Source organism: Girardinichthys multiradiatus, chromosome 1, assembly GCF_021462225.1.
Source record: "Girardinichthys multiradiatus isolate DD_20200921_A chromosome 1, DD_fGirMul_XY1, whole genome shotgun sequence".
NCBI lineage: Eukaryota > Metazoa > Chordata > Actinopteri > Cyprinodontiformes > Goodeidae > Girardinichthys > Girardinichthys multiradiatus.
Window position 1 is genome coordinate 42,678,356 of NC_061794.1, and position 60,619 is coordinate 42,738,974.

Here is a 60,619-nt window from a genome sequence, read left to right on the forward strand (position 1 = left end):
AGCATGTTTTCCACTTTGACAATTTTCTTTGGTGATGAGGTCTTTGAGGCTGGAAGGCCTCCTTGTGATCAACCTAATCTTTAGCACCTTCCACAGATTCTCTGTCAGGCCACTCTAAAACACTAATGTGCCTTCCAGTCAGTGGAAACATGTTGGCAAAAATAAAAGATTACTAAATCTGCAAGGGGAATGAATAATGTTGGGCTTAAACATATAAGCTTCACTTTTTAAACTGTTTTCAATGAAATTCCATTTTACTGACATATACCTGGATTTGTTCTGTTTTCTATTTTGTTCAACTGTTACAGTAACCATAAGAAAAACGCCCTGACCTGTGATTTTTATGTACTGTTACACAGATGTTTTTAAGTCACTGATTCAATCTTTACAGAAATGCCAGCTGCAAAGTGTGTAAAACATAGATCTAATTGACAAAACACAAATACAAGCCATTATCAAATGTTAACTCTTTATTTGAATAAGTAAAAAAGGTGCAGGTAATCACAGGTGTCATGTTGTTCTCATTGTTGCATGAAACAAACTTTTTTGTGTTTTCCTAAAATATATGTACATGTGAAATGTTCTTGCTTCCAAACAATCTAATTGTTTTAGAGAAATGTACATAATCTGTCTAAATCGGTGATTATACATTTATTAAAGTGCTTATCTTCTTCTATCATTGCAACACAAAACATGTTTACACAGCGATATATTGTACAGTTATGCATGTGTGTTGTCATGTCTTGGGCTACCTGCTTCAAAAGCTGCACATCTGTGCAGATGTACTTTATCACAGAGGTTGTACAAGTAGTTCAATTAGCTCATTCTTTTTATTTTACTTTAAAATACAATTGAAACTTGACATATACAAATAAATAGTAGTCATAGCCAGGGCTATTGCATGCAAACATCAGCAATTATGTTTTTCTTCAAGCAGTAATATATTTCATTACTGGTGGTGCATTTGAGCTGGGTGCAAAAGTATCTCTTAGTGTTTCCTCACACAATTTCTAACCAGTGTGTCTCTGCTGAACTCCATCAGTTATTTTCTTAAAGTCATGATGATGCACACTGTACAACGCTAATTGAAAAATGCTTGAAATATCTGACCCGTGTAATAAAAAAAAAAAGGAATAAAAGAAAAAAGTTAGAATATCCATATAAAACATCACTCCTTGTCCATTTCCACATATTGTGAATGGTTATCCGGGGATTTGCTGTGAGTTTTACTCAAATGGAGCTTGACTGCATGATTACTGGCAAATGTCCGACAGCAGAGCTTACATTTAAATTTTGAGTCAATGTCTTCCTCTGACACCAGAGACTCGGTGGCTCTGACGCTGAGGGCCTTCAGCATTTCTGGCTCCTCCACCTTCGTCTGGTGCTCTACTGGCATTTTGCACATGTCTTTGATTTGGAAACCCAGGTGGGATTCCAGATGGGAAATGAATGCGGTTGGTGACCTAAACTGGGAAGCACAGTCGTTGCAGTAGAAGATCGGATGGCCCGTGTCCATGTTCTTCAAGAACTTGGTTCCTCCTGTTTTCCTCAGCTGATACTTTACATTCGCTAGCCAGTGGCTGATGGTGGTCATCGACAAGCCGGTGAACTTGGAGATGTGCATCCGTTCCTGAGGGCCAAGATCTGAGAGCAAGTACTTCCCCTCAGATGTCTGGAAGAGGCTGGAGGCAAACTGAGCTTGCAGGATGAGAAGATGGCGAGGATTCCAGTTCGACTGCCTGCCCTTGCGTTTGTGGACGGAGTACACCTCAGCAGACACGTCCTCAAAGCGTCTGACATCCGATTCCAATTTTATGGTTGGAATCCTTGATGGTAAGGATGGTTTTGGTGTTGTGGCTTTTGGAAGAACCTTAACCATGTCAGCGATGTCAGACAGAGCATATTTTTGCGGCATTGGTGTAGAGGGCCCTAGCAACAAGGTGCTCGCCTTGCTGTGCTTAGATTTAGTCAGATCTATTGGTTGGTCATCATTAACCATGAGAAAAGTCTTATCAGGTCTGTTTCTTACAGGACTTCCGAGCATTAGAGACGGCTTCTCGCCGCCACGGTTAAACTCAGCAAAAATTGACTGGGCGTGTGCAGAGAGTTTATCTGCTCTTGAGTTATTGGGCTTATTTGCTTTACCCAGATGATTGTTCAGAACTGACTGTAGCGCACTAAGAGGGTTTATGCCAAGCATATCTGGAGTGTCACAGAGAGGCTCTGATGTACTGCTGCGTCCGTTGCTGGCAGCGGGGCTCGGCGTCTTGCCTCTGTCAGAGAAATCTGGGCTCAACTTCTCTTTGATCGCTTCACCTCCATTCATACAGTCTGCATCGAGCTTTGAAGAGGAAGAGGAATCATCCTGACAATCGCTGTCATCGTTCTCCAGCAGATCAAACTTAATATTCTGACTTTCTTTACCATCGTTAATGCAAACCTTTTCTTTTTTGATGTCCACATTTTGATGCAGTCCTTGGGGAAGCTCAACTCCCAAAGCACTGTGGTACAGCTTCCCCTTTGGGGCAATCGGCCTCAGCTTGTGGTTAAATGTCTGCTTTAGCTGGGCAGGGGAAGATGCAGAGAGGGGGGTGTTTTTGATGATACCAGAGAGCTGATAGGCAGCGTGAATGCTCGGGTACGCACTCCAGCTTGGGGTCCCTGTTTGAGCTTTATTGATAGCAGAGGCCACAGTATTGGCTAAAGATTTCAGGATGTCACCTCCTCCGCCTGTCTCTTGTTCAAGATCTTCCTCACGGAGATAGGGGTACTTAAAGGCTCCATTCCTCTCTTTTTGATCCCCACTCTCCTGCTTGTCATCTTTTGTTTCAGGTTCTTCCATTTTGTCTGACGTTCCTTCTCCCTGGCTTTTCTTCTCACTGCTCCCAGGGGAGAGATTCTTTGGCAACACCTTTTCTCCTTCTGTGTCGCTGGCTGCAGGCTCGGCTACACCCTGGATCTTCTCCACAGCCAGGGGGTCAAGTGCTAGCTGTTTGCCCTTCTTAGATGCAGAGTTTGTGACTTTGATGAAGTGCCCAGTAACCATCATGTGCGTAGTGAGCTGCTGAAGTGTATCGTGAGAGCTTCCACACTCCATACATTTGAGAATTTGAGACTTACACGTCTCAAACTGCCAAGTATAGCTGGCTCCATTCTGATATCCATAGCGATTGTTGTTGGCATTTGAAAGGGTGGCGGACCGCTGTGCGTCAATGTAGCCAGGTGCACCAGTGGTCGAGTCTGGAGAGCAAGGCCTTGTTGTTTCAAACACCCGTTTCTTTGCTGGTGGCAGCAATTTTGGTGTAATCACGGGGATTGGCTCTTTTAAAGGCACTTTTTGGTAATGCTTAGTTTTGATCATGTGCACGCTTAGATCCTGCAGCGAGTCAAAGGAATGACCGCAGAACATGCATTTTAAAACTTTCTGTGCGTCCTCTTTCCCTTCCATGTCTTGCAAATTTCGTTTCCGAGATTTAGAGGATGAGCCTGAGGAGTTGCTCTGCTTGCTGTGGTTATTGTCTTGATAGTGTCCACTTTTGTTCATGTGGACAGTCAGTTCCACAAGTGTGTCATAAGCAGCACTGCAGTCCTTACAGCGGAAGCGGCTGGCTCCTGTGAACACTGAGCCACAAGGTTTGGTGGTTTGCCTATAAAGGTGGACGGAGCTGAACAGGTTGGGCTTGGATGCCGGTTTCGGCAAGAGCGTCTGCTGCAAAGTCTTTGAGAGCGCATCCTGGTGCCAGTCAAACTCAGCCTTGCTGCTGCCATTGGTGCTGTCACAGTTGGCTTTGCTGGTATTTTTGCCCATTTTCAAGTCCACACCGATTCCCGTCCAGTAGGAATCCGAGAGAAAATTTGCATAGGCTGCTCTCATTTTCTCCAGGCTGCTGCCCGTCTCCTCTTTATGTTTCAAACCATGACTTTCTTCATCCTTCTGGCTCTCTGGTGGCGAAGACGTTTTAAAGTCTGAGAGTCTGTCACTGCTGTCACTGAGGCGAGACTCCAACTCCAGCTCTTGATTGGAGAGGACGCTAATGGGGGAGTTCTGGTTGCTGTATGTGTTGGTACTCTTGTTGTCCAGCTCTCTGTCCTCACATGCCTTGGGGCTGGTCTTTTCTGAGCATTCTTCTTCAGTTTGAGTTTCGATTTCCCCATCCTCTTCTGTAATGGAATCCTGGAGAGGAGCATCTTCATCTGGTTCATACACTAAAAAAAAAGAAAGGGACAAACAAATCTGCATTAAAATACTATATATATCTAGCAACATCTAATTTATGCCTCAATTCTTAATTTGCGTAACAGCGCCCTCCATGCTGATGACACCTTTGTTTTATGTTTTGAAATCATGATTCTGCTGAAAGATCCAGCAGTGACCTGTTTTCAGTTTTCAGGCAAAGGTCACTAGCTTTTATTTAAAATGTCCTGGTAATACAAAGAGTTCATGATGCTCTGCATTGTAAAAAGATTAAGGGCTATGGGGGGTCAACAGGCCCACAGCATCACAGATCCTCTACCGTACCTAACAGTGATCATGAGCTGCTTTTCCACAGGTTTATCCTATTTTGATGAATAGCTCGATCTCTGTTGGTTGGACCTTGCCATCCTCACTATGTTGTGTTGTTGGCAGAATTAAACAAGGGTCTTTATCCAGGGTTGTTTATAACGTTTAAATTATTGCTCTGACAGTAGATGTGGCCATGTTTAGGAGAGTTTAGGAGAGTAGCTTTTCCTTAACTAATGAAGATCAGCGTACACCTCTTACTTGAAGTTTTCCTGTCTTTCCTATCCAGAAGAACTGGCTTCTATGTCATGTCATCATTACATCCCAGGGAAATAGGACATCATGGATTACAAATTAGCAGTTCCCAGACAGTATATATTAAAATGCCTCAGTTTTATTTATGTATTTATTTATTGAAATTGCTAGGAAGCTGCAAGAATTGTGACAACTGTGATTTTGTGAAACACTTATTTTTAACATGACATGGACTGATTTCCATACAAAAAAAATGCTCAAATTAAATATTTGTTCAGGATTTTTCAGTGTAAGATTATGCTACTGCAAACCAAATTTTTTCAAGGCTTTTAACCCATGTTTATTGGTGGTGGCAGTAAGTGTAGAGGACGCTGACCATATAAACATTCTATACAGTATCAAGTAAATAGCCTTTTAAGAAATGTATAATGTTAGATTCGTTGTGCTTGGGGTAGCTAGGAGAGCAAAGCTTAACATAATGCTTTTACTAACAGACTGCTGCTGCTATAACACCACCATTTGATTCACGACCCGCCATTGACTTAATGCTGTGTCCAAGGGTTTCCTGGCCTCAAGTTGAGATGTTTACAACAATCATTGGCTACTGAGTGACAAAAGGAAATTGATTCTTCTGGGGCCTGTTAAGTGTTATTGCAAATGACCTATTCCACTGTGATTATGGATGTCTCAAAACTGAAATGGAAATGTGAGCCTTCTGTTCTGGGAAACATCTCATCCTCCCTGAAGCTACGTGTGAGGAATGGATTTACATGAGCCGAGTTATTCTAATGTTCAGCATCAGTCCAGAAATAACCTAATAGGCCTGCATGAACAAAAGGAGAAAACAGTACTTCATGTTCTGCAACAAATACAAGATCCTAATATTTTGTTGACAGTGAAAATTTAAATATGTTGTTGATGTGTAAAAGCTTGTCAAGAACCTGAATCAGTTATCAGTGTATATTGTACAAAATCTCCCAAGATAACTGGCAATCTGTCACGTCATTATTTTTTTCCCTGACAGTCTCATAAAGAGCAATTACTTCTTTCATTATTCATATGTTTGTGCTCCCAACTCTTGGAGCACAAACATTATTGCTTCAATTAACAGATAATTAAACAACAGAATTTCTAATTGACACATTTCCCATCATCCAATTAATGGAGGCTCTCTGACTCAGCACTGCAGGAATTTCTTCCAGAGCGTCAGCTTCATATGGATAAAAACGACTTTTCTCTCTCACATGTTTGGATTATTTGAAAGTTAGCCACTGATGATGGCAGCGATACCCCAACTAAAGCTATAACACGGCTCTGTGTAAATGTATGTACAGATTTCTTCAGTTATTTCCTTTTTGTCACACTTACATGCTTCATATCAATAAAAGAATTTGAAATAGAACAATATGTGTATAACAGAAAAATATAACCTGACTAATTACAAAAAGCAGACCAAAAAGGGAAAATAAACAAAGATTTTATTTATTAAGGGACAAAAGCTGCTTCTCTTGGTGGCAACAGGTGTCATCAAGAATTAGCAATTACTTGCAATGAGTCTTTTACATCACTCTGGAAGAATTTTGTTCCACTTTGCAGAATTGTTTAAAGTCAGCCACAGTGGATGGTTTTCAAGCATGAAGGATGTGTCATGCCAGAGTGTCTAGACTTTAACTAGGCCACTTAGAAACCTTTGTGTTGGTTTTGTTGACCCACTCAGATGGGAACTTGCTGGGAGGGTTTGGATCATTGTCTGGCTATATAAACCCAAACGGGCCTCAGCTTAAGGTTACAAACTGATAGTGAGACATTCTCTTTAGGATTTTCTGAAAGTCGTCCATTGTTTCATGTTTTCTTCATTTATGGATAATGGCTCTCACTTTGATTCGCCAGGGTCCCAAAGCCTTGAGCATTTACTTTGTTTTTTACTCTGTCTTGGATTTATTTTGTTTGAGACATGAGTTTGGGCCATGATGTGTTGCTTTTAGTCCTTCGTGTTGTCAGACAGGTGATATTTAAGGGATGTCCTCATTTTACAGGGCTGGGTATAATCAGGTTTGGTGTGGCCAGGGAAATTGAGCCAAAAACGTTTTGTTAATCACAGTAAATACAAGATTTAACAAAGGGGCAATTACTTTTTCACATGAAGCCTGGTTGATTTGAATAACTATTCCCTTTAACAAATTTATATTCCCGTTAACATCATTTAAAAACAAATTTTGTATATAGTCAGTTCCCATTTACATACATAACCTGAGCCTTAAAGAAAAAGTACAAAAACACAAAACATACAAACACCTGTTTAGTCTGTTTATCTTTGTCTGATAGTAAAACTAGTTTGATGATCTAAAACATTCAAATGTGACAAAAAAAACAGAAACAAGAGAAATTTGTAAGGGGCAAATACTTTTTCACGGCACTGTATCTTTTAACAACATCTAATAAATGCCGTTTGTCAGGGCTGTCGCACGTCTTTTAAGATACTTTCCACCTCAAAGCCATGCAGGAAAAACGTGCATTTTAGGAGAGACATGGCAGATGTGCTGCGTGTTAAATATGAATAGGACATAACAGCCCTGTCCAGGCACTTATGCATTTTATGTGGTTAATATTTCTCTGCTGAATAGAAGACACTCCACGAAGGGGATGGCTGCAGCCAAGCACTCAGGCATCCTGCACCGGGCAGCCCATAGAATGTCTCCATCATTCTCTGAAAATAAGACTTTTTTTTTTTTACACTGCATCAATATTTCACAAGTGCCTCGAGAGAAACCCTGGAGATGAACTGGTTGCCGGCTAATGGATGAAGATGGAGATGGGATTCGGACTTTCAAAAACAAACATGGGCCAACTGAGGCCCGGTGAACGAGACAGTGTAAGCATGCACGCACGCACGCACACACACACACACACAGCACAGTCATAACCATAGATGCGCTGTGACCTTCCTCAACTGCACAGGATTGTTTGGATTGGCTGGATGAGATCAGGGATGGGGCCCAAAACACCCTTGATGCTAAGGGAGAGAGTTGTCAAGAGCACAGAGGTATGTTTTATTTATAATCTTATATATAGTATTCACAGTGAAGGAGAACAGAAATGCCTGTGACAAGCTCCAGGTTGATGTCCTCCTTCTTCAAAGTTATCCCTAAAAGTGAAGAACTGCTGGGAATGTTTACCAAAAAGGGGAAGATGTCCCATATGGTGGTGGCTCGTTTCTTATGCCCATCTTTTGGATGAAAGAGTTCATAAACATAGTGCCTTGAAAAAGTAATATAATAATATCTGTTGAGGTTTTTACATGTTATTGACTTTGTTATATGGACTGTAAATAATAAATGGGATTTGAAATAAATCACCCCCCCTGAGTCAATTATTTCTAGTGTCATTTATGAACTCTTTTGGGATATGTCTCCATCACCTTTGCACATCTAGAGGCTGAAACTGGTATCCTTGGATGATAAAAGTGAGTGATTCTTCCCAGATTCTTAATCAGATTAGGATCTGCATTTCGGCTAGGCCATTCTAACACATGAGCATGCTTTGCTCTTAACCATACCATTGTAGTTATGGCTATATATTTGTGGTTGCTCTGCTGGACTGTGAACCTCCGCCACGTGTCCAGGGCAGCCTCCTCCAGGTCTGCCCTGTATTTAGCTCCATCCATCTTCCCGTCAATGCTGGCCTGCTTCCCTGTGCCTACTGAAGAAAAGCATCCCCATAGCATGATACTGCCACCATCTTGTTAAATGGTGAGGGTGATGTGTTCAGGGTGGTGTGCAGTGTTTGATATGCAGTATTAATCAAATTATAAACTGCATATTTTCACCAATTAGGCACAAAATTATCCATACCCCTCACAGATTTGGGTTAAAAGTAATCTTTTAATTGTACTAGGGATGCACCGATGTGAAAAGTTGATAACAGATATTTATCAATATTATATATATTTTCCTACCTCTTGATACCCTAAAAAACACAACCACACCGCTGGCATTTCTTCTCTGCTTCAGTTAAACACCCCAAAATCCTGAACTTCTTCACTATCACATGACCAAACACATACCACATGGCCAACCCCCTCCCAAAACATATACACAAATGGCAACAAGATGGAAATAAACATTTATGGTTAATATTGGCCTAGTTTTACTAATGGAATCAATACCAATATGTTAAAAAAAGGAACAACATTGGCCAATACCAATGTTGATGTGTTGATGTGTTGGTGCTACATTTGACCAACATGTTTCTTCAAACTGGAAGTAACATTAATATTTTGCAGTGGCCTGGCAAGAATCCAAACTTGAAACTGATTAAGTATCTGTGGAGGGAGTTGAAGATTAGCGTAAAGGCAGCGAGGCCTTCCATCCTCAAAGACTTTAAACTTAGGCCTAAAAGCTACATTTTTGTCTCTTCTGATGAGCGCAACATCCTCCATGTTTGCCATGTTCCAGCATGGCTGGTTGTTAAATTGCAAACAGGGCTTTTACTGCTTCCTTTCAACAACAGATTTTTTCTTGCTTCTCATCCATGAAGGCCAGTTTTGTGGAGTGCATACTCTAATATTTGTCCTGTCAAGAAATTCTCCCATGTGAGCTGTGGTTCTGTGAAGCTCCTCCAGAGATATCATGGGCCTCTCTGATTACTGCTCTCTTTGCCCAGTCTGCCTGCTTAGGCGGATGGCCATATCTAGCTCGATTTGCTGCAGTGTAATACTGTTTTTATTTTTAGATGATGGACTGAGCATAACTCTGTGAGGTGTCCAAAGCATGGGATACCTTTTTTGGACCCCTACCCAGTCAGTGATACATCACTGACTTGGCAAGGGTGAGGGTTAGGGTTAGTATCCCATGCTTTTTGGACCCTGACCTGGTAAGGGTCCAAAAAGCATGGGATACTTTTTTGGACCCTTACCAGGTCAGTGATGTATCAAAACATCACTGACCTGCCTGCTGTATTCTTTGGTCTTCATTGTGCTGTTTGTTCACTAATGTTCTCCAAAAAATCTCTGAGGCATTCACAGAACAGCTGTATATAAGCTGAGATTATATTACACACAGCTGGATTCCATTTACTAATACAATGACATCTGAAGTAATTGGTTAGAGTAGATTTTCTTTAGTAGTAGTTTGTTTGCAAAACATTTTATAACCTATGTGTCATTTTCCTTCAACTTTGCAATTAAGCACCTCTTTGTATTGGTCCATCATATAAAATACCTGTGAATTACATTGAAATTACAACTTTGTGGTTTAAACAACATGTGAAGAAGTTAAAAGTGGTTAAATAGTTTTGCAAGACACCGTAAACGCCTTTCAGTTCCCCATGCGAGAAAAGCAAAACTGCAATTTACAAAGCAAGGCATTGTTTTCCTGGAAATAGTCAGTCACATGAATTTATATTGATATTAATATGTATGTTTGTCCTATTCTTGGTATGTGAGAGTAGAATTGACAGAGATTAACAGCCCCCCCCCTCCTGCTGTTCTGTGCGTTTCTATCAGATGCTCTAAGCAGCAGACATCCAGAGGCACCAATTAACCTTCTGGAAGGGATTGCTCTGAGAAAGCTGCATGTGTGACTTTGCTTCCCACACTGTTTCCAAGAGTGCTTTGCCAACGTTTGATCTACCATGGTTATGCAGCAAGTCCCAGTTGCACTGATCACAAACACGAAAGCAGACTCAAAGAGAGTGACAAAGATCACCGACTAAAGATCATCGCTGAATGTATTGAGGAAACAACCAATGAGCTTCACAAAGCAGCATTGTTCAAAGAATGCATGCACAACCTGATAAAATAAAAGTGAACAGATGGTATTTTTTATATTTTTGCCAAAAATAAAGAAAAGGAAATGCCTGCTTTGAAAACGAAGCCAAGTAAGACAAGTCCTCGCCTAACTGGCCATAGAAAACAAGAGGCTGGCATGCTTGCTTGAGATTTAGCATGTCATAAACTGCTGTAAAGCCTCCAATCTGTGTCACGACAAATTTATATCTTCAGACACAGATATGCAAAGGTCAAAAAACCTGAGGTGTCGATCGTAAATCAGGCGGCTGAAGTGTTTATAACCTTTATCCGTTAGAACAGACTCTTGGCATGGAGAGGCCTGGATTTACAGAAGCAGCAGTCTGATTCTGGGCCAAAATACTTTTTCTCTACATCCAGAGAGACCAGCTAGCTGCATAAAAATTACAGATTCATGGCTGCATTTCCAACTGGACTGGTGCTAAAAGGTTTACATGACAACATATTTATACCTCAAGTGTAAAGCATTAGTATCTTCATAGAATACAGCCTCTCCATTCCAGTAAGTGATTCTAGTTAAAGTTTTCTTTAGCGTACAGCTCCTTTTACTCCTACTGACACTCCCTGGTAGAAATTTATAAAATGCCACAACATAAATTCTGTAATTTGTAATTGCAGAAACAAAATCTCATACAAAAATAAATAAAATGCAATCCTCGATTTGAGTATATTTATTCATTGTGGATCTTTTTCACATAATAACTGTCACTTACTGGCACCTCTGCATTTAATACTTTGTGTGACCTGTCTATATAACATTTCACAAGATTGGAGCAAATAGACTGTCTAGACTGTCTAGAGACCTGGGTCCGTTCTTACCCACTTCTCGTCAGCTCATCCCAAAGGGTTTCCATATCTATCGGTCTGGCTATGAAGTAAGGCCAATTTTTCTGATGATCCGGCCGTATGGTTTGGATCACCATCCTGCTGAAAGACCCAATGAAGATTCATTTTCATTTCTTAAATTGATCTTAATGACATCCACTCCACCAAGGTTATAGAAACAGGTCAACAACATTAAAGTTCCTCCACCATGCTTATCTGTGAGCATGTGGATTGTGGTTTACACCAGGTCCTCCCAGAGTTTGTGTTCCTTTAGAGCCCAATCATAGCCCCATCTGACAACCTGGTTGTTTGGTATCAACCATTTGGCAGTTAAATATCATCTATTAGTTGTTATGAATACTTGGTGATGCCACTCTTCGCTGCAGTTCTCTAACAATGAGCTTTCGATTTATTTGCCAATTGTTCTGACTCTAAATTTTGTTGCCATTTCCTGACTTGTGAAGATTAACACTCAGCAGCCATACTTGTATGTCATGTTCTCTTGTGTTTTCAATTTTGAAGAGGGCCGAAGTGAAATAAAAAGCTCAAACACTATGATCAGATCAAAAACGTGAATTAGAAATTTAAGGCGTCCCTTAATCTCTAGGATTTGTTTGAGGTGCCACAACTGTATTTTTATTATGGTATTTTCTCCCCAGTGAATAGATTTAATGTTAATTTCCCAAAATTTTTCCAGCGTGAAATTTTGCTACTGCAATAAATAATGATTTATTTTCAGGTGTTTTTACCCAGTATAAACTACAAGAATACTTTTTAAATGTATTTAAATTAAAGATTGAATCTTTTAAACATTTTGAGTCTGTGGTTGAGATACTGCTAAGAAAAAAGGTGAATTTATTTTAAGTCATTGTAATGGTGAGAACATCAACATGCAGCCACTGGAAGGTCAACATTTCCTTCATTAATCTGACAAGCCTCAGAGAGTTAGCACTCTGATGAGCTTGGCTAACGGACAGCTTCAATCCCCATCGCAGGACTCCGTGAGCATCCAAGGTAACACTATCTTTGGAGAAGATTGGGTAATTCATAGGTGCTGGTGACAGGTCTGCACATCTGTGCCACTTTCCCCAACCACTCTCCGCTTGTCTCAAGCTACAGTTTTTGCTGCTTGCAAATCAATATCTCTTTTTACTTCTCATTGATTGCCTAGCGGTGGGACCAACCTAAGCAGGACTGTTATGACATTTCTAGATTTCCCGCTGTCCTTGGAACAATCAATTACAGGAGCATGGCAATCAAAACCTCTTTGCAAAATGAACCTGCTCCATGACATTTTCATCTCCCGGATTTATGCCATGAGAGAAAAAAAAAGAAAAGGACAGAAAGGAGAGAGAGAGATAGAAAAGGAGGCCTGCTGGATGGGCAGAATGCAGGTCAGGATCACTGTACACTCTCCAGGGTGTCTCAGAAAACCTAAGACTGTGTTTCGTCTTTCTCATGTGTAAATTATAGAGCCAGTTAATTGTGCCTGTATGTTCTAAACTCTTAGTCACAGGGCTCATCTTGCCGTTATAAATAGGTGTGAAATGTCAGTCAAAAAGTACTCGGTGTGCAAAAAATTATTCCAAACTAAGTTTTCTGTGCTTGCAACACTGAAAACAGGATGGCATGTTTTCAACAAAAAAAAAAGAACAAAAAAAAACTAGTCACCCTGATGTGATTTCTTCCGTGAGCTATCATTAGAATGAGAATCACATGCCACCAGGTTTAAATATTTGACAGTGATACCTGACTAACTCAGCGAGATGCGTGCATCACGATCAAATGAATGCATTGTCAGACATCCTGATGATTGCCTTGATGACATGTCTGAAGTTAATTCTGAACCGAGTCACATGAGAAATGGTGAAGACCTAATTTGAAGCCCTGGAGCCATCTTTAAAAATATGTAAACATCTCTCTCTTGATTGTTCCCTGTCAGGAAGCAGGCTCCCCGAGCCCAAGGACACTGTGGTGCGACGAAAGAACCATCACACTCAGACGGCTTCCTTTGACGAAATTTGTCTGGGGGTTAATTGATATCACAGAGCAAGAGAGTTTTTGACTTGCTTTTAAATAGGAGTTTGTCATAAGATCCCACATGAGCCATTATTTTCTAACACTTCTACACTAAATGATTCCAGTGATACAACTCAATACTGAGTAGACAAACTGTAACTCAGTATACTTCTTATTGTATTCTTCTTATCAACAGCACACTGGTACATATTGTTGGAAAAACAAAACAAAGGATTAGATAATGTGAAGTTGGTTTGAAAGCAGCCATGAGAACCCACAAAGTGGTTTTATTGGATCTTTTTAAAGCTCAGAGTAGAAAACCATGAGACGGAAACAACTCTCTCAGTTAATTTTTGTATGCATGAAAGAGATGTTACTTAAAGCGCATTACGTACTTCACTAAACACAAGCTATTCATGCAGATAAATGCCTCACTTTCACCCAACCTCAACTTTAATATTTAATAGACTAATATAATGAAATGAAAAGTCGCAGCTCGAATAAACAGAAAAAGAAATTGACAACTTGAGGACAGATTGTGAACACAACAAATGGCACAATGTGCTCAGATGGACCCAAAGCCAGATTAATATGATAAGATCGCAAATATGACACCATATCCTGCCATCTGGCTGTTCATTTGGGCAAAAATGATCACAATAATTATGGCAATTAATCAAAAGTGTTTTCACAATCAGCACTCTGTTAACTAAAAACACGGAGAACCCTGGAATACACAATTAACAGATTAACATTAGGCGTGCTTACTTTCAGTTACTGTGGAGCCTTTTTCTGGAGGTTTCTAAAAGCCTGCCTGTGAATGCTGAATGGAAGCTAATGGTGCTATTAACTGAGCCACACCGGGCTGCAGCACCTCCACTCCAGGAGTTCCTTCTCTCCATGGTGTCGGCGAGCGACGCTGCTCCTTTTGATGCCTGCTAGAAGCTTCTGCTCCCATCAGTCGGCCCCTCAGTCTAATTGAAAGTGAGCGGTGGGAGAGCATGGCGATCTGCACTCCAGCACCTAAGTCATCATTTTAAACGTGCCACTGCTGGCACATTGCATGCAGCTACCTGGTGTTGCATTCCACCAGGAAAAGTCTCTTCAGCGAAGGAAGACACAAATATGTCCAACAGTCCTACCCTGTCAAACAGACTTATTTCATTGTTTGATTGGGCTCATAAGTGGGATGTCTTTAGTTAGACATCCTTAGAGGATAGGTGGCCTTCAGTTCCTTCAAGGACAATTCCTTATTATTTCAGACCACATCTCTAAATCTGCAGATAGAATTTATTTAGAAGAAAGTTAATGTACTTTCCAAAATCAGTGCTGGTCATATTGCCCCATCTTCTGGACTTTTTCAGGTACAAAACTTAACCGTCCACCGTGGGATGCTCCCATGTGTCGATTCTGACACATTTTGTACCTGCTTTGATAACTGATGACTTAAAATCATATTGAAAAATCTGAACATTGTCTACTGTGAGGACAGTTACCCAAAGTTGTTTTTGGTTATGTCACAAACCGGGGTTTAGGAACCACAAAAAATTAAAATAAGATGCATTCTTAAGAACAGAAAATCCTACATTACATAACATTAAATGTGGGATTTCAGGATTTTTAGATTTATTTATTTCCCTTTAAGAAAAACTACTAACAAGAGTGATAAACTGACAGAGCTTAAGTGAAAAGGTGCAAAATGCCTTTTTTGTTCAGGTAGGAAAGGGAGGAAAGATGGGACAAAATGGTAATGTGTGGGTATGAAATGGGAATAGAAATTTGTGAAGAGGTAAATTGACCTGGTGTCTCAAAAATCATTCATCTTTGTTTTCACAAACCAATAATTCATGGATCATAAACTGCATTTGGTTAGCGCTTCATAAGAGCAACTGCTCCTCTGGACTAAATTGTGTTGCAATATAATGAGATCTCTTAGCAACTCTTCTTTCTCCTTCAGGTAAAATTACACAATTAGATAAAAATGTACATGTAAGATTTAAGAATTTTTCTGATTATTTATCTCCATATTTCATCTAAAGTACCACTCCCTAAAGAAATAAATTGCCACACTAAGATTTTGTACATAAAAGCAAAAAGATTTTCTGAAGCTACTGGTACAAAATGGAAGTGGGAAATAGTAAAGGGGCAAAATGACCTGAAGCCTTAAAAACCAAAATTTTGATTTCAGATTACTTTTGTGCAATGACCCTGTTTACGAGACAGGGCAATATATAATATTGGTTTCATAAGAAAAGGATAACCTTTATGCAAACCAAGGTAATCAATTTTTGTTTTCTTTTAATACATCCCGGTTCAGTGCAGGATTGTTCAGGTGTGATCAGTCTGAATATTTAACATTTTGTGATGATCATACGCAGTCTAGTTCTAAAACATCTGTGAATCAGCCTTTTACTGAGCTTTACTGAAGTTGCTAATGACACGCTAAACGTATAGTCACGTCCACAACAAAAAACAAACAAAAACCAACTGAAACAACCCTTTTTGTGTTTCAACAAAGATTTACCAAATGAAAAATTATGAACCTGTACACATTTAGTTTGGGTGTGACTAGTAAGTATTTCAGTTTTATTTAATTAGCCATCTCTCTTTAGCCATCATTAGCCATCTCCAGTTAGCCATTATTAGCCACCAATTTTGTGTACCAAGCAGATCTGGTTTGACACTGTTTATTTTTTCTATCAGGTAACCCAAACAACGCCACAAAATTAATTTAAAGGTGGTGAGTTTCTTTGAAGCTAACATTACCAGACAAAGTCATGCTAACTGGAAAAGGATAGCGCTTTGCGAGGTAGTTTTCCTCAAGGCGAGTGATGTTTCAACATCACAACATCTCACTACACCTTTTGTATTTGGTTATGTGCTCTATAGTTTAAGACTGCTGCTCATATTGAATATTCTCACAGCAGGGGTCTGCAAGCACCACATATAAAACTTCACACTATGCGGCTGTAGAATCCAAAGAGGCACATGTCTTCAGATCCACTAAGAATCTGCATAAAATAGCAGCAATATGGTTGTTTTTGCCATTTTTCCTAGTCAATAATTTAAATTACTGTCTGCTACATGAGCTGTGTCTGCAGTTCTTTATGAGCAGCAATGAATATAATATGAACAGAGCGTATCTGTCTCCTATTTGTCCAATTTTACTAAAATGCAGGGGTGATTTTAAACAATCTGGTGAATGTGTAGAAGAGTGTAACATCTGAGGAGGAGTTTAAGGATAATGCTAAAGATAAAGTTCCAGCTGGTGGAGCAGGAGGAGGACGACCTCAGCTGCAGTGCATCTTCCACCACAGCGAGAGGGGATCAGTGTTGCGGCGCTGTCACTTGGTTTCTGAAGAGCCCGTGACATAGCTCTCCACTAGCGATATGATGAGGTCTGATGGTTCCTTTCTGCAGAATAGCAGTTTACCCCTCGTTCACCCTTATCAGAGAGTGAACCCATCATCTCGCTGCATGCCACTCAGGAGCGCCTCGCATATTGGAGCTGACCAGTCGAGCAAACAGGGCGGTACTAATAAAAGACCATCTTGCTTCGGTTCAAATTTCCCTGATTGAATGTCAGTCAGGAATGTTTGTATGACAGCAGGGTAGAAAGTGGGCCATCATTTAAAGGACCACTAACGTGAACACATGATGCCTTTGTTCTCTGTTTATGAGTGAAAGGTATGATGGCCTACAGCCACCTAATGTGCTGTTTGTTGTTCATGCTAACTAAATAAAGAGGTTCTCAGTTTCTGCTTAAACACTTTTTTATCAGAACTGCAAAATTCTGATTAACGGCCTTCAAATGTTTATTTCCTTGTTTGTGCTTTCATTACTTCATTAAAGTACCAAATGAAGCAGCCAGCCTCCTTCGCTTTCTGCTGTGTTGCATTCAGTTTCCCCCTGAGAGCTATAGAAGTATATACAGTGCTCACAGGCCCTGCATCATAAACTTTGCAGGAACCCTAAATGCAGGCACTCCCAAACAACACAAGCCCTCCATCAAGGTCAAGCCCTGATAAATCTGATAGTGCAGCTGGAGGAGAATGTGTGTATTCTATTAAAACAATCTGCATTTTACTAACTCTTCCCACCTGCTCCATCCCGGTAAGGATTTTCATTAGATTCTGGAAGAGGTCCAACAGAAGCTTTTCTCTTACATGCAGTTTTGTACAGTTTTAGCAAGGGAAAGCATTTCTTTTTTTTACATTCCAAGTTCATTAATACAAGATTGCTCCTTTTTCCCTTCATTAAATACAATGACGCTACAGAGTGAGAGTTTGCAGATGAAGCATGGTACTGTCAGTTTTTAGAGGGTGGGGATGGGGGGGACCAGAGGCTGCTTCATGGCAAACATAAAGGGAGAGAAAGTGAGCATGCTCAACCTGGAGCTCGGTGGGACGAGAAAACAAGAAGAAGCGAGAGAGGCAGAAAAGCTTCAAAACAGCCAGATCCCTCCCTTATTCACATTCATTTTAATGGCAAATTTGTTGTCAAGTGTCCTCCGTGAAATGATTAGGGCCCGCTGTTTTTGTGAAAAGTGCAAACTTCTGGATTTGCCTGCCGCGCCTTGTCACTTTGACAGCCTATTCGGAGAACAATGGCTGCCCAAACAGTGAAATGTGTTGGCACCCAATAGTTGAAAGTTTCCCCTCAAAAACGGGCCTGCTGCTGTTTGTGGTTATTCCGCCGCGTTGATATCTCGATGTTGATTAGAATAAAAAAGCAGCCAGTGAATTGGGCTCCCAGAGCAGGCACATAAAGCTCTGCGAGAGATTGACAGTCGCTCTATTGAGCCAATTATTTGTGTTCATGAGACCTGTTTCTATTAAACTGGTTTAAGACCCCAGTCATTGTTGGGGTGTCTGCATTAAACTGCTGGTGGAGTTTACGGAAAACAGCATTTAATGGGAGAGCTGCCTACTTTAAAGCACTTTTACAACATGAACTAATCACAGCTATAATAATGTTTCCATTATGTGTTAAAGTTGAGCAAAGTGCTTTTTAAAATAAATGCATAAAAAGCAAATTATCCGCAAGTCCACAATAAAGGAAATGCAATAAAACCAGATCAGGAGGGCCATATGTGTGGGATTAATGCAACACTGCAAACATACCAAAGCTGGTTAAATGTTGCTGGTGGAAAAAGAAAATATTTTCCACCTCTCGCTATATCCTCATTTCACCCACAAGTCAACGATGTGACATTTCTGAGGTGTTCGGATTTAATGGAGGAGGAGTAGGCTTCAGAGCCCTTTTATTCATTGCATGGGAAGAAGTGCTTAATTTATTGAAAAGAAGGTAGGCGGACAAAGCAGCCGAACGGAACTGATACCCTGTGTGGCTGTAGGTTGTGCACCAAGGAGGAGGAGACAGGAGAGGAAGAGGAGGGTGGACAGGGGGAGAGAAGGAGGCCAAGGGAGGCGGAGACCAGAGCGACAGAGGAACGGCTAATGGAAATGAGTGACAGGCTTTCAGAATGATTTACAACGGGTGGCGCTGCGGCAGAGTCGGCGCTTGATGGATGATCCTGAAAGACGGAGACGAACCATAAATCATGTCTTTGAATCATTGACAGAGATAAAGGAGGGGGAGAAAAAGCAATGGCATTGACGTTCATTCTTCCAATAATGTACATTGACGAGTTACACTACGGAGCCTTAATTAAAAAGTGAACACGGGTCTTCTCCCTCTCTCGACTCCCCTCTCCTCCTCCTCTATCCCCCTCACCTCCCCCATGCCTCCATCCCTCTCTTCTTTCTATTGCGATATCAATGGTAATTAAAGATGCAGCATCCCCAGTGCATGTCCCATAGTCACTTCCTCCAGCTTCCAACAGCAGCCAGATAAGATAAGTGGTCTGCTAAAAGATAATGTCACCCCTCAACAATATCAGAATGGATCTGGCTCATTTGTTTCTACACTTGTATGACCAAAAGTCTGAAAAGACAAAGAAACCAGAATGTGCCATCCCAAGCTCTACTGGGATGAGCTGACAACACGCTGTGTGGAAGTCATTATTACAGTAAGAAGTCTCAAAGTTACTTATTTTCAATATCAGCAATGTGTTTTCTTCATCTGAACAGCCACACATCTAAGATGAGATATAACATTTTACACCAATTTTCTGTAGTAGAGGTGGACCAAGAAATTAGTGAGTGACTTGTGTTGGCCACGTTTATGCCAGACTTTACTTGATCAGTGATTGGCTGGTCAAAAACCAAAAATCCAATCTTTTGTTTTGATCATTGAACACTCCATAACAATTATAACTATTTACAGTAACACAAAGCATTCAAAAATAAAGTGAGATGAACAAAGGGTATAATCAGCTTCTTTAAAGGAAACACAACAGAAGCTAGATGTCGGCAAATAACTGGAAGCTAGACATATTGATCTGTTTTAATCTGTGGAAGTGTCCAAGCTTGTATGTCACGAAACATGCTGGATTAGGAAATGTTGGCCTTATTTTGGAACATTCACCGTTAGGGTTCCATCCATATCTTTATAGGAAATACACAAAGATTGATGTTTACAGCTAGGAATGCCAATCATGCTAATTGAACTAATTGTGCTAATCATGCTTAATGATAATGTAACATGCCACAGACGGTTTAGACTGACCACTGGATTGGGAAATGTTTGCAGTCTTTTGGAATGCTCAAAGTTGAGACAAAGATAGCTAACTCTACAAGGAAAACACACAGGTATTGATGATTAGCATTCATAATGCTAACTGTGCTAATTGTGCTTAAATATAGTGAATAGTTTTTGAAAATGTAATTTTGTCATTGTTATGAAATATTAGTGGAATCCTGTTTACCCGTAGGGCTGTGTAACGCCTACTGCTCTCTAACACATGGGCTCATCGTGTGACGTCGCTCCTGTCCTGAAATTCAATTCAATTCAATTCAATTCAGTTCAGTTTTATTTATATAGCACTAATTCACAACACATGTTGTCTCAAGGCACTTCACAACAGTCAGGTACATACATTCCAATTAATCGTAACTATTGAACAGTGCAGTCAGAGTTAGTTATTTATTCAAATTGGATAAAAAGTTTTTCTATCTAAGGAAACCCAGCAGATTGCATAGAGTCAGTGACTTGCAGCATTCACTCCTCCTGGATGAGCATGTAGAGACAGTGGACAGTCACTGGCGTTGACTTTGCAGGAATCCCTCATACTGAGCATGCATGTAGCGACAGTGGAGAGGAAAAACTCCCTTTTAACAGGAAGAAACCTCCAGCAGAACCAGGCTCAGTGTGAGCGGCCATCTGCCACGACCGACTGGGGGTTTGAGAGAACAGAGCAGAGACACAAAGAGAACAAAGAAGCACTGATCCAGAAGTACTTTCTATGGGAAGGAAAAGTAAATGTTACTGGATGTAGCTCTTTAGTCGTTTCACAAGAAAGAAAGAACAGATAAACTCTGTGCCAGTTTTCAAGGTTAGAGTCTGAAAGAGAGCATATAGAGTTAGTCACAGTAGAAGCTCAGTCAATCGCCATGTCTAGGAGAGAAATAAATATATAGGAGCGTCTTAAAGCTCCTATATAGTTATAATAAATGAATGAATGATTTACGATTCTGGCACATAACAGTAAATCTCAAATATTGAGTTGATGTTTAATTTTAATGGTTCTTAAAAAGAAACTGAATCCGTCTTCCCAACATCTCTTTCTCAGGAATCGTGGAACTGCCCTGCCTTGAGTACAGATGGCACTTTAAAAAGCAGGAGGAGGCCTTCAGGAAGCGCGGAGGCTGAATGAGTGGCATTCCACATCAGCTGAGCTCCCTTAAAGTGCGCACAATAGAGCAATGAGGTGAGAGTAATCCTAAACATCTGTCTTGTGTGTTCTACACGCATAGGCTGTTTGTTCAAGTTCAAGAAAAGACATTAGCGAGATTGTGTGGGGGGTGGGGGAGGGGTGTTATTAAACAGGGCCTCTACAGTCTGTCCTCTCTCTGCTCGGGCAAACAGAACGAAGAAGCCGGCCCTACTAATGCAAATATCCTCTTTTATGACATTACAAATAAATACTTAGATCTGTCTATATGATTAGTTTAAACAAACTTGCAGGGAATACAAAGCTGTGGACCTTGCTGCCCTGTTTTGTTAAGAGGCCTGTGCAGAAGGATGGGACAACAAATCCCCAAAGGATAGCAAAACTGCAGTTCAACGTTCTTATGCTACATAGTGACATTTCTGGAAAGTTGAAATGAGAGCTGAACACTTCATGGTCATCAAGCACTGGATGACCACTCGCAGTAACACCATTTATGCAAAGCCCGTTCTGTCCGGTTTGCCCGAGTGTGCATGTTTATGAATGATTCATGCTGCGGCTCAAACACGAAAATCTAGCACACGTTTCCAGAGCCATTTTCATTTGAAGGCTTGAAATTGTTCATATCATGTCTGATCGCATCCTTGCATCAAAACAACATTTGATGGACAAGGGAAATAATTACTTGTCATTCACATGTCTGGGCTTTCTCTTCTCGCCTCTTTTGTTGCTGTTAAACATGTTCCTCTGTTAAACACTTTTCCTTTGCAACCCCCCCCCCAAAACTCCAAAACAATCTCAACTCAAACTTTAAAATTGCACTGAGAGATGAAAAAGTGACTTTTTTTTTTTTGTTAAATCCTCACGCCTCCACATTTGTGAGAACTCACTCTTAAGCTGAATGAATCAAATGCTTCGAGCATAATGAACATCTTGGAGTCTCTGTCATTAGTGGACAATAGCTCAAGCTGATCTTAAACGGTCTTAAAAGATGATCCATAAAGTAATGAAGCCAGCTCTGCTGCTGGCCCAACGCCCGAAACGGGACATAATCAAAGCCACAGGGGACACGCCGGAGCTACTGTTACTGCACAACATCCCTCCACTTCCCTACTGAATGCTCTTTGAAGGGTAAAATCTGCTTGTCATTATGCTGTAGATTGTGAATATTCAAAATTCACTGCATGTGTTTCCATGCTGTCAGTTGGGAGCACAGACAGCCTTCAAATCCTGCTGGGTCTTCCATAAGAGCAGCTTGTAGGCCCACCCCTCCTCCTCACTCTTCTGCCTGGACCACCCTGCTCGCTGCGTTGCACTCCATGACAGGACGATGCAGCTCAGTCCTTGGACCCATCGCATTGTTTTTCTTGGACCATGGTGAAAGCAAATAGCAGCTAAAGGGCCCCTGCGCTCACAGTAAAAAACCAAAAACCCATGCAGTCGTTCATCAAAGCCAAGACAAGTCGCTACTCCCCCATCAAACCCACCCCATTGCCCCCCCTGGGGGCACAGCTATCTCCAACCTCCCCCACTCCGGGTTTTTAACTAGGACTCCAAATAATTCGAGAAATGACAAATGGTACTTATATCTCTGTGCCTGTGCTGAATCAATAAGCATGCAGAACAACTATCAATCTTGAGAGGTATCGACAGACGCAGCCCAACGTCGGCGGAGAAGCACTTGGTAGCTTTATTCAAAGGGCTGCAATGGGAGGGACAGCAGGAAAACACAGCACGCTCCCCCACAAGTGGTAGCAATCCAAAATCTATTACAGGAAGTGTAGCATGTAAAGCGATTTTTTCCAAGAACAAAGATCACTGAGAAGAAAAAGCAGACTGATCATTTGTGAACTGGGCCGAGCCTTATTTTGACACAAGCACCTGCACATGTTTACATGGCAGTTGTGTACCAGTGTGAGCTGATGGGTGGCGATACAGCCCCCTCTCTTGTACTTCCCCCAACCCCCCAGCTGGATCGGAGCAGCTGACAGATAGCACTTCAGAGCAGCTTTAGCTGCAGCTCCCCTTGAGGGGTGTGATTGATGACTCGCGCTGCCACCTAGATCCATTTTCCCCTCCAATCTGACTCCTCACAGGTAGCGTGCCGTACTCCCTCCTCTCTCCTTTCTTCTCTCTCTTTCTCATCTCCTCTAAAAATTTGAAAGGGCTCATTTTCACAGAAGGAGTTTACCAACAGAGTGACTTCAAAACATGTCCTTTGGACAAATTAAAAACAGAATCGTACAGAGGACATAATTGGAGCTAAATGCCTTGCACAGCCATTTTGATTCTGAACATTAGACATCAGAAAAGTATAAGAAAAAAAACAAGTCGATGTTTGCAGGCATAATGTCATTAGCAGAGGGAATGTTGAGACCCAAGACCCCTGCAGGTCTGAAGGCATTTAAGAACAGTTAGCTAAGCCATCTGGTAGACAATTACACGGGAACAAACACACCGCCTCAGCAAATAAAGCTCGGCTCATCAATCACCAGAATGGCCAGAAGTTGGCCTGTTATTCCCTCTGATTTAATAACCCGGTGAACTGCAGTCTTATCCAGTCAACTGGAGAACATCCTTACATTCACCAAAAAGCTCACAGCTACAATGTCCGGCCAAAGTGTTCATTCCCCTTGAACCTTTTCACCTTTTCTGACATTACAACCACAAACGTAGGTATGTTACTCGGATTGAATGTGATGGACTAACACAAAGCAGGATACATGGTTTCAGATGTTTTACAAAAACAAAATACCTATAGTGTGCTGTGCATTTGCAATCAGCCCCAGGTACTCTGAAAACCCAAAATATACCCCAGTTCAACCAATTGCCTTGAAGCGGGGCTAGGGTAATAATACTATATTCCAGGATTTGGACATCATGTGGACCACTGCTCAATCTATAATTTAAAAGTGGGAAGAGTACAAAATCTAACAAGACATTGCCATCCATCTAAACTGACAAGGCAGACAAGGAGAGCATTGATCAGAAAAGGAAGCAAGATTTACGGTCACTCTGGAGGAGCTGCAGAGATCTACACTTCAGGCTGACTATCAGCTGTGCAATCTCCTAATATGACCCTTAATGAAGAATGGTGAAAAGAAAACTATTGTTCAGTCATGTAGGGCTGTACAATAGCTGTACAAATAAACATGTCCATAAAGGTGTTCTGTTTAGATGAAAAGAAAAAATTATAGTTTTTGCTTACATGCTAAATACTTTGTTATGGTGGTGGCAGCATCATGTTGTGAGGATGCTTTTCTTCAGCAGGAACGTGGATGCTGGTAAGAGCTAATGGGAGCATAGATGGAGCAAAATACAAGGTAATTCTCGAAGAAAACCTGTCAGAGGCTGCAGGAGACTAGGAAGAATGCTCACCTTCCAGCGGGACAACAACCCTGAACATACAACCACAGCTACTGTAATGGTTTCCGTATATTAAGACATAAATCTCAGTTTGTAGATGTGCATAGTTGACATACCCTAAAAACCTCCTGCTACTTTCCATTGTTCTTTTGCCTGGAATTCTAATCAAATACATTGAAGTTTCCAGGAGCACCCTTACAATATGCAAAAAATAAATAAATAAAATCATAAATGCTTTTGCAAAGCACTCTGTGTAACAACATGTGCCTTTATTTTTGTTAACATTAACCTTAAGAAATTTAACACGAGGGGGTAAAAATGTTATTTTCTGCCAATAGAAACTGTGGAAGAATCGCACAAGGTTAAAAGTAAAAACATTTAAAGCCATCATTGTTTCCAGATTCAAGTATTTTGCTTAATTAACATTTGCCCTGTGATTTTAATTGCAATCATATTTTCCCGTGGGACCTGGATGTGAATTGTCTGGTAATTGCAGATGTTGATATATGAGATGGTGACCCGGTGTCAAGCCTATTCCTTACAATCACTGAACAAAAAGGAGGGACACGCTGCCACCGAGTGAACATTTTATTCTACTATATGAAGTTTATGAAGAACCACTAAGCTAAAAACAAAACTAACTGCACAGTTAACACAAGCTGAAAATGAAAACAGACTCATAAATAAAAAAGGCTGCAATTCACTCAGATGCAGGTCAGCCATTGTAAGCTTCGTTTGAGAAAAGAACATGTTCATGCAGTGTTTGTAGGTTATGGCCTGGGCGGCCTGTGCGGAAGAAAAGAAGTAGGCCACCGCTGCGGTCTCCGATTCTCCCCAGTACACGAGTCACCTGCCAGCTCATGTGGCGCAGCGGAGATGTAAGCAGGTCTGGCAAGAACCAAATGTTTTCATTTACCTCAGGGGCATCCGTGCTCTCCTTTAGCAGGCGGTGGCAGGCTAACATGTTGAGATACCAGTCCGGGACTCTGGCTTTGCACACTCAGAGCTCAGGTTCAGAGAAAGGAGGGAAGGCTGCCCCGACCCCTGTAGTGAATATCCCATGTAAAAGACAAATTTTACCAAACCCTGTCAACACCAGAGTGTGCAATAAATGCACAAAAAGAGAAGGTAAAGGTTCAACTTTGTTTCATGGCACATTTTAACACCTTGGAACTTGAAAATGTGCTTCATTACACCTCTCTGCTCCGATTTGATCCGTGCTCATGTTGTTTGATGGCTCCACAGTCTACCGGGCAGCAGGGGGTGGTGGTGCTTCTCTGGCTAACCTCAACACGTCTATTTCTAGCCGAGGACATGCTGACAGCATGTTTAACTTTCTGATCCGTATAGTTAACGGTTGCTGACAGCTCAAACGCATCATCTCCCTACACAATACCTTATAGACACGTTTCATTCGATGAGGACATCACCTCACTTTGAGATTACAAAACGAGAAAACACAGAGATGTTGGGTACCAAAAATCATGCACGAAAAGGCCGACTTCCAGCCAGCACATGGAAACCAGTAGCTCCTTTGTGGAGGCTCTGGGCAGGGTGGGGCTGTCTATAGAAGCCTGATTTATGATCTTCTCCGCTTTGCTTGTGTGTTCACAGATTTCTGAAAGTTACTCTCAATTAGAGCAGCAGGGGTTAGGAGTATGTTTTGCAGAGGATAAGTTAAAACTTGACACGTTTATTTCTGCCTGATGCAGCTGAGGAGCTGGTGACAGCCTTATCAAAAGTCGTGTTCTTTGATCAACCAGCTCCAAATGTAGGAAGTGGTAACCGTCCCTGACAAGTGAAGAGAAAAATTTAAAGGAGCACAAAATGTTTATAAAGCCCGATCTGAAAGAGATAGTTTAGGATTTTTGAAGGAAGGTTCTATTATAAGATTATAGGTGGTTAATATAACAGACTTTCTGGCCATCTTCATTTGGTTAAAATCAGATTAGGCAGAGCTGGAGGCTGAAGCTAACGGCTAGTCTGTGAAGGGCTGTCATTAAAGTCTTTAAAAGCAGCTAAATGACATCATCTCCTTATCTGAAAGGAATTACATGTGGGAAAGGCAAAAGTGAGTGGACCTAAATATGTTTAGAACTGCAAATTTTGTTATGTCAGTTCTATGTCTTCTTTTTGTTTTTTAGTTCACTTTAAAAAAATCTCGTTTGGTTCTTATGACGCGGTAAAACAAGATCTGTTTTTTGTTTTGTCGGAATAAGTGCTTAATATAGTGACAAAGTTGCTATGTTGGTGACAATGTTTGTTTGAAACATACTGAAAATGGAACATATGACGCATTTCCGGTCAGTCTCTACCTAATAGAAAAATAAGGCAGTGTAAAAAATAAACAAAACTGCATTTACATAAACAGCTATAATACTTTTGATTTTTACATTATTTTTTATTTTTTATTTTTTATCAGAGAGTTACTCTGACCAGAATCAGTTTATATGTTCAGTTTTCAGTATATGTTTCACACAGGAAGATTGTTGGTGGCACACCGCGTCTCACATCCATTATGTGTTAATAACCATCCAATGCAAACAACGAGTTCAGGAGAACGTGACAATAATTGTCAATAATGTATTTTCTTTTGGTATTCACAAATAGAGTAAAGGTTTCAAAAATCCTTAGCTGTGTTTTTTAAAAAATCTGCTTTGATTTGACCAGTCCAAATATCGTTTTTTTATTCCTGTCTAATACTAAAATGATCCTAATGCCAAACTTTCTTTTTGCGTTTTCAGAAACAGAATAAATGTTTTAAAACGGTCAAACTGTGTTTCTCAGTTTAGTTTAGAATTGTTCAGTTTATGTTTGATCAGTATAGTAGTTTCAAATTTGAAACTATAGATGATCAATGGCACTCCGGCCTCATTTAAAAATATGAAATATCAAATAGGAAGTTGAGATAGGAAGCTATGAATCAGATGCTAGCTTTAGCATTATTAAAAACTAACGTTTAGCCCCTAAGAATGCTTCCTCTAGTTTCTACATTGGAACCACATTCGAAAATGTTTTTTGGAAACCGGAAATATTTTCTGCGAAATTTGTCTTTTTTGTATGTATGATAAAAGTCTAACAGTCTTCTTTAAGTCAGCTGATCGACAATGCACAGCAACATGTGGGGGAGGGAAAGCTCTGCATTACCTTGTCTTTCATACATCTAGTTTAAAGTCCTTTAAACCAACCCTAACCCAAAAATGTAACAGTATGACAGAAAATTTGAGCGGTTTTAAAATCCCTAACATTTTAAAAGCAGGATATATCCTAATAACGGTAAATGGCCAATGCTTAGCCAAAACAGTTATCTATTGGAAGTAAGATACTGTTATATATTTTTAACATCCCTTTACTTCATAAATCCTCAAATATTCCTTTAAAGAAGGAAGAGGGCCATGTGGTAAAGAACAAAATGTGATGAATTAGTAGGACAACAGGAAGCTGATAGAAGCAGCACTAATCACATTTATAAGTTTAAATTAGCTTAGGTATAATTCAAACAATAAGCAGGGATCTGCATCAAGCCAATATCAGGAGTGTCCTAATGAATTCCTCAGGACACAATCCCCAATTACGAGGGAAAATTGCACGTCCCTTCACAGTTTGTGGGGTAAATCTTATTTTTGAGATGTTTAATGACTGATCCAGCCAACAAGACGGCAGAACAAAGCGGCGTGGCGACTAGTTACTCATCTCCCAGTTGAAAAAACTCCTCCGTTTAATGATTCAACACTAAGGAGAGTCCACACACTTCCAGAAGAATTCAAATCCCTTTTCCCACAGCCTCTTTCAGTCTGTATGATAAATGACACCCGTCATTCCGCCGTTGCCAAACAGCACAGAGGGGAATTGTACTGATATATGATTCACAAGAACAGGAAATAAACTCTGCCTTTCTCTCTAGCTCTCCCTCTTGCCAAGTAGGACGGACCTGGACAGTGTCAAGGATCTTTTGGTGAGGCGGTGGGACGGGGCTGACGGCACCCAAGCCCAAATAGGGAATAGGACAGTGGGTTTCCAAAGTGAACTCTCCCCTCTCTCAAAAGCTTGCAGCTTCTGATGACTGATGAAAGGCACAGCATTAAAATAACACCAGCATCTCTGGGAAAAAAGCTTAGGAAGATGAAGGAAATAAAATTAAACAGAGGGCAAATTAAAGTCTGCAATTACCAAACAGGGGGGAAAATACAGATTGAGCAACCTCCTTCTGCCCCCAATTACAATGCAGCAAGCGAGGCTAATTACTGCGCCTTGATTATTTCAGATTTCTGACTGATGAGGGTGACAATGACTTGAAGAGATGAGGTGCAAGTTCAAATAGGCCGAGTACACACAGACAGAACGTAGAGCCTGTATTAGACATCTCAACAAATTAAAGACTTTCTGCAGCCTCCTCTGATGTGACTGCAGTCCGTGTCCCTCTGTTAGAAACAGACGGAGGGACACATTTTGCTGATGCTTGCCTCCAGGCTAGTCCCTCCAGGCCAGCGCTCAGCGGCAGGCCTCCCACTTGGGCTCAGAGTGCGGGGATGTGCCCAGGGCCAGGACCAGCAGCACTCAATCACCCAGACAGCGACATCCTTTTGCCATCACCATCAGAGAGGCCCCTTTGGGGTGGTGAGTGCGAGTGTCGGGTGGAAAAAAGGGGGATATTTATGGGCAGAATGTCCCCCCCCCCCCCAAACACACACACACGCATACACACACACACATAAATGCACTCAGAACCTTGCGATTCCAGCGATTCCATTGATATACTGATGACTGGACTGTGAGATGGAACCATAAAGTTAATTTCCTCCTCATTTTTAGCCCTTAAGCAGACCCCTGGAAGCGCTCCTCTGAGTTTTACAGGTTGGGTCTGATGCACAGACAGCCTCCATTAAGGCAAATGCAAACCACCATGTTTAAAAAGATGAAGTAAATGATGAAAATAAGTCAGAGAAGCAGAACACAAACTCTTTCCTGAGCAGTAGTATTTAGGATGTTTTCGCCCTGTGTGATGAGCGACATATGTTTACCTAAGAGGTATATTTCCCTGCCTCTTTACCTTTGATTTCACAGCAAAATAATTACAGAGGAAGCCATGTACAACCCTGTGGCACATTAGGGAAGTGGTTTGGAAATAGGTTCAAATTGTTGTTCTGAAGTTAAAGAGGCTACTTTGCACCACCAGGGGTTTCTTTCCTCAAGCAGGCCAGGGGATTAAAAGAAGCCATAAAAGGTCTCTAATGGCATCAGTAATGTCTCGCTGCCATTAAAAACGGTGAAAAAAAAAACATCTGTTTTGCATTTTTCACTCCCTTGCTGCTCATTTGTCTTTCAAACTATCTGAGAGAGTGCCATGGTCTCATTGTGCTCGTATTTCCTCAGAATAAGGTTATTTTACTGACTTCATCTGACGGGTGTTTGCATTAAATCAGGATTGTGTTTTCACATGCCAAAACAATGGTAGAGTTGCAGAGGTCGCACACTGTGAAACGGCAAACCATCCACGGCTTGAATGTGTCTGACTGCAGAACAGCTGTCTGAGTTTAATCTCAGAAAGTGTTGCTTTAGCATGTTTTACAGTCGTTACTGCTCCCTCGACATTTATTGAAACCTCCAATAGATGTGTAAAATCCTTTAAAACATATCAACATTCTGTAGCAGTAACAAAATCCTACACCAAAACATTTCTGAAAAATCCTACCTTAAATTTGAGGAAATGTATTAAGTTAAATTATTGATATTCCATTATTAATTCTTTGTAGCATCTTCTTTTACCAATAGGACAATTAGTTTTCTCCAATAACGTTCCTCAAGAGAAGATCCAGGGTCCTCTCCTATGTACTTTTTTTTCCATCTCATCTCCAAAAGGTTTTTAAGAATTTAGGTTTGGGGACTTTGATGCCCATGGAAGACGGTTGTTTTTGTGTCTGTTGAACCTTTTCTGAGTTAACATGGCCATGTGCTTTGAACCACTATCATTATGAAACAGCCAATGATGACCTATATTCAGTATTTCTGACAGAGGCCACCAGGTTTGTGATGCCAGGTGCTCTGGCAAGGTTTCCAGCCCCTTTGGAAGAGAAACAGGCCCCCAGCATCATGCAATCTCTACCTAACTTAACTGTGTGCATTAGGTGGTTTTTTTCCATATATTCATTCTTAGTTTCACTCAAGCTCCTTTCCTGCAGCTACTTTCTGATGCATGAAGGTTAACATACATCTAATTTGAATAGCATGTTCTCTGTTCTTTCCCATTCTGAAGAGTGGCTAAGTGTAATGAACCTGTGTGTAATGCCATATTTATAACATAGCTAAACAGAAAGCCATGCAATATCTATTAAAAAAAGCATAATTTACATTTATTTTATATTAATTGTTATGGGTGCCCCTAACTGTCGCTTGAGTCATTTCGTAAAAAACAAATAATTGGGATTTTCTCTGTACTCAATAAGCATATTCAAATAAGTAAATATGCCTCGAGTTTAATACCTTTAGGATCATTATGATCCTAAAAGACCTAATGAAAAACTTGTTTTAGATTATTTAAGAGAAGCCACCAGATTTGTAGGACTCCATGATGCTATGCACTCTAACAAGGCTTCTACTGCCTTTAAGAGAAACAGGCCCACATCATCATCCTTAACAGTCGCCATAAGGTGCTTTTTCATGAATTCATCCTTTGTTTCAGTCAAATTTATTTGTTGTAGCCATTTTCTGGCTTATGAAGGTCAACACAAATCAAACTTACTTGAAAGGGATGTTCTCTGCTCTGTCCTATTTTGAAGAGAGGCTAATAAAAAAGAGCCTTTGCCTCATGCCATACTGATACCATAGGGAAACAGAAAGTGATGTATTAAAATAACCTTTAGCCGTATTTATTTTATTGGGATTGTTAGGGGTGCCAGTAATCGTGTTTCCAGGGAATTTGTAAAAACATATATCTGGGAGTTTTTCCACACTGGATAAATGTACTTACATAAGGGAATAAGTGTGAAGGGAGCTGAATGTTTAACTTCCTCAATAAGACAGACTTTTAATTCACACCTGAATCACATAATAAGAGTGAACTAAGAGTAAACACCTTGATTGCTTTATGGCTTGCCCTCTAACCATTTGGGTTGACCTCCTCCTTTAGTTTCTGGGAAACAGAAGCCCTGCTGTAATCTTTTCCATGCTAACCCTTTAATAAAGCATAGCCTGCTTCATTAACTTCCTCTCGCAGCGTGATTGATCGGTGCCAGTCACAGGAACCCCATCCTCGCTCTGCCCAGCGCTCCTCAACCAACTAAATAAGGCACTTCTTTTTTTTTTTTTTTTTTCCAGCCAGCTACCACCCATCCCATGATTAAAGGAGAGTATTCAGCATGAGCCAAAGAGGGAGTGGCATCAGTTGTGGATGGCAACGCAACAGTGTTCCTTTTGTTCAACGGCTGGGTCAAAATCAATTTTATGGGATGACATTATAGCAGAACTGAGTACATTTAATTCTTACAGGTTTAGCTTCAGTCCCCACACATGAAATAATAACAGACTTCAACAATGAGCTCTTCATATTGCACTGGCAAAGTGCAATACAAATGCAGTCCCAGTATTAAAAAAAATCAAATGGGATTAAAGGTGCCGTTTATAGACAGGATGAGTCATTATTTTGCCTGCTGCTTTAACAAGTCCCATTACTAAGTGACGTTCACTGTGTTTCTCTTGCACCAATTTTGAGCCATAACTGTCACAGAAGGATGAATACAGAGATAATGACTGAAAAGGAAATAGATTAGATTGAAAAAGTTGGATTTCCTTAAATTACACATTAAATATTACCTGAGGAGCAAAAAGCAGTAAAGTGAGGCCTTAATAGCAACATGATAAACTGCACATGAATACTAATTCAGAGTAAATTACCCACAAACAACACGCAGATAGCCACTACACAAGATTCATTTACAAAATGAGAAACTATATATTGATGATGCTACTAAAGTGAATGTAAAATACAAGCCGAGAGAAGAAAACATGTGAGCTGGAAGATAAGAGACTGGGTAATGCTGCATTACTGCATATATTTTCTTGTCCTTGTTTAGGAGCTGGAATCCTTTATTTTTTTGTTTCAGCAATACCCACAATGCTTATGTGTGCTGTGATCCTTCACTGCTTTACAGTTGAATTGAGAGATACAAAAGTGCTAGATGCTCCTCAGCTGCACTGATAAAGTCAGTAATATTGCTATCTCACCCTCCTCTCCCAAGGATCGCTATAAAACCTATTTTGAAAATTGCGCCCATATATTCAGTGGACAGTTGGCTCATTGCGGTAAAAGTCTAAAGTTTTAGGCTGATTTATGCTGCCGTCACTCAGAGGGGTTTATCAAAGAGGGTCAGTAACTCAAAGATCCAAATCTGTGACAGGTTGGGCCCGGCACATCTCCCCTCCCTCAACCCGCCCACCCATCCTCTGCAGGCAGCTGGTATGGTGCGCTGCAACTGAACTGCATGCTGCTGTCAGTTGGGACACAAGATGGTGCTGGGTATACCACTGAGACCTGCACATCACCCAGGCAGACATATGCAGGAACAGAGCGCCAACCCAATGCCTCTGGCAGATCAAGGCTGAAGTAATGTGATGTATATATTCTTGATAGGTTGAGCAATATTAAAATTTCAAATTAGCTTTGCATTTTCTCTATTTAACTTTTCTAACATTATAAAATTCCAAAATTAATGCATATAAGTTTTGCATAGTGTCAGACTTAGACATACTGATAAACTCAGAGAAGGTATGCAATGAAGACACAACCGAGTCAAAGTTATCTTTGGCTGGCCAGTGAGAGAGTCCATTCTCTCAGAGGAGCTGCCCTGTGTCACAGCCTTTTATTAAAGAAAGAAAAAAACACTCATGTTACAGCATCCTGGGTGTGGCTACACACAGTTTCACAAATAAGAGTCCTACTGAATAATGGCTGAATAATGGCTGGTTCTGGTCACATACTGATACAGCACACACGTCCACATCTGGAATTCATGGACACGTAGATTGGCTGGGGTGTGAACAGACTGCTTCCCAAACTCCTCCGCACACACAAGTTCCTGCTCAGTCTACACAGCAACCACCCAAATGCAACTCTAAGACAAGATGGCATTTCTGTTAATAGCTCATAAAAGTACTCTAAAGATAAATGTAAAAAGTATTCAAACCACTTCCATCAAAGTTCACCAAACTAAATAAATGAAAATGCCTTTTAATGGTAAATCATAAGGATAAAGAATCTTTTTAAACTAGGCAATGATAATTCATGTACAAATCTTCCAACACATGGTATGCTATTTTTTTAACTGAACACAGAAGTGTTATGTTAGCTTTAAGTTCCCAATGATTGCCCTAATGCCTATCTGCAACTAGCCATGTCAGATGTTTTTGTGTGCAAAAACATTTTAACATTAGAAGAGACATGCAGGAGAGATAGGCCGCTTAATGTAATTAGTCAACTGTAAAATTGATCGATAGTGGCAAAGCAATTGGAAGCCCAAATATCAGATCTTTTTCCAGTCGATAAAAGCATAGTGCAACTAGGTCACGCTGACAACAGCACCTTTAGGTGTGGATGATATTCATAAGAAAAGATGTTTGCTATTTACAGTATCAGTGAGGTGTTAAAAAAAGAGCAATAAATGTGTCATAAACTGTTCAAAAAGGAAACAGTGTTTTCTACAGTTCATTAAAGGTGTGAGAGAGCAAGGCTTTCAGTTGATAACAGGAAGGCTGAACAAAGTACAGTAAAGTGTTCTGTGTTATTCTTTGAGCTTTCATGTTATGGACCTTGCTCAACATTTTCTCAGTCTTTTAGTAATCTCAGACTTAAGGTCAGGTACAACATTATCTAAGGAGTACATGTGAAAACTGCTTTTTAAATTATGCTAGTCAAACTAATCATGCTAATACCTACTATAGGTTAGAGTTGTCACGATACTAAAATTCCAAACTTTATAGTAATACTAAAAAGAAATATTCAATACCATTTTCACTGCCGCGGCAAATTTTTTGAAAGAACAGGGTTTTTTCTAGTAAAGAGTAAAAAATATGATTAATTATCATATGACAATATTTTTACTTTCTTAATTAGGGGAAACTCAATAAGTTGGGAACAATTCAGCTATTGTTTAGAAAAACACATAACTTTAAAGTGTCACGCTTCCCTGTTGATATTCTTCCACGTTGATATTCTTTATGGAACTGTGTACCTTTGATTCAGTATGAAAGTATTTTATTGTGCTATAATGGCTCTTTAGTGTTTTTATCTTTATATGCCTGTGAATTTGCCATTGATACAATTACATTTTACTAAGGGACAAATAAAGGATAATTCTATACTAAAAATAAATAGTTTCAAAACAAACATGGATATGGCACAAGCAAAACATATTTTCACAGTGTTGACAAGTATCTGGTCAATGCAAATATATTCAGCACCACCCATGTACAATTTCTGTCTTTCTGGTAATTGTGTATATTTTCTTTAGTAATCAACTACGGCAGCAAGGTAGGTTGCTACCCTGTCAATATTTACACAGATATTGTTAGCTTATGTCGTCTGAGAGGCTTACTACTTAACTGTTACAGATACAGGGGCTTTACTAACCCTTCTAAGTTGCTCTCACACATTACTATTGTAGCATTAGCTTGTAGCATTAGCACAGCTAGCATTGGTATTTTTCGGCATTATGTTTTTTTTCTGTCTCATAGGTAAAGTATAATGCTTTTGTGTTTGCCTTGTTGGCTAAAGAGGGTTGCAAATGTTAATTTTTTTTTTTTTTTTTTTTTTTATGTACTCGCCATGCTAGCAGACTTTAAAACTTCCAGCAGCAGCTCCTTGTTTTGGTCTGGCTAGGCTCTACGGAGCGGGGGGGCTCTCTGTTATTGCAGCGCTGAAGCCGAAGAAGTGAGACAAATGGGCAAATGAGAGGGGGTCAGTTTGTATTGATTTTGAAGCAAATGAGTATCTCCCAGTAATTCACTTTTTAAGTAATGGTTAAATCAACATTTCAATTACTTTGACAACCCTATAATAAGATGCAAACAAGTTAAAAATGTTTGGTCAAAATCAATTTGACTTTTTTTACATAGGTAAAACGGTGTTTAAAAAAACAACTGCAATCTCACATAGTGTGACATATTTAGAATGCTGGTCTTCTATCTTTCTGTTGTAGTTTTAAAGCGATATCAGAATCAATCTGAACCATAATCATGAATCAGCCTCCAAATTCTGATCGGATCATTCAAACTTTATACTGTTTAGTGGAGATTTTTATCCTGTAACGAATGACTGTTAAACATAAACAGTTGTTTCTTGAATCAATTTAATGCAAAATTAGACACTTTATGTTTTCCTGTAGGAAAGATTGGGCTTTAGTTTTCCTTTAAGCCGGGAGCTCTCCTGAGGGACTCTTTGCCCCCTTTTTTCTACAGTCTGAGGGGTGATATCGCCTGCAGCTGTTTATGATTAGCTGGACCTTGTCCCGTTGCAGAGCTTAAGTTTAACTCGCCCTCTTTAAAACCATTATTTTCCAGATGGCCTAACATTAAAGTCCTTTAGCCCAACACAATCTGACCTGCAAGGCCCAGAATCTTATTAATCTGCAGTGAGGCTTCATGAAAAGAAGACTATAAACTGTTGGTCTGGCAAAGGGAAAAACATCACACTTATATTTCTCACTAACATTTATCCTCTGCAGCTACATGAACCATAGTCATTTTCACAAATTGCATTACATAAATGCACAGAGGACACAGTGCCCATCAAAATATAACCTGCACTCCGGGGCTTGAGAGGCACTGGCTACGCAACCTATTTTGCTGCACTTGTCAGCAGTAAAAGTGTGCTTGGGTCAAAGTGATACATGCCCACTCGCACTGTGTGGAGTTTAATCTGCGCAATAAAAAGCTTGCGGATGTCAGATGACAGACAGCAGCATGAATACCCACATGCTTACTGTATTGGGGGATCATTATGTTATCAGACGTGGCCCAGATTTACCACAGAACAATGCAGACAAAATTCTGAGCTTTTTAAATTAATTGGTGAAAACTATCAAGTGCCGTAATCCAGAGGAAGCCATCAGAGTGACAGTGGGAAACAGGACAGCAAGTATCTGATGAAAAGTTGTCCAGATCACCACTTCAGAGTGTTTTCAGACTTTCATTAAAGCAAAGAAAACAAGAAAAACAAAACAGACTGTTCCATGATGCATAATTTATTACCATGCAATCAGTGCGGTTCCTGTTGGAGCAGTTTCTCAGCTTTGTTTCTGCTATGATTTTGTTAAGAACTTTTAATGTGCACAGAAACAAATGCCGGGTCATGAATAATGATCAACGTGAGATTGCCTTTCAGCTGTGGGCAGGAGAACATTCCTCTATGCGGAGCGCCACTGCTCCTTATCCAGACAGAGGTAGAGCTGATCCTCTCTCTAGTACAGTAAGGCTTTTCCCTTTGTGTACACGTGTGTTTGGCGTCGTCTCGGCAACAGGGAGTCGGCTCCTACACTGGGCTGGGCGTCTCCACCCCGAAGGAGGCAGGATCCTGCCAGTCTACCACAGGTTTAGTTAAGTAGGCACCATGTGTGCATGCATGTGTGTGTGTAGAATACATATGGCGTCATCAAAGCATGCCAATAATTACAGAGCTGGGTTATTACTGTACGTGACTGTTGTTTTCATTAACATTCATTTCCTGTCTCCGGTTAAGAGTAAATACCCACCCACCAGTGTAATCACAGGTTTATTTCAAGTCAGTGCAGCTATCTCCATAATTTTATCAAGCCCCCATAACTTGACAGGGTATGTGATATTTATCTTTCAAGAAAAAGGCCCGCAAAAAGCCAGAGGAAGCGCTCTGCGGGAGGTAAATACAGACTACAGTGGAATTCCAGTCATTTAATGAGTTTGTTCAAACACACACTTCACTAAACAGGGATCCACTTGAAAAATCTTACAGTAATTTATTATATCACAAACCTTGATGCTAATGACTTGGAGCTGGTCTTGACCAAATGGGATTGTGTCTTCGCAGATATAAGTCGCATTGAAATGCAGGCAACCTTGGCAGGAAATAAGGGATTCGGGGGGGGGGGGGAGAGAAAAGCCGGCCTTTCATCATTTTCCCCAAATCAGAGGAGGAAATGAATATGTATGCCCTCAGGCGTGAGGGGAAGGAAATTCAGGGGCTGATGAGGTCCCTAAAGGACGCGTCTGGACAGTACCGGAACTTTTCAGCTGGGTCGCTGCCAGGGTGGGAGGGCTGCCACAGAGCATGTAGGAAACACATACAAACAGCAGACAAATACAAAGGGGGGAAAAATTTTATGAACTGAAAGGACACATAAACAAAAGCATGTGCTGATAAAGGCTGAATGGATGAAAGGGTTTTTGACTAAATTTTATTGCAGAGAAATGATATGGGTGTCCTAAAAAGGCACTTTTAAACTATATGGTCCTAAAACATCATAAAGGTATTCATTCTCCTTAAGCCTTTTCACATTTTGATAAGGTACAACCACAAACCTAAATTGATCTGTTTTTAGATTTTATGTCATAGATAAGCACAAATAGTGCATAACTGTTAAGTGGAAGAAAGGTAATACACAGTTTTCATCTGTGTGTGCTATTTATTTGGATTAACCCCCTTTACTTGTTTTCCCTTTAATAAATCCAGTGCAATCTTCTACCTTCAGAAGTCGCCTCATTACTACACAGAGTCCATCTGTGCATAAAGAACACACATGTGGACTCACTATCCCTACTATGAAACATGGTGGTGGCAGCATTATGCTGTGGGGATGTTTTTCTTCAGCAGGTAAGGTGGGAGAGAAGTTATGCAAAGACGGTTGGATCTAAATACTATCAGGCATTTGTGTAGGTGTGGACCAAAATGCAGATATGAGGATCGAAGAAGCTTGATGAATGAAGATCTTAGATAACAGGACAGACTGGTGACAACAAAAAGGGATTTAACACTGACTGAAAAAATGAGACCTGTTCATGCTGGGAGGTTGATTACTAGAATGTTACACAGGGAAGTTAATATGTAGATGAGAAATAGCTGTGGGATAGCGGGATGCTGAGGCATAGAAGGAAATTAGTAAATACCAAAAATAACCACAGAGAAGGTCCAACAGATCATGACAAATACAGGACAATGCTGGAAGATGTCCTGTTCCGGTTCACCCTCCAGCAGGACAACAACCCCAAACGTACAGCCAAGGCTCAGAAGTATTCTGTTACACTGCTTCAGTCAAAGTCCAGACCTAAACCTAATTGAGAATCTATGGAACTGCTTGAAAATTAATGCTTTCCATTTAAACTGACTCGGTCTTCGCTTTAAAAAAAAAAAAACATTTGGGTTTACATGTGCAAATCTACAAATTTTAGACATACCCTAAAAGACTTGCAGCTGTAAGTGGAGCAAGAGGTGGTTCTACAAGGTACTGACTCAGAGGGGCTGAATACATATGCAAGACACACTTCAGATGTTTATTTGTAAAACAAAAAAAATAAAAACCATGTATCATTTTCCTTCTACTTCACAATTATGCACTACTTCAGTCAGGTCTGCAACTAATGATTATTTTTGCTAATCGATTAATCTGCTGACTATTTTTCGATTAAGTGATTCATGATTGGATAGCAAAAGTTGCTTAAACAGAGATTTTTTACAGAATTTGATAGAGCATATTTACAGACAAGTTTTTCATCTTAATTGCAACACATATATGTCTTTTGTACACTTTTAGCCTAGTTACTACTCTGATTGGGTTGTTCTTTCAGCAAATGGCATGTTTTACAGTCTATATACTCGAGTTAATCACATATAATCCCAATAACATACGTTGAAGCTTGTGGCTGTAACACAACAAAACGGTAAAAAGTTCAAGGGGTATGCATACTTTTGTTATGGGTGGATGTGCCAAGCATTTTAATATAAGGTGTCACTGGACATTATAAAAGTACCACAGTAAAGCTCACACATGTACTAGTGTAAATACTAGTAAATACTTATATGGCACTCCAGCAAGTGCTACTTGCCCCACTGTGGTATATAGGGATGCAGCAGGCAAGGCTTAAGAATAATTAAACTGGTTCGACACACTGAGATCAACAGAGGGGCTGGATAGTCAGGACACCACCCGCCACCCCAGTAAAGTCGGTTAAAACGATCCCTCACATCGAGAACTTATTCACACAGGGAGAGGAGAACGCACAGTTAGGGATTATAATAATCTGCACAACGGGGAAAGCACAAGGAGCTGATCCACAGGGAGGAAATAGACAAGCCATATTCCGAAAGATGCAAATGAGCTTACCATTTGCATATTTAACTGTAGTTACAAGCTGAAATATTAAAGTCCAAGCAGGTAACGAAAATTGTATCAAGCACAGGTTAGTTTTACATGGACACCAGCAGATTTAAACTGTTGATCTCTGCATCTAGAGGGAAAATCAGTTATTGGCGTCACCACTTCAAACATAAAGTTAGCAACAAACCTTACAAGTTGATTCTGCGACATTACCTGTAAAAAACTAAAACATATTCAGAGGATTAAATTCAGACAAAACAATTATCTGTTTTTTTTTTTTCAATAGAATTGATAAAACATTATAAAAACAAAAAATGTAATGTAAGTATATGTATTTTAAGATAGACAAAGGATCTCGACATCTATTATATCTGAAGTCTTTTCCATCTTCTATCTAAACCATGTCAGTTTGAATAAAAAACCAGAAGAGAAGAAACTGTTCGAAAAGTTTTGAATATAAACAAGCAAATACTTCTGCAATGCCCATGGATTGTGCCTGTTCTTAATTCTTCTTTTTTTTATTTTTTTTAAATTAGTTAAATTAAATTACCTTAAACTTTGGAATTCCCAACTGCAAGTAAAACCTTATCAGATCTCATAATTTATTTCAGTACCAACGTTTACCTGTTAGAAAATAATTTTTGGATTTGTAAATTTATTTTGAATTTGTCTGGCCTGGACAAAATTTGACAAACTGTTTTATCTAATATCATCCTGTTTGGTTTCAAAATCTGACATAAAGAAGTGAAATAAAATCAAATCTCATATTAGTATGTTACCAAATTATAGATTAATTTACTGTTTTAGGAGTTCAGTTTCTTCCCACTTTAATCTTTGTTTAGCTCAACTTGATATTCTTCAGCTCTGGTGAGCCTCCCTAAAGTCATATATTTGACCATTAACATTAGAGATGAGCCTAAACTACATTTGATTTGACTGGTCTTGTTAAAGTCTGCATATTGTTGTATTTAAAGTCTCAAATGTATTTATGCTTAAGCCCCTAATGATTAGGAGCAAGATAACACCTTTAAGCACATTTTTCTTTACTTGATTTAAAATGCTACATCCTGTTTTTAGCTTATACATGTATGCTGAACTACAAAATGAGACTCATACTCTTCCATCATTAAATAATTTCATGTATTGACTTAGTTTCCTTTTAATAGTCTTAAAACCTTTAATACGGATCAAAAAAACTAGAAAAATGTCAGCAACCTTTTAAAATGTCCCAATAAAGTTAGTTAACAGAGGGGTGTTAGTTCAGAACTGAATTGCAGATCTGTATTACTTAGGTGACATGAAATGTCTCGAGGTTTGAAAATCAATTCAAGCAACTCCGACTGGTGCCTATAACAATTCCTAGAAAATGTAACTTTAGTTATATATTTTTAAGTAGATCTTTGTCCAGGAACTTTTAATTATTAAGTTACCCCTTTCTGTTTGATGGGACATGGGTCTTAAATGGTAAGAAAATATGCCTACATTTACCTATAATTACAACTAGAGAAATATTAAAAGAATTAAATGAAAAGGGTTTCTATGAATCCTGTGATTCCTTCATATCTGACAAGATAATCTTCCTCTTGCTTCTCGATTTTATGGAAACAACTGTTACCCTACAGGTAAAAACCACCACCTTTGTAGTGATCACGAAGGAGATAGTACTTCTGCTACTTCCAGATCCATCACGGACCAAACACTGCACCGCTGCATCCTGCCCAGGTCACTCTGTGTTAAAATCAGGGCCTTCGGCAAAAGCAATGATCTGCACGTGACCTCTGCTACATTTTAGGGATGAATGGGCCCCAGGCAACAGTTACCACGGATACACAACACGGCACAGAGATGACACGTCCGTCACTGACACAGTGAGTGAGACAGGGAGTTTGAAGGACAGGTAGATGTTCAGACTGAATACGAGCTAAATATAACATGAACTATTTTGACAGAAGGACAAATGGCCATAAAGAGGAAGGGCAGGCAAATGAGCCCATTATACAAAACAGATGTAAATACTAGTTAAATAAGATTTAGATTTTAAGTCTGATTAGTTTAAATGAGTGTTAAATTAAAGATAAACAAAATCTAGAAAGTAATCCTACATGTTTCAGGCTCTTTTAGATCTTAGCACAAAGAGATAGAGGCATGAAGACATATAGCGAGAGCCGATTCCCCCGGACAAAAATGTCTTTAAGGTTCCCAACAGACTCTGTCTCTCACTGAATAGCTTTGCTGACTGCGACAACACTGACCTCCTGCCGACACAGAGAAAATGACCATTTTCTTCCCACTTCCAAATGGCCTGGGGGTGGGGGGTGGTAGCATGAAAGATACCGCGACTGAAAATACAACAGACAATTGCTGACTCAATGTTTGTCAGGATATGGGAGGGAGGAAAATGTGTCCTTGACACCTTAAGCGGTTTTGGATTGAACATGACTTATTTTGACAGTTAGTTCTATATCACTGACATTTGGGAAGCAAACACACAAACATGCACACACACACACTCACACACACACCCTTGAAGACAAACATCTATTCTTCAAAGAATGGAGCGACATATTGAAATCATGCTTTAAAGCCACTAGAAAGACTTCTCTGTGACATCAATAAAGCTCACTTTTGATAATGTTTGTCACCCACAGAACATGTCATGGTCAGTTTTTTTATTTGTTTTGCGATTTCCCTGTAAATGATTGTTTAATTAAAGTACAATCTACCCTCCCAAAAATAAGCTACTATACACAAATGCCTCAGGTGACATCACATTAGGCATAACGGAACTGAAAAGAGTCTTTTGATGTATTGATATAATCAATACCAAGAAATGAATTATTTAAAGATAGTCTACTCATTTGCGTGGAAATTGATACAAAATGACGCATCCACACTCAGCCCCTCCCTGCAGCAGCTCACCTGACCAAAGTCATAACCTGCTGCTGGAAGCAGGGGATAAAAACAAAATGCCGATCAAAGCCACATGCTAGGTGTGCTAACGCTACATGCTACGGCACTGATATTTAAGAGCAACACTGATGTTTTAGAGCAATTTAAAAAGGTCAGTAAAACTGTTGCATCTGTAACAGTTATGCAGTAAACCTCCCAGAAAACAGAAGTTGATGCTGTTTAATGATTAGCTTAACTAACATAGACATCCCCATGACAGTATTCTGTTGGTCTGAGCTCCACCGTCTACATGCGCTTCCCAAGAGCGTTGCATGATAAGGACCCAGCACTCTGTTCTTATCATGCAACACTCCATTCTAACCACACAAAGCTCCGTTCTATTATGGTACAAATTAACGCAGGGAAACAGTAATCAGCCGACTGCTCAGTTGGCTCTAAATAGTGAAGCAACAAAACAAACCAGAACATTTGCATACACTTGCATGTAGTAGATCCTTGTTTACACTTTAAAAAATAGTTTTATATCTATTTATTTTAGTCTAGAATGATACTTTATTTGTTCCTCAGTAGAAGAATTTGCATCGACATCAAATTGACAGGACAATGGAAGCTCACAGTGGCACACTAAAGATAAACAATAATAATAAAATAAATTAACTGCGGGCTGCACGGTGGCGCAGTTGGTGGCACTGTTGCCCTGCGGCAAGAAGCTCCTGGGTTCGATTCCCGTCCGGGGGTCTTTCTGCATGGAGTTTGCATGTTCTCCCCGTGCATGCGTGGGTTCTCACCGGGTACTCTGGCTTCCTCCCACAGTCCAAAGACATGCCTGTTAGGTTAATTGGTCAGTCTAAATTGCCCTTAGGTGCATGAATGAGTGTGTGCATGGTTGTTTGTGTGTTGCCCTGCGATGTACTGGCGACCTGTCCAGGGTGTACCCCACCTCTTGCCCAGAGACTGCTGGAGATAGGCACCAGCTCCCCTGCGACCTACTATGGAATAAGCGGTAGAAAATGACTGACTAAATTAACTGCATAAGGTACATACTTAAAGAATTTTAACACTTATACTAAGTGTTATCTTGTCTACTGTGTTGCCAACCAGGGATGTTACACTTTTAAATTATATATTTTTTTTTTATAAATAAGGGTTGCATTGTCCCATATTAATTGGTATTGTCATTTTGTATTTAATCATAAGTTTTGCTCTTAACCAGAGAAAACTCTGTACCTTCAAAAAATGCAGCAACAGAATCGAAAATAGTATTGAGTATCAAATATTTTTCTTAGTATTGGCAACCCTAACCTGTATTCTGCATATCTGCAGCAAAACATTTAGCAGTATATGTGAACATTGTATGGATATTTGGAAAATTTTGGGAATAAAATACAACAGCTTGTGAAGAGTGCCAGTGCACATTGGAATGACCAAATTCCATTTTTAGAGATCATTAGCCATCAATTTGATCCTACTTGTTATAAAACCATATGGTCTGGTGGTTGCCTTCCATAGTTAAGATCATTTTTAGCATTTTTAGTCTTGCAGAGCTGTTGCATTGCTTACTGCCAGGGAAACACTCATATCAAGCCCAGTTCGACCAGTTAGCCCCACTATTCCTGCACCTGCAGTGCAGCTTATATCATAAAGAACTTTGGCACTTAGACTCTAGTCGCACTTCAGTTTCATAAAGCAAGACTTCAGACTTGACTAAGATATGAGCTCTGAAAACTTGAGACTTGACATAGACCTAAATCGGACATGAGATGTGGATCTTGAGGTCTTGAGAACAATATTTATCTATTAGAATCAAGAAGTGTCAATCAAGTAAATAATTATTGTTTTCCCCTCTGAGTTAAAAAAAGTAGCTGACTGTCACAGTGATCTAGGGCTCAGAACACAATGGGCTCCCTGTAATGTTTCTTGACAATATGTGTCAATAAAAGGACATGGACTACTAATGAAGTACTTTTATTTAATAATATTTAATGCCATCGAGCAGCATTTGCAGTAACTCAGCCACAGAATGCAACTCTAAGAGAAATGTGCATTTTCTCCCTTTAAAGTGTGTTTGATTTATTATCCAGAAATGTTTGTGGATTGTGGGCTATAAAAATATAAAAGGTTCATAACAAGCTCTTAATGCTTGTTGTAGCATCATAATAATAACTGCATGAATGCCTCTCAAACTGAACTCTATAGTAAATGACTTAAAAAAAAACACTTCTTGATTCAACCAGAGATTCAATTAACCAATTTCTCCAAGTTTAAAAAAAAATGCAAATTTGTATTTTTGCTGGGGTAGATATTATACCTTATTTTTATTATTCTTTTTTTTTTTATTCACATTGGGTTTATTTGATGTGGAACTGAATGTTCTAAAAAAAAAAAAAAAAGTGGTGTTAAATGTTCTTTTGTTGAATTGGGCTTTTTACGCCCCCTTTTTATTTGTTTTAGTCAGACTGGATGGCATGCAACTGATGTGAAAATGTTCATTTAGGTCATTACAAACTTGAGACATGACTTGTGAACATGAATTTTGAACATCTCAGCTACACCTTTGCCATCATTCATCATCACCCGAGGGAAGAAGGATGAAAATAATCCCCTTTCTGAAAATGAAAGACATTCTTCAGGTAGCTAAAGTAGAATGAGTTCAGCAATACTGACCAATCACTTAACTCTTTAGGGTGATAAAGCTGAAGAGGACATTTAACAAATCAGATGGAAAAAAATCAAATTGGCGTCTATTTGGGCTTAAGGGTCATTAGAGTCAAATTCTGGCTTAAACAAATAAACCTGTACTCCTTGCAACTCAAATCCAATGCTTCCCAATGCTTCAGAATATGCTCATCTCTCAAAACTTGCTGATCTGCCATATCATTATTAATGAGCATCTCTTGTGTTTCTTCTGATGTCATCAGCCAAAACAATAAAAACAAACAAAACACAAATTGCCATTGTCAGTGCCCTTAAAAAAGTATTTTGTAAAATCCTGCATTGGAAATTCATACGTATTAACTCATTTGTGTTTATATTGTCACAGTAAAACTGTGCCCGCCACAAAAGAACACCACTGGATAGGATGTTTAAGAACAAAAACCTTTTACACGCAAGGCACACTCGTGACAATGACCGGGCCCAGCCAGGTTTTACTGTGACATGTACACCTGCATTATCATTACCACCTTAATGAAAAACAGCAGCAACACACCATTACTTTCTACACACCCTGAGGGCCAATGCAGGCTCCTTAGATCCTTAATCCAATCTCTTTGCAACACACCCACATATCCACACATACAAACACACAGACACTTGGCCTTCCATGCTAAGAGCCATAAAATATGACTGTAACATATTGCACTATTATAGTTTGCTTTTAGAGGCCTCACTGTCACTCAGTTAATCTTAAGAATTCTGTTTTGGATTACAAGTAACAGCTGAAAATCAAGAGAAACATGGTCCCATCTTGATAGACAGCATGACTTATAGCTGGCCTGGCTAGCAACCTCTTGACTGTCTAGTCTGAGATATATGATGAACAGGCAATCGTGGGAGGACATGGAGTCCCTGAAATTCTTGTAAAAGTGGGGAGGGTGATGAATCTGCATCTGCTCTTAACCGTGCAGACACACTGTAGTTATCATCAGTGAGGTCACGGGGCATCATCATGTGTTTGGTAGAAAAGTGTAACCTTGAAAAAGATGAAAAAAGAGAAGCCAAAACGCTTAAGAGAAGCCAAAAGCCATACGCCAGATGGATGCACTTTACTAAAAGCCTTAGAACTGCGGTTGCTCAGTCAGTTGTGAGCTCAACGTCGTGAAATCTGGGTGACGATGACATCACCCCACGCCCACATGAGCCATGCATGTGACGTGGCGGTGCACTCCCCACCGGCAGCCTTTGGCACAGTGTTTGCTCTCAGTCGAGACGCAGTTGGGCCATAATTAGACATGCTGCTTCCTGTACAAAGACCTCCCTGTGTAATATTAATCATGTGAGGATAAAGTTGTAAATCCATCCCCTACGGAAATTCCCCCGTCTTTCATGTGTTCTCCAAATGGAGAAGAGGGTTCTTTCTGCTTTGGTTTAAGAAGCCACCCAGGCCTTGAAACATGTGGCTAGTGAAGATTCAAATGCAGCATTGCTTCCAAAGCCAGCAAAGAAAAGACAACAGAAAAGGCAAATCAGATCAACGTGATAAGCTGAAAACACCCCCAACGACTTGATCTTCACTGTGTGAACTATGATAATGTGAAAAAAATATTATGAGTAGATTTTATGGGGTATTTAGTGAAATTAGTTCATCTTCATGGAATATCATGGCATATAAAATGCTGCAGAATAACATTTTTGGTTTCCCAGCATTCATTTTCTTCTCTAAATTAGACCATTCGTCATGCACTCATTACAAAGACAGTCAATTTTGAACCAATTCCAATTGCCTCTAATTTCTAACCGAAATAATGCAAGATGCACATTTTTCATCTGCCTGACATCCACGGACTTTATTATTGTATGAAAATGCCAAAGCGGCGTCGCATAAACACAGAAGAAGTCATCATATTTTGCATTTTGAGATGGAGTTTACTGGTAGGTGTTGCACTCTCCATACAATCTACTAAAATCAAAATCAAATAAAAGAAAATCTTTTCTCAATCATCATGCAAATCAGTGCTATATTAGAAAGTGAAGTTTGAAAAGCAGTTTGTTTTATTCACTCACTTTTGCTTCAGATTAACTGCAAAATCACTTCAAGTTACTGCAAAGAGCACGCAGTCCGAACCATAGGCGACACAACACCGACATGTTGTGTGCTTCTCCTTAATCAAGCTGTAAGTACAACAGACTTATTCTACATTCATCACGGACACCTAAGCTGTCACTGCTGTTTAATGAGTATCAATTAAGCTGTTTCAACAGACTAGCTCAGCACATACTGCAGACACAAACAGGCAGGCACAGCCCTAAGGAGAGGCTTCTTAACACCGAGCCACACTGGCTCTCAGATGTAATTTAGGCTCGGTATTGTGGCTGGAACAAAGAAAAAAATCTTAGAAGAGCTATACAGAATTTCCATAATATATTTTAACATGTTTCTGGTATTTCTTTGTTTAAGGCGGAGTCTTTTCTTACATAAGACATATCACACCTGGGCATTCCATGTTATAGACCTTTTCATAATGCCTGTCATTTGACAAATGCTTTGAATTTTTAAATATAATGTTGCTAAATTTGCTGGTCTTATGTCAACACATACAAAAAGGTTAGGTTGATAAACGTGATACATGTTTGCATTCAGAGCTTATTTAATCTCAAAACAGGCAACTCTCATTTTAATTCAAGTCTTTATTTTGGATTCAGCAAAACTGCGCCTCAGAGACTCATGGGCCTGAATAATAATGTGTTTAATAGAGTGCATGATCCACTGGACCCCCTGCTATGGAGAAAAACTAATTCTTGTCACTTAACATTCAGTTTGACATTAAAGCTTGTTTGCTGCTAACAAAAATTATCAAATGAGGCAGTCAGTATTTGAAAGCTCTGCTAATTAGAAAGCTGAAGTTTTACCCCTCAAACCAGAGCTTCCATAAAGAGAAGAGTCTTTTAAAAACCAGCAAACAGTTGACAAACAGACTTAAAGACCAATATGTTCATGTTAAATTAACCATCAAGGCTTTTTCAAGGACGTATTCTGAAGATATTAAATATGTTTGTTTCTTAAAATGGTTAATGTATGCCGTTTCAATGCACAAATTGGTCGCATGAAGTTTCAGTGGGAAAAAGGTTGAAAAAATATTGTCAAAATCATCAAGAATTGTGAGCTTTCCATATAGGCATTAATAAAGAACCCTCACAAAGAAAGCAGAGAAATAATCTAAAACATTAAGAGGGTAAGCAATAAAAAAAAACAAGAATTGTTCATAAATAAAGGACAGATAACTTGAAATGGTCTCGTGAAAAAGGTCAAATGGATTATAACATACAGTATGCAAAAGCAGCAAAAATATAATAGGGTTACTTTTTGTGTCCAACCCAGATGGAATTGGCTTGTTTTTGTAATGAAAACCAAACCTGACCAATAGATGCCACTATTTGTTCAGTCTATTCCTGTAAACTACTAATTCAGATCATAATCTTCAAAGGGTTTTCACGTAAAAATATTAGGAAAACATCTGATTATAAATACTTATACTTATAAATTACACTTATACTTATAAATTACTATATTGAGCGCGATTAACATTTATGCTTCAAAATAAGAATCTCAAACATGGATACAATTGGAGTGTTGAAGACTAAGCTTCCTGCTAGTTCCCCAGAGAAAATAATAAAGGCCTGTTTTAAATCACCCTATATTTCTTCTACACATGTTCTTTATGCCTCACAGTTCACAGAGATCCTGATGAACAATGGGTGGGTTGAAGTCAACCTACCAATAATCTGAGAAATGAATTGATCAGCAGAACCTGATGCAGATGTAACGTCTGAACAAAAACCTGTACTTAAAGCACTGAATGCAGTTAAAGAGTCTGCGTGATCACAATGACACAAAGCTGAACTCTGAGGGGAATTTCTCCTCAGGTATGAGTAAAAATCTTAGACATGTTGCTCAAGTCGAATGCTAAGCCATGCCCCTTTGGTTTGTAATCCCAGTTCCGGGATCTAAAACACACAGCCATGATCCTGGCGCATTGCCTATAGGGGTTGTTGTTGCATGTTTATTGCAAAACTGTGATCTAAACGAGACTATTATGAAAGCAACAAGATCACACTTCATGAAACAAACTTTTGGCAAGAAATATTGTGGTGTTTTAATATCACAAGATTTCTTTACAACCAGCTTTTTAACGCAAAAGATAAGAAACAAATTACAGTTCCGAGCCATCCTCTTTCCTGCTTCTCCTTTTCCCTTCAGTTCATTGAGACAGAGAACAGGCACAAGGAGAGGGGTAATGATTACACGTACAGTGCCTAGTTCATATGCAAAGACCACATGGCGTCTCCTGAGTTGTCCATACTATTGTCACATGACTGTCTAGTATGAAGCGATTTAATTGAGGGCAGTGGACACAGTTTATGTGAAGTGAGTGTCAGTGATTATGAAATATTTTTTTAAAAAAGGTCCAGCTGCATCTGAATGTAGTTTTCTGATGTTAATAACTATTTACTATAAATTCAGATCAGACATTAATTTTTTTGGCATGTTCAAGTTTTAATGAATTTGATCCAAATCTTACCTTATCGTTACTCCCCATCATATATATAATATCTATGATGGAGAGAGTATTTCATGTAGTTATTTTTCTTTCAACTTTATTTATACAGGTAAATCTCATTGAGACACGCTCTAGTACATTGTTCTGCATTAACTGGCTGATAATCTCTATCATAGGATTAATTTATATCAAAGGCAGCTTGGCAGTATTAAAAGGCGTAATGTGGGAGATGTTTTTTTGCTGCCAGGAAGTGGCTGAATTGTACAGAGAGTGAAAGCCTCTGTTTGACCCCAGAAGAGAGAGATAGACGATCAGAGGCCATCAAGGTGAACAGCACAGGTGGAACATTGACTGGATTCATCAAATTAGCTTCCATGTAATTGTACTGCATGACGACTCATAAAACATGTCGGCCATAAAGCTGTCAGGAAGCCATCAGCCTGGTGCTAAATGAAGTTACAAAGGGTGCAAGGTTCACAACTTCATACAGTGCCAGAATAAAGCATCCAGCAGCACAGTCTGGCCGCGACCTCTGCGGTAACCATAGCGATTGGAAAAGTCAAACTGATTGGTCGTTGGTATTTAGGACTTGTTTAAAGCTCAACTATTAGAAAAATTATTTTTCACTGTAGCCACTTCTATTGCTTTTAGCTGTTTAATCAGCTTTTTCTTTAAAAATGAAACACATTACATGACTTGCTCTGCATTTTGTATGTGCGAACACTCGCTTTTAGATCTGATGATATCGAAAATGCAACTCAGCAGAGATCTGATAAATAATTTTCCAAACCTTCAGAACACCTGACTGCAGTCTGACCTCCCAGAGACTCACGGAGCATGCAGTGCGACGGTAGTTTACCTTTGTAATTGTTACAGATCACGCCATTAGCACAATATTGTCGCAGCTCTTGCTCCCGCAGTCTGCAGCAGCTGAGGGTTAATTTGCATAATAAATCTTAATTGAAGCTCATTAAGGATTTGATAAGAAGCAAATCAGGTACACCGCTGGATAACTTAAGATTAATGTTTTCTCTGCTTTTAGGCCTTTGTGTATTAAAGAGAAATATCACGTAAGTTCATTAGTTGAAGCTTAACATCATTGTGCGTCAGGTGAAGTTTAACTTTAGCAGTAGGCATTGACTGGGAAGAGATTCTCAGGGTATCACAGTGTTAATACATAAATAAAAAAATGTATAGCACGATCTACCTGTCTTTAGCTCAGAAAAGCAACATTTACTAATTGTTGCTGCTAATTTATATAATGTATTGATCCTTACGGTAATAAAAATGTTATCTATAACTTCTATTTATAGTTTTTTTTATATGTAAAAATAAAACATAAATTGATAACATCATTGGGTGGTGCTCCTTTAGTTTCCAGCCATGACTTTCCAAACAGGGCACTTTCTTTCCTGTGAACCACAGGACGTGTAGGACTGACTGATAGTGTGCTAAAACCAGGTATGAAATTACTACCAGATTTATGATTACCATGATAAACTTTGACAGTTAGTATAACCACTTAAAAATAAATTGATCATGAAACCTTATGTGATAATGATATAAGACATTTTTGTTTTATTTTATTGTCGATCAAACGCAGCATCTCAGGGCCATGTGTGCTCAGGAAGATTACTAAAAAAATGTGTTTATCTTTACTACATTCATACATAAACGACATATACAGTCTACTGCCACCAGATACCACAAGCTGCAAAGTAAGTCTGTGGTGTTTTTGTCTGTTTGACTTCCTATCGGCTAGTGAGATTTGGACTACCAGCATTGTAACCAAGGGTGTGCTTATACTCAGACACAATTATACAAGGTTTTATGCCTAAAGCAATTTGATGAGTGTCTACCTTGTTAAAAGCATCAATTTGTCAAATAATCAGAGATAAAACTTCCTGCAAACCTTCACAATAAAAGGCCTAAGCCTAAATGAACCGCACATATGACATGTAAAAGCTAATGAAACAGTGTAGAGTCTCTGCTCTGCACATATAAACTCAACAGTCTCAATGCAGGGGGCTTTGTGTGTCCAGCTGCACACTGTTATTTGTGTGTGAAATCATTCAATAAAGGGCATTTGTTAAAATAAATAACAAAAATTATACTAAAGTTTATATTTTATTAAACGCCTGAGCAACTCTGCCCCAAAACACCAAAGAATATTTTGACCGGCACCTTGGTAAAGAAACTTTAAGCCACAGGAAAAGCATGATGGAAAACTTTAGTGATTCTGAAGCCGAAACGTTTTAAAACCTTGGCATACCATAATACAGGTAACCAGCCCGTGCTTATTTTGGAGATTGAAATCCTGATTATTTTAATTACATTTTGAATAATTGCATTGAATGTTCTTCCTTCTGAATGAAAGCCGAACAGGAACCTCAGCCGCTCCCTCCCTCTGAAATCAGAGAGGCCTGATTTTTAGAGCTCATAAGGACCTCTTTCAAAAAGACATCTCCGGTTAGGCTAACCTGATCCGACTGTGATTGTTTTCGAGAAACCTCCAAACCATATGTTCAGCATACATACCCTCTGCCTGACTATGCATGTAGGTCAACTACTACAAGATGGATGTCTTCACTTAAATCATCTCAACTTTGTATGGACGCAGATTATGTGTTGACACAACTGCAAAGGCTATATATTACCACGTTCTAAATTGTAGTGGGAAATGTATATCATTGAAATAACACAAAGCATATGAGCTACAGTGAGTTTTACCATAAACCACGACACACCGTACCTGCTCTGTGGAAATCAATAGCAGGCCCACAGTGCTACTGTATTAACTGCAAGCTTGCCTTGCACTCTTATCCTCTAAATCCACATAAATGAACAATCTAAGCTATAAAGTCTCCTCCCCATATTCTTCTGTAAATCATTATATCTGTAGGGACCTCGACATAATACCATAACATAATTTCTTTTGTACTTGGAATGTCTGGCAGAAATAATGAGTTTCAGCCTCCCTGCAATAAACTCTCCCAATATTCCAGTTATTGTCAGACTTAATGAGTAAAAGAGAGAAAAAAGAAAAACATAACAAGAAATAGTGGCTTTTCTGCAGCACTGATCACACGGAAACATTATCCACATGAATCACCTCCGACGGCATACCAAATTGTGTCATTTGCCTGGAAACTAGTACAGGTCTCAGAGGAAAGGAGAGGTGAATGAGCGGTTGCTGTAGAGAGGTGCAACATGGCGCAGGAAACTTGCCTTGAGATCCATCCTAACAGGCTGTTTTTTTTCCACACTGGAGAGCAAGATCACTGCGCTGGAGGGCACAGGAGTCTCGCTTCTTATCACCTACACAGCACAGCGCCTAGTCAGCCTCACGCGCAAACAAAACCTGGCTATCTAAACCTGTCACCTACATGTATGATGAAATGCACTGAGATCGCTCTCACTCCACCTGACTCGATTTTACTTATTTTTCTTGCTGCAGACACAAAACTAGCTGATGAGGAGAAAGTTATTAAGGAGCGTCTCTATGGGAGCCCTTGAAAGTTGCCGAATTGCAAGCTTTGCAACAAAGTGAAAGTTTGCTTTTGCTCACAAGCTAGCGAAATTTTCAAGGCTGGATTTGATCAAACGAAACATTCCCCTTGTTGACATGAATTCAGAGAAATGCAGCTCAGAGAAAACACACACATTTAATGACTGCTAATGATAACACTCCTCTTTAACCTCACTTAAAGTTCTCTTAAAGCTATGAAAGAAGTACACCAACAAACCCAAAGATATGTGATCTGTAATTAAGTAGGTTTAAGTAGTGGTAAAAAATGCATTTTAAAACGGCTTCAACTGTATCAAATACAGGACAGGATTTGCGAGACCCTACAGGAGGTTTGTTTTCATGTCTTCCTTTCTAAACTCTGATTTTTTTTTAAAACATGTAAATGGAAAAAGCTGTCATTGGTCATATTTGACAATGTCATTGCAAGGATTACTGAAGTAAGTTTAGATCAATCTTTAAATAAAAATAAAATAAGAACAATACAATCCTCCTTACCTACAGCATAAATTAATTATGCCTTAAAATTTGATTTTTTTTTTGCACCTAAATAAATAATTAAAAGAATAATTAAAAGGCCTGCACAATATCAGGAAAATGTCTAATTGCAATACTATTACCCTGACGCTTTTCTTTCTGTGCCATTATACAATATCCTCACCCCTCTGTGAGAATAAAATACAAAAAATATACATTAGGTTCAGCCATTAAGGGCAGTTGGAGTCCATGCAAGTGGCCAAACTTATTATCATTCTGCATTGCAGAAATGCATGGGACTTGAAATACAATATCCAACCAAATATTGCTTCCAAGCAGTCCTTTGTGGTTGCCATTTGCCCACTGATAGTTTTGATCATTTCCAACTTATAGCAAATGCAGAGGAAATAAGACGCAACCAAGCATCAAAATCATGGGTGTCCAAATGTTGAGTTGCGATCAGCAAACAGCCGTGAGATTTTTTTTGTTTTTGTTAAATGTGCATGTTCTCTTACAGTAATTATTTTAAAGATGCACCAATTCTATAGCCTTTACGGTACTTGCAATATTACGACAGGAGCCTCTTGCAGAGAGAGATTAGCCAGTGGAGTAGCAGAGATACACAACTCAGGGTGTGCATAAACCGGTTATGGGTAACAGCTAAAATCTTCTGTCATACTGTTGTTCCGTAAGTTTAAATCCTTCAGATTTTTTAATACCAAAAAATTAGACTGTCTGACCACAGTGTGGTTCAGCTCAAAGAAAAATAAAGTACAGCATCTCTCCCTTCCCCTGGCTGTTGCTGCACACTGCCAGTCAGCTGGCTGAAAGAAGACTACTAAACCTTCCTCGATATAATATCATATAGATAATATTATAGATATAATATTCTGTGCAATAAGCAACTATTATAATAAGCCGGTGTTTATTCTAGTTTAATGTATATCTTTGTATCATAATGAAAATTAAAATAAATAGATTTTGGAGATTTAACTATAATAATCAATGTTTGATTATTTTTGAAGCAGTGCAAATACTCATATTTTTACTCATGTTTATCACACTGATAATCTCATACTGGTGCATGCCTCGTTCAAGGAAATATGTTAGATGAGTGAAGAAAATCTGCATATTTAGTTGTTTAAAAGAGGAGTGCTATTACTGGAAGGTTTTCCTTCAAAACTGGCCAAACAGTTTAAAACCTGTGTGCTTCATATGTTTAGAGACAGTGGCAAGTGTTTAACTTGTCACTGTAAATCATCCTCATGTAATCAACACAAGTTATTTAACAAATCATACCCGCTTGACTCTAAGCTGAGAGCACAGAAAATAAACTGTCTAAGAGCCCAACCGACCCAGCAGAATCCTGACATGGTGCCTCACCGCTCAGCAGCAGAGGGGGATTTGAAGTCAACATAAAATCCTTTCAAACTCTGGAGGTGGCAAAGTGTACATAAGTTCTGGGCCTTTTATATTTGTTGAGAATATTTACATGGAAAAAAACAAAAAAAGAATGGAGGCAACAAATTGTATTGTTTGTTTGCTAAACGCAAACACATTAGATGTCTTTTTAGATCTTTACAGTTCAGCAAACCTCTTAAAATGTTATTGACCCCTAGTCTAACCAAAAAGAGAGATTACTGAATGAGTTCCAATCTAATATTTTAAGGCTGCCCCTTTTCCCGCAGATTTTCTCATCCTGAGCCTAGTTCCCTTTTCCTACTTAAACTGGATAAACAACATCTGCCTTGATCGTAGGACGTTTTTCCTGAACAACCCACTTAGGAGGGGTTTCTGCTAGCCAATTCCCACAAGCTGCTGTCAGTCACTCGCTGGCACTGCAACACTTAATGCCTTTGTCTGTTCTCCAATTTATCTTGTTAACAGCAAATTGGGCTAACGGCTTGAAGCACGGCGCTATTGTAAAAAAAAAAAAAAAAAAAGAAACGTGAGGGGAGTACTCCCACGGCCACAGAATAACATATGGCCCCCTTCACTCAAAAATGCATCCCGAGCACTTATAGGGCTTCGTGTTTACACCGTATATAAACCTGATACACAAATTCCATCTTGAACCCGCGGCCTGTTAGCCTCTGGCTTTGTGATGCTTGCCCAGTAATAAAGCAAAGCTTTAATGCGGCCTATTCTGCACCGGTGAGTAATTGGCATTCTAAATTACCATACAGACCATGTTTGCAAAGGAAGTAAATCTGTGAATAACTGGCCTTACTTGTGCAAGCATTCACAAGTATTACTAGGCATTTGTGAACAGGGGAAGGGCGGGGGGTCTCATAATATTACATTCCCTAAAAGGACAAGCAAATTGAATGCTGAATCCAGAAGATAAATGTCTAAACTGGGAATGAGTTTAGTTTTGGACGAAAAAAAAAAAACAATTTCCACCAAGAGAGATGCTGCATCTTTAAGACCGCCACAAAAAAAAATGAAACCTATTCCTTTGCATCTTCCATGCTCTTATTCCAATACTGATCTCTCCTTGTTCCCCCCTCCACACATCATTAAACATATTATTATAACATGACTGTCAGCCCGCGCCTCTCCTCGCTCCGTTCTTGCTCTGCCAGGTAATCAATTTGTCGTCACTCTCTGTAACCCCAGTAAAGTCATCAAGCGAAATGAGTTACAGCTGCAAAGAGCCTTCAAGAATACAGGAGAGAGAGAGGAGGGAGGATGGGGGGGGGTCGAACAAAAAAGGGACGCGAGAAAAAATGACAACACAGTCCAGGAATATTCCACCGCTTGATAGCACATCCCAGGTCTTGAAGATGAAATATTAATGCACAATTTGTTTATCTGCGGGCCCACATCTCTCCGGTGCCGAGCTGTTAATTTTCTATCGGCACAGACAACGGATCAGTCAGTCATGAACTCTTCACAGCCATTACCGGGAGACATTTTGATTAAGTATTCCTAATGTAGTGGATAGGAAAGAATGAAAACACTCTGCCTGCCAACTTTTGATTGACCATTAAGCCACTGATGAATGCGCCTGTCAAAAAGGAGACAATTACCTCAACAATGAAGAAACTCTTCTGGAAGGCTTATTTCTCTGTAGGGCTGACACATTTACCAGAGTACAGGCGAGGCAGCTGAGAGCGTGTAAAGGGATCACTTAGGCATCTTCTCAAAAGTTCTCAGAATAAAAGCTGGGGGCATTGTTTAACAGAAAAGGCGGCTATTCCAAGCCTCGGGTGCGGGGAAAACAAAAAATAAAAAATTGACTGTGTGAATGTATGGCAATGTGAGCGAGCGTGTGTGTAAACTGAGAGTGTGTCGGGCAGATAATGGTCTCAGTATCTTAAGCGGCTGCAAAGAGATGCTATTATTTGGCAGAGAACAATCGCCATCTGGTTGTTACATCCGCAGCCGTAATAAAGACTGATAACTCCTCAAAGCACCACAACCAAATAATTGCATCCTCAGAACGCTGGGATGCCCTTGATCAATCTGGATTTAATCCAGCAGCTCTGTCATTGTTGAAGCTATTTGTTTTAAGGGAAGTTTCAGGAAAAAAAAATGGAGTGCAGGAAATGAATGAGGTGGTGTTAGGTTGAGTTGTGTGCATGTGATTGTGATTTTTCTAGATTTTTTAGAGTGAACATGAGATCAGAAAATAAGCATCAAAAGATGAAGATAAAGAATTCAACAAGCAAGTACTGTGACCTTCTATACAAAAAAAACAAATCCGGTGTGTGTTGCCGAGGTGTGTTTTACTCCTTTTCTCCTGGATAGACCTCACGTTACTGTGTCTGTGTGTGTGTTCAGCTTTGTGCGTGTGAAGGAGTGTAACCCATTCTCCATTTGTCCATAAGATTATGAAGAGTTCATACAGAGTTCATCTGCTACAGATACAGCGGCAGCAGCACATCTTTCAGCCCCTCTCTTCTCCACTTCATGCGGGTCAAATCGAAAACACCCGGAGAATATTTTTTTTCTATAATTTAACTGTGAGAAAAAGTTTTAAACCATGAGGGAAAACATGCCCTGTGACTGCTTATGCCATTATAGAGGAAGATTTCAACAGCAATTATGCCTTTAATTCTTTTTGAGGCATGGGCCGGTAACCCAGGTATCGAGGTTTAAAAATGTTACTGTTTCTAAATAGCTAAAATTTTCCCAGAAACAGTTTCTACTGTCTGTTAAATGAGATGCCAGAGAAAATGCCAGAGTGATACATTTTTCTCCAGCTTTACACACCATAGAGTAACATTACCCTCCACCACCCCCACCTGTTGCTGTACACTGCCAGTCAGCTGGCTCAAAGACGGCAACTTCCCTTTTTATCCACCTACAAGAAAGGAATATTCGGTAGTGTGGAAATGTTTAGTCATAAAAAACACGGAGAGCCATGAAGTGTTGCTCGCCGGCTAAAGCAGCAGATAGCCCAACTAATTACATAGCCAATAGCAGCTTATTATACTCCCAGTGTTACTTAAGAAAACGGAGAATGACATAAAGGTTTATCTATCGGCAAAAAAACATTTAAAAAGTACGACTCAATTCATTTAGCAGGTGTTTATATTTTTTGCTTAAGTCTATCCATCCTAATGAAAATAACAATAAATACATATTACAGGTTTATTTATTATTCTAAAGTTAAGTATAAATCTGAATGTTATACTTTTTGCAGCAGAAGAGCTATTTTATTAAAGAAAGCAATTAGCTCATGCTATGCATTTTTGTTGAACATTTTTCTTAATACACAGTATGCCATTAAATCGTAGTATTTTTACCCAAGCTCATCATACACTGAGACTCTCATATAAAATTCTAAGCGAATAATTTGTCCCATACCCCCCACCTTACTGATTTAGCATTGGACTTTAGACGCCCAACGTTGTTTAAGAGAACCCTGATGGGTCCCATCCGGATGTCCCTGAAGAAAATACAGCTGTTCAGAGTCTGCGTTCGGGTTATTTACAGTTATATAACTCTGTCCTGAATAAACTACCAAATTCCTGCTTAGCTGGGGGCTCCTTGGGACACACAGGAGGAGGGAGGTGGAGAGGTGTGGGGGGGTGTCCCAATGGATTAAAGTTTGAATTGTGTTTAAAACCGGTTTCCACACAGAAAAGAGAAAATCTCACTCGTGTTAACAAGGTTTTCTTTTGGTCGCTTACCCGCAGCCCGTTTGGGAGCCTGCTGCTTCCTCCGTGGCATTTTTGCTTTTGTTTCTCTTTCTGGAGTCGCAGCTCACTCACTGTGTCCAGGTGAAATCTGAATGCGGTCTGTACGCTAGTCCATGCATTCACACGCACACACACACACACACACACGGAGCAGAGAGTGCGGAGTGTGTGTAAGTCTCTATTTCTCTCCGAGTTGCTCGGTGGTTTTTAAAGAAGAAAAGAAAAGAAAAAAGAATCCAAGAAGGGTTCGTTTACAAAGCGGGGAGCAGATGTTCAAACGCGGCTCTCTGTTCACCTTCCTCTTCTTCCTCTTCCTCCAGGCTACGACTCGTCTCTTTTCACCATCCGCTTTTGTCCATCAGTGCCTCGTATGTTGATCGACGGGTGTCAGTCAGTCAGTGAGTCCAGGCAGAGCAGCTGCTGTTGTTTTCTGGCGCCGTGGATAAAAATGTGCGCGTAAAAAGGAAGAAAAGGCGTTCTGGTGATGGTGCGGTGGATTACGCACGGTGCAGGCGAAGGGGGTGAGGCGATGCCAGCAGACATCGATCCATAGAACAAACTGAACATTAAAAACTCCTCCCTCCTCGCCTGGACTTGATGATGGCAGCGAGACATTTGTTACACTAGATAACCATGAGTTTATTAAAGGAACAGAGGCCAGAGAAAAGACACGGGAGCTGGAGCTGTTTGTTCCGCGGCTGCTTTCTACCACTCTGCTTTTCTCAGGCTGAACTGCTCCAGAGCTTCCGCTTTGCTCGCTGGAAGAAGTTTGAAAGATCTCCAACAAATATGAATGAAGCTTCTCGAGTCACACGCCTATAGTAGGACTATGCAGGTGCATTTCAGTTAATAACAATATCATTGAAAAGTTAATATATTTCAAAAATAAAATTCAAAACTGCAGAAGCATTTCACAATTTATGTTTTTTTTTATTATTTTATTACAGCTAATACAAACCCAAAATTCACTATCAGAAAATGAGAATAAGCCATAAAACGTCATTTATTTTAAAAAAAAAAAGTGACTGTACACAGTGTTGCAACCATATTGATGAAAAGTTGAGTAAAAGGAAAAGGTGGAGTACAAAAAGCTACACAATAAACCCTAGCTTTTGGTCACCAGAAGGTCATTGTTAAATAAGCTAAAAAGAAAGTTGAGTGGAAGGATAAAGTGTTGTAGGAAAATGTCCACTGTGGCATACTGTTTCATCTAAATTAATTAGAATATCATCAAAAAGTACATTTATTTCAGTAATTCAAAGTCAAAATTTGAAACCACAGTCATATAGAGTGGTATATTTCAACTTTTTATCTAGTTAATTTTGATGATCAGAACTCAACATTAACTAATGAAAACTCAAAATTTAATTCAAAATATAATGACTATGTTAAGGCTAACACACTCACAAGGAAGACTGTTATCTTCGCTGTTGACTGCAC

At 39.6% G+C, this 60,619-nt stretch overlaps 1 protein-coding gene across 1 annotated transcript; it reads right to left on the bottom strand.

Moving 5' to 3' along the window:
* Positions 1-455: 455 nt before the first annotated feature.
* LOC124871799 (teashirt homolog 2) lies at positions 456-60,022 on the bottom strand. The gene is made up of 2 exons (XM_047371366.1): positions 59,171-60,022; positions 456-4,206 (listed from the first exon to the last, which is right to left on the bottom strand). The coding sequence occupies exons 1-2, from the start codon at positions 59,208-59,210 to the stop codon at positions 1,169-1,171; spliced, it is 3,078 nt and encodes a 1,025-aa protein (XP_047227322.1). The 5' UTR covers positions 59,211-60,022; the 3' UTR covers positions 456-1,168.
* Between the last annotated feature and the right edge of the window lie 597 nt (positions 60,023-60,619).

Bases quoted from the DNA above. Each gene is read 5' to 3' on its own strand.
- LOC124871799 (XM_047371366.1), bottom strand. From the start codon at position 59,210: ATGCCACGGAGGAAGCAGCAGGCTCCCAAACGGGCTGCGG. The intron at 4,207-59,170 runs GTAAGCGACCAA...CTTTTTTTTTAG, and splicing joins GGCTCCCAAACGGGCTGCGG to TGTATGAACCAGATGAAGAT.